This window comes from Papaver somniferum, chromosome 8, assembly GCF_003573695.1.
Source record: "Papaver somniferum cultivar HN1 chromosome 8, ASM357369v1, whole genome shotgun sequence".
NCBI lineage: Eukaryota > Viridiplantae > Streptophyta > Magnoliopsida > Ranunculales > Papaveraceae > Papaver > Papaver somniferum.
In genome coordinates this window covers 60,394,292-60,466,380 of record NC_039365.1, presented here as the reverse complement: position 1 = coordinate 60,466,380, position 72,089 = coordinate 60,394,292, and the positions used below count along the sequence as shown (strand labels likewise).

Here is a 72,089-nt window from a genome sequence, read left to right as displayed (position 1 = left end):
TACCAAATACCCCCAAACCTATTATTTGCTAGTCCTCGAGCAAAAATAAAAAAAGAAATAAAATCCTAACTCATTGTCGCAGGCATCGTCGATGGCATTTAGCGTATGCAATAAGCCTTTAAACCCCTAGGTGTCTCTAGTGGCGGAGTGTTGTCTCCGGAGGGCTTACCAGAGGTATACCCACAAAACCTTTATACTCCAGACCCTAGATATCTACACAGAACCTTGGAAGGCACTAAAGAATCTCCTTGGTTGGCATACTTATTGACTACAAGAGGAAGTACCCTGATGCGAAATTCCAATTGATGTACACGAGTTCGCACTCAAGCATACTAAAAGTCATATAAAGTGACAGAGCTCTACTCAGATAGTCGCATCCAAACTCAAACAAATCACATGGATAGATTAAGAAGATGGATATAGAAAAACATAGATGGTTTTGATGTTGACTAAGGTGAACGGTGTTTCTCATATCTGTCTGAAAGCCACTGCCATAATGAACCTATCCTAATGGACTGAGATACCGGTCTGACTAATATCAACACACTGGCATATACAAGGGTACCAGTGGTCGATAATCCTAACTCTAGGTCAACACAACTGGCATATACAAGGGTTCCAGTTGGTCTGATGGTCTGGTCTCAATTTCTCTTTTTTTTTTTTTTTTGTATCTCAATCACTCTAATTCACCCTAGCATTGGTAACAACTTGAATCGTGAGCCCCACCTAATCACTTAGAGAAACATAGTTTAAAAAAAAAAAAATAAAAAAGTGAAAAGGACTCAACGAGATATGGTGAAACTATCATGTTATTTCTAACACCTGAGCTCTGTGCTTTTATGAATAGACTCTTTAGATGTTTCCATCTAGTCAGATTGGTTCCTCAACTCCTACAACCAAAATGCTTCCATCCACTTAGATTGGTTAGTGCCATCCTTAATAGGATAAATTTCTAGGCTCTGGAGTTTATTTATTGCAACGAAAAGGTAACAAAAAGTTCTACCCCACCCCCAAACTTAAATCTAACATTGTCCTCAATGTTTCTAATTAAAGAACAGTACCAAAAATATAAGTAACATGAGGAAATAGTAAAGAGAGAAGTCGGAAAGATAGTACCTGGGTGAAGTGTAACCAAAAACCTACAAAAATAATACAACATACAAAATCGCCTCGATGGTCAATCAAGGTAAACAGGGTCCTCCAGAGGGACCTCCTCAACATCACCTGTAGGAAAAGGCTCTAAAAGGGCTTCAATCGCTGACCGTTAACCTTCGAAGAACTACTACCATCTGGTGTCTCAATCTCAACAGCGCCATGAGAAAAAAGTACGGACCACAAAAGGACCGGTCCACGAGAGCGCAACTTCCCGGGGAATAGATGCAAACGAGTGTCATACAGAAGAACTTTTTGACCTGGAGAAAATGACTTTCGTAAAATATTCCTATCATGCACAAGTTTCATTTTGTTCTTATACTCCTTAGCACTATCGTATGCATCTCTACGAATCTCGTCCAACTCATTGAGCTGGAGCTTTCTTTGAGCTCCTGCCTTGTCAAGTGAAAAGTTTAAGTTCTTAATAGCCCAATAGGCTCGATGCTCTAACTCAACAGGCAGGTGACATGCCTTGCCAAACACTAAACGATAAGGTGACATTCCAATGGGTGTCTTAAACGCAGTACGGTAAGCCCATAAGGCATCAGTAAGCCTCGACGACCAGTCTTTCCTATTTGGATTAACTGTTTTCTCTAGAATACGTTTAATTTCCCTATTGGAAACCTCTACCTGACCACTAGTCTGAGGGTGATATGGGGTTGCTACTTTATGGGTAATACCGTATTGTTTCATTAAAAGAGCAAACGGTCTATTACAAAAGTGTGAACCTCCATCACTAATTATAGCTCGCGGTACCAAAACGTGTAAGTATATTCTCTTTCAAAAACTACTACGACCCTGTGGTCATTCGTTTTACACGGAACCGCCTCAACCCACTTAGACACATAGTCTACAGCGACAAGTATGTAAAGATAACCAAACGAAATAGGAAATGGACCCATAAAATCAATGCCCCACACATCAAAGACCTCAATCACTAAAATAGGGTTCAAAGGCATCATATTTCTACGGGAAATGGTTCCTAACTTCTGGCAACGCTCACAAGAAACACAATGACTATGGGAATCTTTAAACAACGAAGGCCAGTAAAATCCACACTGCAAAATCTTAGCAGCAGTCTTCTTAGCACTAAAATGACCCCCACATGCATGTTCATGACAAAAGGAGATAATACTAGACTGGTCACTCTCAGATACACATCTCCTAATAATCTGGTCCGGACAATACTTAAACAGATAAGGATCGTCCCAAAAGAAATGCTTAACCTCGGCTAAAAACCTAGAACGATCTTGCTTACCCCAATGTTGAGGCATTCGACCAGTAACAAGATAATTCACTATATTTGCATACCAAGGTGATTGGGAAACAGAGAACAATTGTTCATCAGGAAAACTATCCCTTATAGGAAGGGAATTATTAGGGGAACTAACAACTAGCCTAGACAAGTGGTCTGCTACCACATTCTCTGCACCCTTTTTGTCTCTAATGTCTGGACAAAATTCTTGTAACAAAAGGATCCATCTAATCAATCTAGGTTTGGTATCCTTCTTAGACAAAATGTATTTCAAAGCAGCATGATCAGTATAGATTACGATCTTAAAACCTAATAAATAGGATCTAAACTTATCCAAGGCAAACACGATGGCTAGCAATTCCTTCTCGGTAGTTGTATAGTTCATTTGGGCATCATTCAGAGTTTTGTTAGCATAGTAAATCACATGGAGTAATTTGTTTTCTCGTTGACCTAGCACAACGCCTATAGCATAATCTGAAGCATCACACATGATCTCAAAGGGTAGGTTCCAGTTGGGTGCCTGGACTATCGGGGCAGTAGTGAGTAAAGTTTTAAGCTTATCAAAAGCCTTTAAGCAAGCATCATCAAAGACAAACTTAACATCTTTTGCAAGCAAATTGCAAAGAGGTCTAGAAATCAAGCTAAAATCCTTAATGAATCGACGGTAAAAACCTGCATGCCCTAAGAATGACCTAATATCTTTTATGGTTTTTGGGACCCGTAGAGTCTTAATAAGGTCAATTTTGGCTTTGTCTACCTATATACCCTTTAAAGAAACGATGTGCCCTAAGACAATTCCTGATTCAACCATGAAATGGCATTTTTCCCAATTAAGCACTAAATTCTTTTCCTTACACCTAGTCAACACTAATGTCAAATGATGCAAGCACTCATCAAAAGATGAACCAAACACTGAAAAATCATCCATAAAGACCTCTAAAAACCGTTCTACCATATCAGAAAATATGCTCATCATACAACGCTGAAAATTTGCAGGGGTATTACATAACCCGAAAGGCATGCGTCTATACGCAAAGGTACCAAAGGGACAGGTAAAAGTGGTTTTCTCTTAGTCTTCTGGGGCAATAACGATCTGATTATAACCGGAGTAGCCATCTAAGAAGCAATAATGAATATGTCCAGCTAATCGCTCTAGCATTTGGTCGATAAAAGGAAGGGGAAAGTGATCCTTTCTTGTGACCTTGTTCAATTTCTTATAGTCAATACACACACGCCATCCCGTGGTCACTCGGGTTGGGATTAATTCATTATTATCATTCTGGACTACAGTGATACCTGATGTCTTGGGGACAACCTGAACATGGCTGACCCACTTATTTTATGAAATTGGGTAAATAATACCCGCATCTAACAACTTAAGCACCTCTTTTAGAACTACCTCTTTCATGTTAGGGTTCAGTCGACGTTGCATCTCCCTAGAAGGTTTGGAGTCTTCCTCTAAATGAATCTGATGCATACACACAGTAGGACTTATACCCTTAATGTCTGCTATAGTCCACCCTAAAGATTCCTTATTGTCTTGAAGTACATTTACTAGCCTACTTTCCTGATCACTATCCAAATCGGAAGCTACAATTACAGGTAAAGTCTCAGATGGGCCTAAAAACACATACTTTAGAGTATCGGGTAGTGTTTTAAGGTCCAACTTCGGGGGCTTTTCTAAAGAAGGAATTAGGGTAGTCTCAGAAACTGGTAATGGTTCGAACCTAGCTTTCCATCTATCAGTGTCTAACACAGGGGTAGAATCTAATAGATCATTCACCTGTTCAATAGTGCTATCGTCGTCAAAATCTAAACCAAAACGGGATAGACAACTTTCTAATGGGTCTTCAGACAAAATGTTTGGTAATGACTCCTGAACTAAGGCTTCTATCATGTTCACCTCTTCAACACATGTGTCGTCTAGCTCATGAGGTAGCTTACTGACATTAAAAATGTTCATCTCCATAGTCATATTACCAAAAGATAAACTCATAACACCATTTCGACAGTTAATGATCGCATTAGACGTAGCTAAAAATGGGCGACCTAAAATCACAGGTATATGGTTCTCTGGATTAGGGACAGGTTGGGTATCTAGGACCACGAAATCCACTGGATAAATAAACTTGTCGACCTTAATAAGAACATCCTCGATAACACCTCGAGGGATTCTAACAGACCTATCAGCTAACTACAGTGTCATCTGAGTAGGTTTTATTTCACCAAGTCCTAGCTGTAAGTATACATGGAATGGAAGTAAGTTCACACTGGCTCCTAAGTCAAGTAAAGCTTTTTCTACCCGGAAGTTACCTATTGTGCAAGCAATGGTAGGAGAACCTGGGTCGTTGTACTTTGGAGTTGTGGTGTTCTGAATGATTGAACTTACGTGACTAGCTAAAAAGGCTTTCTTATGGACGCTAAGTTTTCGCTTTCGCGTACACATATCCTTAAGGAACTTGGCATAAGCAGGAATTTGCCTAATTGCATCTAATAAAGGAAGGTTTATGGTAAGTTGCTTAAAAACCTCCACTATGTCATTAAAGTTCGATTCCTTCTTTGTTGGTACTAATAACTGAGGAAATGGGGCTATAGGCACAGAATCAGACCTCTCAGGAACTGAGTTGGCATCATCAGAATTTTTATCAGTTTCCTTAGCTAGTGGTCCTGAGGGGTGAACTACAGTATGTTCACTATCGGGCATGGTTACCTGATTGTCTACTATTCTACCACTCCTAAGGGTTTCAATAGCATTCAATTGATTCGATGGTTTTGTACCTACTTCATGAAATCCTCTAGGATTTGGATTAGTCTGACTAGGGAACCTACCATTATCTCTCTCACTTAAGGTCTTAGCTATTTGGCCGACTTGAAGTTCTAACTTAGCAAGGCTCTGAGCATTATTTTGAAAATTCTGCTTGGTTTCCTGTTGAAAACTAACATGGATCTGTGCTAACATTTCCTGAGTTTTTCCTAACATCTTAATAGATTCCTCTAAGCTAGTTGTTTTATTTTCTGGGCCTGATGTATTCCTAGTGTAGCCAAAACCTGTGGGAGCATTAGAATTATTAGACTGACCCTGACTCTGGACCTTAGACCATGAAAAGTTCGCATGGTTCCTCCAACCAGGATTATAGGTTTCTGAATATGGGTCAAACTTCTGACGATTATTAAACCTAGTGTTATTATATAGAGAATTTACTTGCTCTTCATTATTCTGGTGTTCCCAAAAAGGCTCCAATATACCACTAGTGTTACCCACTTCTAAAGCTTCTAACCTTTTCGCTATAGTAGCAATTTTGGCATCTGATTCATAGCCTCCTTCTACCCTATTAATGTTTCCTCTGCCGAGAAGAATTGTTTTCTGGGGTCCCCTACTACTTTCCCATTGTTGGGTCTTTTCGGCGACTTCATGCAAATATGTCATCGTGTCATCAAATGTTTGGTTCTCAAATCCACCAGTACACATAGATTCTACTGTGGTTGTGGTGGGATAATCTAAACCCTCATAAAGGATCTGAACTAACCTAACCTTCTCTAAACCATGATGAGGACATTAGGCTAATAAATCATTGAACCTTTCCAAATACCTATACAAAGTTTCTCCCTCCTGTTGAGAAAACGTGCAGATTTGCGTCATAATAGACGATGTTTTGTGCCTAGGGAAAAACTTGGTCAAAAAGGCAGATGTAAGTTGTTCATACGTTTCGATTGACCCGGAAGCCAAACTATATAACCACGATTTAGCTTTATCTTTCAGGGAAAAGGGGAATAACCTAAGTTTCAAAGCATCATCATCTAAGTTTCTAATCCTGAGGGAACTACAAATTTCCTCAAAGTCCCTAACATGGAAATAGTAGTTTTCATTTTCTTTCCCTAAAAAGATTGGGAGCAGCTGTAAGGTCCCAGGTTTAAGTTCATAAGTTTCTTCCGTCTCAGCTAAATTGATACATGAGGGACAAGTAGTCCTAGTTGGATTCAACAAAGCTTTCAAAGTTGTCATTTCTGGCGCCATTGGAGCAACATGGATTCTCTCCTCAGTCAAACGACGTTCAAAAAGAAACTCTTCAAAAGTCGTACTCTCTAGATTAAGGTAATCGAGACGCTTCGAACTACTAGGTTTCTCTTTAACAAATCTACCTAGTGCGTCTCTTTTACGTTCAGGCATACAATATAATTTTCTAAATTGGAAGGGTAAGCAAACACAGATCAAGTCCGACTCAACCAAATCAAACCTATTGATTTCTAGCAAACAAAAAGCATGATGGCTCCACTTAGATTGTTTCTAGACCAGCTTATAATCCTTCGAACGGGAATTCGTTACAATTTAAGCAAACCCCTCTGGAATCAATCCGAGTTAACGTAAGTTGAATAGAGGCGAGGGAAGCTCGGTGGAGCTTTGATACCCAAGGCCTCACCGGTATTACAAGGCGGCGCAGTCATGCATTCAACTTATAGAAACCGTCAAGAACTTCGAAGTATGCTTAAAAGAGTAACCAATATTTTTCGAATGACTTTCCTGTTAAGATCGTTACCCAATCGGTCTCGTTCTAGTCAAAATTTTAGGCTTAGGTTCGCGTAGGTTACGTGTTCCTAAAGCGGGCAAGAAGAGAACGGTGATGAAATCCGAACCCTTATCTTGTATGGCCAGGCCTTGCCCTTTACTAGAAAAATAAATGTCTGTATTCAGTCCTCAACATATATGCATACGAAGAGGTCCAGTAAATCACTGACAGGGGATTCGCGAGTGTTTAGAATCTTACCTCCCGTTCCAGACGGGGGATGAATCGGTTGTAATCGACTCGGGCCACTGACTCCGATGTCAAGTGTACGAACCCAAGGTGCAGGGACAATATCGTAATTGTCCTCCTTCTCTGCAAATAATTTATATTTAAAGTACCCTTCCGTAGGGTAATAAAAAAAAAATAATGTTCCAAAGTCCAAAAGTCCAAAAGCCCAAAAAGTAAAGAAAAATTACAAAAATAATAAACCCTAATACAATTTTTTTTTTTAAAAGAAAATAAACAAACCCTAAACTAAAATTGTCTTCTTTTCTGTTCTTTTTGCTTTAATCTTTACCTCCAAGTCTTTATGAAATCACCAAACTCTTTGGCTCAATTTTCTTTATGATCCAGAACCTGTAGACACAAGATAAATACCCAAAAACATAAAAAAGAACAAAAATAATAAAAAAATAAAAATAAATAAAAATAAAACAAATTTAGAACCCTAAAAACAAGTCTGCGTCGCCGGCGCTAAAAATTGATGTGATTTGTAGATAGTGGTAAAAGTGGTTCGATTCTCAGACTTGTGAAGGATATTAATTAGACTTAAATTCTAATATTAAAATAGAAAACTCACTAAAAATTATAGCAAACTCAATCAAAGTTGATATCAATATTAAAAGAACACTGAGGCTAAGATTCCACTATTTTCCAAGTTCAAAGTGATTTAATCTAATATTTATATTCATGCAATTTTTTCGTTCAATTTGATTCTAAACTATTGCAACAAGTAGATTCTCAAAATAACAAGTGTAAATCTGAAGCATAGAACATCAAAAACCTAGGTCCAAGCATGCTCTATCAAAAGAAATAACAATTGCTTAACAAGAATCATTCAAACAATTTTCACTCAAGGCAAAATAATCATAACAATAATTGCGATAAATAAATAAATAAGAATATACCACTTTTTGTTGGAAAAATAGCTTCCTTTATCGCCTCAGCAATGGGGTTTAGCTCCTCATATTAACCATGTTCTCAAAATATGTTTTTATAGCTCAAAAGTGTTCAAGGAGGTGAAAAAATGATAACACAGCCAATTCGCAACAGTGTGAAGGTGTTACAGAATCTCTGTTACAAAGAGGAAACAATAGCTAAAGACCTAATGCAATTACTGTTGATAAACGATAGATGGGTTCTGCTGTTGAATATCGATAGTGTTCTGCGACAGATACTTGTGCGTCAATGTTCTTCGTGTTTTTCCTCTTCAGCAGCAACAACAGAATATTGTATTTTTCCTGCAACTCGATCTCTGGAGCTTTGTGGTGTTCTAAAGTTCTCCTAAGGTTTCGTACCCCTTATATGACTTATCCCCTCTCCTTTTATAGGCCACAACTCGATTAAATATCCCCCAAAATCTTGGTTTATCTCCACAACAAGTTTCGGAGTTTTCTATTTTCTTTCTTCTTTACGCGTCAATCACGGAGTCTGAATTCTTCCAAACCCTTCTAAGGATATAGTGAAATATCAAGGAAGATATCCTGCCTGTTTTTACACATAACTTCCTCAAATAAAACCAACACAGTCCGTGTATCTCTCCAAGACTCTGTTTTGTCTAAACTCGACGGAAACTCCTTCTTTTTCGAATCTGGCCGCCATACATTCCGTGTTTTGGACTAACATGATTATATCCATCATATTCCACGTCCAACTCCAACAAATTTGCTCCAAAAACACGATCTAAGTCGTGTTTATCTGAAACAGGGCCGCACCTTCTCCGAGAAGATATCTTACATTTTTAATCGTCCTGAAGCTCTAATCTGACGTGTATAAACACATATTGATCCTACCTTCAAGTTGGTATATCGAAGTCCCCCTTCCTATCCCATAAAACTCGGCTTCCAACTACTCAGATAATCTTCACGCGAAAAGAATTATTTTCCCGCCATTTCTGGTTTTTAAATGATGAAGAAAGGGGGGAGCCCCCTATTTAGAGTAGGGGTGCCTTTAGCAGCTGCCTTAAGGGGTGTCCTGGGGGTGCCCCTTATCCAAACCGGGGGTCCGAATAGCAAGTGTCCTCCGGGTGCTTTCCGACAACTTTTCGAGCCAATTTTTTCCAAAAATGTTTATTGGCCAAAAATATCTACAAATAAATAAAACACCATAATAAGTACAAAAATGAGCCCTAACAATATATAGAATCGAGACAACTCGGACACAAAAATGTGTCTATCAACTATTTATAGCAATAAAGAACCATCGAATTTTAGATTAATAAAATAGGTGATATGGCTGTCGCAGAGAGTCGAACATCAGCAACATAAGTTGAATGTTCGTGTACGGGGCCTCTCTCGTACAAAGTTAAAGTAGCATTACAGAATGTGTTAATAGGAAATGGTATATCTCATCTCTTGTGCAACTTTTTTTCCTTCCAGCATGGTCTGAACTTTTACTCATATCAAAGAGGTTTCCCCTCTTCTTTCTTACACTAGCTTTAGTTTTCTCAAGGATTAGAACTTCTATCCCACCACTCATCTTGATGAATAACATAGAAAAAAAAATATCGCTAAATTTTCTAAAACCATAATTCACTACAAAATTGTGGAATCATTCTATCATAATGAACTACTATGTAATGATTGGATACTTCAGGACTCATATGAGGAAACAAGGATACTAGCTAAAGAAAAGAAAGCATCCTAGGAGGTCCATATCTTAACTTCTCGTCAATCAGCCCCTACCTTCCGTCCAATGCCTCATTTCTGAAGATGAACAGATCCATAGTATGCTCAGCTGCTCCAGCACTCTCAAGCGGTATACAATAATTGTTAAAAACAGGATTATAATGTGGACTATAAAAAAACACTCATCACTCAAATTCTAGCGGCCGAAGGAGAGATCGTGAAAAAGAGGGGGTCTAACAACACCACCCAATATTTCGCTTAGCAATCTGTATGGACTAACTCCAATATACTTTGCTGGAGAATCAACTAGACAGTCAGACTCAATCTAGATTAAAGTATATCGAGGAGTTAATATTTCTCTCTTGATTTGATCTTTTACTCAAGCTAATAACAATCAACGAGTCTTTATAAAATACAAGGAATAACTTGGATGGTACCAAAGACCAATATCCAAGGATCAATCAATGACAATCAACAACTAAAGGTTGGATTACTCTAATTGATGATCTAACGCACAACCTGTATTATTTCAATTACAAAGATAAAACAATATAATGCGGAAATTGAAATAACACAGACACCAGAAATTTTGTTAACGAGGAAACCGCAAATGCAGAAAAACCCCGGGACCTAGTCCAGATTGAACACACACTGTATTAAGCCGGTACAGACACTAGCCTACTCCAGGATAACTTCGGACTGGACTATAGTTGAACCCCAATTAGTCTCCCACTGATCCAAGGTACATTTGTACTCCCTACACCTCTGATCCCAGCAGGATACTGCGCACTTGATTCCCTTAGCTGATCTCACCCACAAATAAGAGTTGTTACGACCCAAAATCGCAGTCTTTGACAATAAACAAATCTGTCTCACACAGACAAGTCTAACAAAGGATCAATCTATCTCCCACAGATAAACCCTAAAGGTTTTGTTCCGTCTTTTGATAATAATCAAGGTGAACAGAAACCAATTGATAATCCGGTATTATATTCCCGAAGAACAACCTAGAGTTATCAATCACCTCACAACAATTTTAATCGTATGGTAGCGACACAAGATGTTGCAGAATCACAAAAAATGAGACGAAGATGTTTGTGATTACTTTTTATATCTTGCCTATCAGAGATATCAATCTCAAGCCAATCATTCTGATTGTACTCGTAAGATAGAAGATGCAAGATCAGATCATACAACTACGATAAAAGTAGTATCGGCCTGGCTTCACAATCCCAATGAAGTCTTTAAGTCGTTAACCTGGTTTTAGAAGAAGAAAACCAAAAGTTAAAGGAGAATAGACTCTTGCACGCAAACTAGTATCACACGTAAGCTGTGGGGATGAGTTTTGCACAATACTAGAAGTCTCTTTTATATAGTCTTTCAAATCAGGGTTTGCAATCAATGTTAGCTTAGTAACAAAGCATTCAATATTCACTGTTAGATGAAAACCTGATTTAGATTCAAGCTAATATTTCTCAACCGTTAGATCGAAAACTTAGCTTGTTACACACACTTGACAATGCATGCTTCTAGGTTTGTTAACCGTAACCAAACGTATGCACTTGTTGGTTCAACAATAGTTAGCCAAAAGGTTAGCCATATGAGCATTTCATATCAACCATGTTCTTCTTCACCATAACTAGTTCATATGACTTCAATGAACTAATTAGAGAGTTTATCAATCGCAAGAAAATCTCATGTACTACACAAGACATAATTGAAGCAAAGATGATTTGATTCACTTGAATCGGTTCATGAACTTTCATAGCCACGGTTTGCAAACTGCATTCCTTGGTCTTTTTTAATTTAAGTTCATAAATCATCTTCAGATATATAACCTTCTCAAGTTTACAGACTAGGTTCCCGGACTTAAGTTACCGGGCAGAGTTTACAAACTCCAGCAGCTCGGGAATGAGAATTCGCTGGTTCGAGGACTGAGTTCGCGGACTCAGTGTCATGCAAGTAGTTTTTCAAACCTAGCAGAAACTCCCGGGTTTGAGAACTTTGGCAATTCGCGGACTTGGCTCACGCCATTCTTCCGGTTCTCTTGATCAACAAAGTTCGCAAACTTTGGTTCAAGAAATATGACTTATACATAAATGGGTTTCCACAACAATGCTTATGTCCACCATTGGTTATGTAATCTAAACTCTCATTTCAATCATTGAAATATTCTTAGAGGAAGTTATACAGTTGTTACACCATTTCTCGTCAAAGAAATTTTCAAGATGATTGAAACATATCATGACTATCGTCACATGGTAAAGATAAACTTGATCGAAGCAAAAAGCTTACCAGCACATATTTCGAGATATAGATAGGCGAGGTATACTCGGCTCAAAATACCAAATGTGTTTAATCCAAGTCTATATATATAATATACGACTTCTTGTCTCAAAGATTAGGAGATAGAGTAGATAGACTTTTGAGTGATAGATAAGTTCAAGTCTTCACACACCTTTTTGTTGAGAAGTTCCACCGGTTCCTTGAGTAGTTCTTCTACTTGTATTATGAATCTCCATGAAGTCCTTGATCTCAACTACACTTTCTATCCTAGTCCGAGACTTAGCTATAATAGACTAGAAATCAAGACTTATAGTTTTGATCACTAACATTGACAAACATGCTTGAGATAACAACACATGCGAGTTCGACTGAGAAATGCTCTAACAATCTCCCCCTTTGTCAATTTTAGTGACAAAACTATCAATACATATGGAATACAAAAAAGATAAAGAAACTTTAGTAGCTCCTATTCCACATGTCTAATCTTCAACATTCCTCGAAATCTTCGTCACTTCCAAGTACTCCAATGATCCCAAAGGTTGTAAGTTTAGCATCACTGCTGTTGAAGATCCGTAGATATAACAACGAGAAAACAGATCATTGTTATACAGTGTCATATTATTATTGCACAACGTCAAAGTTCAATTGTATCACAACTTCAACAATAATACTATGGTGATATGTATCACTCCCCCTTAGTCAATAATCCATCTCACATGGAAACCACTCCCCCTTACACAATGATCCGAAAACCATATGTATTTGTAGTATGAACTACATACTAATTCTCCCCCTTTTGTCAATAAAATTGGCAAAGGTACAAGAGCAGGATCATAATGAAATTTCCGAGAGAGACATTTCATGACAAAAGGAAAAAATACATACCAACTAATTTAGATGCAATCATAAAGCCGAAGCTAAATGCATTCATCAAGGAGTTTAAAGATACAAGATAACCCCTCTAAAATTCCACAGCCGCACACCCCTCAAGATATGACCATTAAGCACAAGTTCAAAAGAACTCTCCCCCATTTGATGTCATTCCCGAAAGAACAACAAGAGCGACCTTAATTTCAAAACAAAAGAAGGATTTTTATTGGACACCAAAAACCATTAGAATTATTTTCTATATCCAAAAACTCAATGAAATTAATCACAAGTAAACCCATGATTAATTTAATCGGAATACGCAATCAAATTAAACACAAGAGGTGATCAATTCAATTGATTGTGCTCAACATAAGAGAACTTATGGAGACACGAAAATAGTCAACTAGATTAATTACAAGAGAATCCATAATTAATCTAATCGGAATACACAACAAAACTAATCACAAAAGTAATCAATTTAATTGTCATTTGTTTTGCTCGACATAAGAAAACTTACGGAACAATAACTAAATAACCAAACAAGATAATTAATTTAGTTCAATATGCTCGACATAACATATCTCACGGAACAACAACTAAGTTAAAAAAGCAACATGGTTGTATAGTGCTCAACATAAGATATATTACGGAGCCTCACAGTAATACATAAAATATGGATCAGGGATGATCAATACTGCAGAATACACAAGGATTCATTTTATTTTCCACCACTATTTGTATGAACATATTTAATATACATAATCCTTGAAAACAAAAGATTTTAACCTATCTTCCATCAAATATTTGAAAATATAGGTTTAACTTTTGTATTTGTCAAAATTCCATTCATTCTTTTACCAATACGTGAATACTGATCACAAACGACTTTACTTTTGAAAAAGCATGGGACAAAAATAGTTCACGGACGTAAACACCAATATCCCATAACAATATTGTAATATCTGAAACCATAAATATCATCTTCTAAACAAATTTAGAATTTAAACCAATAAATCTAAAAACATTAAGATGAAAACGTTGGACATAGCTAAGTGTAAACACAATAATGGCTTTTCCAAACTCTAGTTATCCTTCTCAAAAACAAGAATAAATTCTCATAAGAAGTTTCTTAGGTATCAAGACAAACTCATAATGCACATATAAGATGATTTGTCCTTAGAGGGTAGAATCAATCTTTTTCGCCCTGATTTACACCAATAATAGCTACCAAAGGCGTATAAAAGGATTTTCCTAACAAAGAAGAACATACAAAGTTAATAACGACCATGCACCATAGTTCACATATGATGATTATGAACATTTAAGAATTCCATATCACTGAGTACAACTTTCCATTCTTGAACTTCCTTCTTTGTGATTCACCAACAACATTCTTGTAGAAGCTACAAATTATCTTAAAAGAGTAGTACTCCAAGAATCCAAGTGCCCAAGTTCAAGAGAAGTGGAACAAGTGCAACGAAACAGAGCAAAGTAATCATAAACAAGAGACAGGACAAATACCAATCTTAACTCATCCAAATACAAGAATTATCGTATCCATTTTGAAGATAATTCAAAGAGGAATAGAATTCAAAAATAATGAGGTCATTCCGAATTCGGACGAAGAAGTTACGGCCAAAAAAAGTCGATCGAATATCGACGTCTACAAGCAAATATGCATACGGGTTTGCAAACGAATTTTCAAATCCGCGAACTTAAACCCATGGATTTTGATTTTAAAAGATGGTAAGCATACCAGGTATGTGTACCATGGAGTCCAAATATCCCGAACTACTATTTTCAAACCTAAACACTTAAGAACCTTAAACACATATCAAGTTAGGTAGAAATGAACGATAAGCAAGGTACATACATCATTATAAGTACTCTAAGAAAAATAAAAAACACAAGCCTTGCTCAAGTTTATAGACATACCTTTTTAGAAGAATCCAATCAAATTCTGCAGCCTTACCGAACATAATATGTGCTCCCCAATTCTCATGCTTCCCTCACCGTATACATAGAAGGGCGTTCATTGGTGAGGATGCACTTACAACACAATCAAGTTGTGTTAGGTGAACAATATCTTGCTCACCATAAGTGGATTTTGAATTATCATGAAAGAGATAGCTTTTAGAACCTTTCATATCCAAATCCATCTTTCCAAAAAACTTGTTAAGTTCCAACATCATGGATACTGCCTTCTCCATAGTCATGGAATTTTCTGGGAAATCGTTCCTTTTCACACTCAAAACATCATCGACTTTCTTTGGTATACACTTCTGAGTGCGTTTAGGAACAATTGGAACTTTCTTCCCATTACTCTCTTCTAGAATTCTCGGAAGAGAATTAGATTGACTATTCTTTTGCAAGTTAGTCTTTCTCCAATTGGGAGCATCAGATCTTGTCTTCGTCTTTACGAAGTTATCCTTTTGATAACCATTATGATTGTGAAAAGGATTCGTATGACATTTATAGGAAAATCTAGGTTTATCACAACATTGATTTCGTTGCCTAAAGGTTGGACAATTAAAACCTGTAACATTAAGGGGATTAGTCTTAACTAGAGATGGCAAACAGGCGGGCCGGGGCTGGCTTGTTACGTGTTACACGAGTTCGGGTTAACACGGGTCAAAACCCGCGGGTTGATATTCTTCACGGGTGGTCATTTCATCAACCCGCACCCGTAACGGGTTAAACCTGCGGGTTCATGGGTTAACCCGTTTATGGTGAGTCAACTCACTAGAAACCGATTTGAAAGAGTTTCCTATGATTTATGAATCAATTAACAATGCCCTTACGAATGTATGAAAATCTAGCTACATAAATTGCAACTGAAACAAGAAATATGAAGAAAGCGATAGAATTTAACTTGGAAACAGATCTAATTGAAACCCCTAAATATCAGCGACGAGAAACAAATCTAGGGTTATTTTTCACAGAATTTCTAAGCTTGAATCTATAACTTTGAAGTGTCAAATGCAAAATTAAGGTGAAACCAAACAAAATTAAGGTTCTTACCGCACAATTTTTTTTTCTACTACAGCTAAATAATATTTAGTAAATATGAACTAATCAGGAATGGAACTTCTTCATTTCAATCTTGCTGCCTTAGATATCTTCTTCGTGGAGATCGATATCTTCACTTGAATCTTGAGATCGTGAAAATAAGAAGATGGATCTTAAGATTAAAAGTGTTTATGCTGGAGAAACAATCTAAGAGAGGATAGAAGAGGAGATCCAGAGGTTTTTCTTTTTCCTCTCAACAGGTAGAAGAAAGTCGAAGGAGTGAAAAGAGGGGAGGGGAGGGGACAGTGGGACACATAACTGATGGGAGTGGAACACGTGGTGGAGAATGGAACCGCGGGTTAGCGGGTGAACCTGCGGGTTTCACGGTCCGGGACGGATTAACCCGTTTACTCACAAGCCGACATTTCTCCAACCCGAACCCAGCTTGTTTTGAAACCAGCCGAGCCGGGTTCGAGTTTTCACGGGCCGTGCACGGGTTAACCCGCGGGTTTTGGCTTGTTTGCCAGCTCTAGTCTTAACATATGATCTTGGTTTCACAACTTCTTGTGATTCCCAAACAAGAAGATCATAAAGTTTCTCATTTTTTATACGGAAACGACATCTCCTTTCCAGGTGACCTTTATTTCCGCAATAGTGGCAAACATAAGGAATGTTCTTACCTCGATCCGTGTGTGCTGACTTTGGAGGTTGATAAACTTTTCTCTTTTGAACCTTAACTGCCGATGAAGGCATTTCACTTTTTCCATCAGTGGAAACCTTTTGTTGAGAAGATTCACTAGCCTTAATAAAGTTTACCTCTTTGCTAATACTTGGAGCATTTATTCCCTTATAGCCCAATCCTCGTGTATCACAATGATTTTTACTTGCTCCTAGCATAGTGGTTAATTTTCTTGAACTAGTATTGAACTTTTTCAAGTCATCTTCCAACATCTTGATTTTATCAAGAGCAACAGCTAAATCAGCCTCGAGGCGATTTTCTCGAATGAGATAAGTGCTTTCTATGTCGTCAAAACTTGTTTGCTGGGAGTTAATCCTTGCTTCAGAATTGGCAAGTTTCTCTTCCAACAAAAAGTATTTTTGATAAAGATTATCACATTCAAGTGACTTCATACGCAGGTTTTCCTCAGAATCCTTGAGGATCGATTCGTTATAACGATTTGAAACATAAACACCTGCGTAACATGTTCTCAATTTCTTGTTTTCACAACAGAGAGGAGTCAGAAGAGGAGTGACATGAGAAGTTGTCATCTTCTTATTTTCTAACGAATTCAAAACCTTCACATACTCAGAGACTTCCTCATCGACATCTCTATCAATATCTGAATCACCTTCATCAGAAAGTTCATCCAACTGTTCTTCTAGGCGTGTTTCCCAGACTTCAACAGGTTTTACATTAAGAGAATGTTTAGATACTCACCTAGATGTGACAGTCCTCTCCAGTGAATCCAAGCTTTGAAAATCATTTGGTGATTTATGAACAGGTACGTTATTAGAGATAGACTCGTCCATAATAAGATCGCTACAAACACAGACTTGTAAGGTCTTTAAACATGTTTGCCTGCTTTGATACCAATTGAAAAGGCGGGGGTCTAACAACACCACCCAATATTTCGCTTAGGAATCTGTATGAACTAACTCCAATATACTTTGCTAGAGAACAACTAGACAGCCAGACTCAGTCTAGATTAAAGTGTATCGAGGAGTTAATATCTCTCTCTTGATGTGATCTTTTACTCAAGCTAAGAACAATAAACCAGTCTTTATCAAATACAAGGAATAACTTGGATGGTACCAAAGACCAATATCCAAGGATCAATCAATGACAATCAACAACCAAAGGTTGGATTACTCTAATTGATGATCTAACGCACAACCTGTATTATTTCAATTATAAAGATAAAACAATATAATGTGGAAATTGAAATAACACAGACACCAGAAATTTTGTTAACGAGGAAATCGCAAATGCATAAAAACCCCGGGACCTAGTCCATATTGAACACAAACTGTATTAAGCCGCTACAGACACTATCCTACTCCAAGCTAACTTCGGACTGGACTGTAGTTGAACCCCAATCAGTCTCCCGCTGATTCAAGGTACAATTGTACTCCCTAGCCCTCTGATCCCAGTAGGATACTGCGCACTTGATTCCCTTAGTTGATCTCGCCCACAACTAAGAGTTGCTACGACCCAAAATCGCAGTCTTTGATAATAAACAAATCTGTCTCACACAGAAAAGTCTATCAAAGGATCAATCTGTCTCCCACAGATAAACCATAAAGGTTTTGTTCCGTCTTTTGATAATAATCAAGGTGAACAGGAACCAATTGATAATCCGGTCTTATATTCCTGAAGAACAGCCTAGAGTTATTAATCACCTCACAAAAATCTTAATCGTATGGTAGCGAAACAAGATGTTGCGGAATTACAAAAAATGAGACGAAAATGTTTATGATTACTTTTTATATCTTGCCTATCGGAGATATCAATCTCGAGCCAATCAATCTGATTGTAGTCGTACGATAGAAGATGCAAGATCAGATCACACAACTACAATAAAAATAGTATCAGTCTGGCTTCACAATCCCAATGAAGTCTTTAAGTCGTTAACCTGGTTTTAAAAGAAGAAAACCAAAGGTTAAAGGAGAATCGACTCTAGCATGCAAACTAGTATCACACGAAAGGTGTGGGGATTAGTTTTGCACAATACTAGATATCTCCTGTATATAATATTTCAAATCAGGGTTTGCAATCAATGTTAGCTTAGTAACAAATCATTCAATATTCACCGTTAGATGAAAACATGATTTAGATTCAAGCTAATATTTCGCAACTGTTAGATCGAAAACTTAGCTTGTTACACATACTTGACAATGCACGCTTCTAGGTTTGTTAATCGTACCCAAACATATGCACTTGTTGGTTCAACAATAGTTAACCAAAAGGTTAGCCATATGAGCATTTCATATCAACCATGCTCTTCTACACCATAACTAGTTCTAATGACTTCAAATGAACTAGTTAGATAATTGTTCAATTGCAAGGGAATCTTATGTACTGCACAAGACAAAATTGAAGCAAGGATGATTTGATTCACTTGAATCGGTTCATGAACTTTTATAGCCAAGGTTTGCAAACATGAATTAGTTAGAGAGTTGTTCAATTGCAAGGAAATCTTATGTACTACACAAGACACAATTGAAGCAAGGATGATTTGATTCACTTGAATCGGTTCATGAACTTTTATAGACACGGTTTGCAAACTGCATTCCTTAGTATTTTTAAGTTTAAGTTCAGAAATCATCTTCAGATATATAACCTTCTCAAGTTCGCAAACTAGGTTCGTGGACTTAAGTTACCGGGCAGAGTTTACAAACTCCCGCAGAAATTCTCGGGAATGAGAACTTCGCCGGTTCGCGGACTGGGTTCGCGGACTGAGTTCGTGAACTTAGTTTCACGCAAGTAGTTTGTCAACTCCAGCATAAATTCTAGGGTTTGAGAACTTCGGCAGTTCGCGGACTGAGTTCGCGGACTTGGGTCACGCCTGGTTCTCTTGATCAACAAAGTTCGCAAACTTTGGTTCAAGGAATAGGACTTATACATAAATGTGTTTCCACAGTAATGCTTATGTCCACCATTGGTTATGTAATCTAAACTCTCATTTCAATCATTGAAACATTCTTAGAGGACATTATTTAGTTGTTACACCATTTCTCGTCAAAGCAATTTTCAAGATGATTGAAACATATCATGACTTTCTTCACATGGTAAAGATAAACTTGATCGAAGCGAAAATCTTACCAACACATATTTTGAGATATAGATAGGCGAGGTATACTCGGCTCGAAATACCAAATGTATATAATCCAAGTCTATATATATAGCATACGACTTCTTGTCTCAAAGAGTAGGAGATAGAGTAGATAGACTTTTGAGTGATAAATAAGTTCAAGTCTTCGCATACCTTTTTGTTGAGAAGTTCCATCGGTTCCTTGAGTGGTTCTTCTACTTGTATGATTAATCGCCATGAAGTCCTTGATCTCAACTACACTTTCTATCCTAGTCCAAGACTTAGCTATAATAGACTAGAAATCAAGACTTATAGTTTTGATCACTAACATTGACAAACATGCTTGAGATAGCAACCCATGCGAGTTCGACCGAGCAATGCTCTAACAGCTCGCATAAATGATGAAAATGATGCGATGTACCTTGTTGCTACTGGATCAAGATGATGCCCTCCTTCATCCATGAAGCTCATCTATTTGTCACACAATTATCAAATATTTTTGTAGATTTTTGAACTATGCTATGACAGATAAGATACCGAGGGCAATTGGGGTTTTTATACTATCAATGGCGGTTGAAGACGAATTATGTCTATTAGAAAAAAAGTAGATCTACGAGTCTATGGTGTCTATTTTTTGGTTCGATAAGGTTTTCACATGTATTTGTCCGCCTTGAAAAGTTAATCGGGGAAGCTGACTTCAAAATGATTTTTACACGTGTTACATACATTAACTATGGTTAAGTTTTGGAGTCAAAAATTTTGGTATCTTTTGTCTGACTTTTTTTTTTACTGTCAGCTGTTTGTAAAAAAACGGGATGGAAAATTTTGTGACGGGACATGTTCGCAAATTGTGGAAAAAACATGACAAAAATATAAATTGTACACTAAAGTGAGGGCACATCAGTAAGTCACCCTTCTTGGAAATCTCTAAACGAGTACTCTTATAAGTTGTAATCGCTACAGATCTTCAACAACAAGGGTGTTGAAACGATCATATGCAAAACCACAGAAGAACTTGAAGAACGAAGAATTCAAGCAGACTTTAAAGATTCAAAAAAATCAAACATACGGATATTTGAGATGAAAGGTTTATTTTATTGAATCCATATGCCCTGATAGTTTTGTCACTAAAATTGACCAGGGAAAATTTTAGAGCACTGCTCGGCCGAACTCGCAAGTTTTACCATCTCAAGCTTGTTACTAATGGTAGTTGCACAAAATTGTATCTTGATTTTTAATATACTAAAGTCAAGTCTCGGATTAGGATTAAAGTGTGGTAGTTGAGTATCAGACATGACTGAATAACCCTAAAAAATTGGAGGCTGAAGGACAAACGAAGACATTTGCGAGAACTTCATCAACACAGAGGTTTGTGAAGACTTGACTATTTTGTTTACTCACGTCATTTACCATTTTATCTTATGAGTATGTCATATGATTTTAGTAGATTTAATATTGCAAAAGAATAAATTTCGAGCCAAACTTGTCTAGATAAATCTCTCGAAATATAGTTCAAGCAATGGATGTTCTTAGATCCTTAACAATCTTGGTTAAGAACAATTTATTGTGTATGAACTATTTTTGTTTCAAGCTGATTGATAGACGCATTTATGTGTCTAATATAGCTCATTTTTATATATTGTTAGTGCTCGATATCGTACTTATTTGGTTATTTTATTTATTTGTAGGTGTTTTTGGAAGAATAAGGCTTTGTGGCGAAATTGGCTAAAAATGCGGCATTTGGACCTCCGTTGATAACGTGCCGGAAGCGCCCCAGAATTGTACCGGAAGTACCCCAGGAATATCCCGGAGGAACCCCGAAAAAGTGCGGAAAATGTCCCAGAGAAATCACTATACGGACCCTCGATTTTGGATAAGGGGTAACCTAATTACTAAGGGGTGACCTATTTCCAGGCAGCTGCTAAAGGGAGAACAGCACAGGATAAGGGCACCCACCTTCTTCACGTTTTGAATTGGAAAATTGGCGGGAAGTTCACTGGCAGATTGATAATCGAATTTTGATGGAGTTTTAACGAGATTCAATCGCCGAAATCAGTTGGGCTGGACTTGTATGGACTAAACAGGCCTAGTACAATCGATTGGAACCAACCAATTGGGCTGGAATGGCCGAGAGAGGGTTTCAAAGTTTCCAACAGAGAGACGTGTTCTCTGTTGGGTTTTTAGAATATTTTTGAGAGATTTCTGGAGGACTTTGACGCTGGATTAATATGTACATGGTCCTATTCAATATTATGGAAGAGTTTGGTAGCTATTTTATATCCAACAGCACGTGAAAAAGCTCAACAGAAGCGATTATCGTTTCAACTGCATGAGAAGAAGAAAAAGAATAATCGCATATTTAGTCGAGATTTATGGATCTGTTGGGCTATATAAGTGTTGGTTTACATCAAAGAAAAGTTTGGAAGACCTTAGGAGAGAGTTTAGAGTCGATGAGAGCCTAGGAGAAGCAATTATAGAGGAGACAGCGCTGCTGCTGCTGCTGCCATTAAAACTTCTGAAGAACACGAAGAACAGACTCGCAGAGTCCGTCGTTCTTCAGAAGACTTATTTTCAATACCACTGTTGTTGTTTCACAGCAGTAGATAGTTATCGTTTACAGCAGTCTTAAATTACCATACTCTTTTGTAACAGTGACCCCTTTGTAACTGTGACGCTGTAACACTATCACAGCGTTACAATTTCCTGTTTCATCTTATACATCAATAAAAACACCTATTTTAGCCATGAATTTATCTTGTGAGTGTGTTTTTGGGATGAGGAGCTAAACTCCTTAGCCAAGGCGACGGAGGAAGCCATTGGTCCTTATTTATGGTATAATTCTAACTTTATTATTTATTTGCAATATTATTACATGATTATTTGCATGGAATTTTTATTGGAAAATTGATTTTTATTGAATAATTGTGTTTCATTTTGATGGAGCATGCTTAGTTTAAGACTCTTGATGTTTCATGCTTGGTGTTTACATTTATTACTTCAAAAATCTACAAAAGGCATAATATTAGAATCACTCTAAAAGAAAAATTGCATGAATATTAATTATTAGAATTTATCAAATAATGGATCAATGGTGGAATCCAAGTCTTGGTGTTTTTCTCTAAAGGTTTGAACTATTTTATTTATTTGCGTGTTTAATTTAAATCTAGAAAAATTGTTTTCTTCACAAGTCTGATACGAATCCGTTTTACCACTTCAACTACAATCATCATTTGAAAATACATCAAATTTTTGGCGCCGCCGACGCGGATCTGTGTTTAGTTAGCATTTTTTTTAGATTTTTTTTATTTTTATTATTTTTGTTCTTCTTTACGTTTTTTGGGTTTTTTTTTGTTTCCTTGCAGATTTTTGAAGATTTGAGCGAAAGACAATTTTGCCAAAGCTTGTGGTGATTTACTTAAAGTTTGGGAGCGAAAAGCAAAGCTAAAGGAGCGAAAGAAGAAGATTTTCTTTATTTTGTAAAAGAGAGAAAAAAAAAAAGAGAGACATTTTTATTTTTGTAATTTTTTTTTTAGACTTTCTTTTCTTTTGTATTTTTTTTATGGACTTTGGACATTAATTTTGGGACATTTTTATTTTTATTTTTAAACCCTACGGAAGGGTACCCTTAAATATAAACTGTTTGCAGGGAAGGAAGACGATTACAATATCGTCTCGGCCCCTCGGGTTCGCACACGGCATAGGAGTCGCGGCCCGAGTCGACTACAACGGTTCTTCGCCCGTCTGGTACGGGAGGTAAGTCCAATCGAAACACTCGCGAATCCCCTGCAAGCGAGTTACTGTACTCCTTAAGGTGCTAATTGTTTGAGGACGAACCAGACTGTCTTTATTTTCCTAGTAAAGGGCAAGGCCTAAACAAGATAAGGGTTCGGATTTCATCACCGCTCCCTTCTTGCCCGCCTTAGGAAAACGAAACCTAAAGCGAACCTAAGCCTAAAATTTGGACTAGAAAGAGACCTATAGGGTATCGAGCTTAACAGGACAATCATTCGAAAAATATTGGTTACTCTTTTAAGCACACCTCGAAGTTCTTGACGGTTTCTGCGAGTTGAATGCGTGACTGCGCCGCATTGGATCGGTGAGGTTTTGGGTATCAAAGCTCCACTGAGCTTCCCTCGCCTCGATTCAACTTGCTTTAACTTGGATTGATTCCAGAGGGGTTTGCTCAAATTGTAACGAATTCCCTTTCGAAGGATTAGAAGCTGGTCTAGAAACAATCTAAGTGGAGCCATCATGCTTGTTGTTTGCTAGAAATATTTAGGTTTGCTGTGGTAAAGTCGAGTCAGCCTGCTGTGTGATTGCTAGAACCTTCCTGTTAGGATTTTTTATTTCTTTTTGAATTCTTTTTAGTGTATGCCCGATTTTGTTAATAGGGCTTGGAAAAGAGATACTCTAGGTCGATTGATTAGCGAAAAACCTAGTAGTTCTTCTGATTTAAGCAGGGAGCTCGAAGACTCTTCTTTTGAGAGCCCTGTTTTTGGAAACTTCAGTTTTGAGAATTTATCTCTGAGTGATAAAAGTACCCCTAGTACTTCTGTTGTGCCAGCGATGGCAACTTTGAAAGATTACATGTTCCCAACTAGGACCAACCGAGCTTCATGCATTAAATTGCCAGCCACTATGGCTAATTTCGAGATAAAACCTAGTATTCTTCAGATGATCCCTATATTCTTAGGAAAAGATGATGAGAACCCTTATTTTCATATTAGGGACTTTGAGGAAATCTGTGGGACAATTAGGATAAAGGACCTTACCGATGAAGTCTTGAAACTTAAGATGTTTCCCTTTTCTTTGAGAGACAAAGCCAAGACCTGGCTGAACAACCTACCATCTGAATCCATAGAAACATGGCAGGAACTTATCGCTGCCTTCTATATGAAATTCTCCCCTAAGCATAAAACTGCAGCTGTTAGGCAGAAAATTAGTGCTAGTGTGCAACAAGAGGGAGAGTCTCTTTATAGGTTTTTAGAGCGATTCAATGATCTACTATCTCAGTGTCCTCACCATGGATTTGATAATATGAAACTCGTACAGATTATTTATGATGGTTTAGACTATTCGACCAAAGCCATGGTTGAGTCTATGTGCGCTGGTGAGTTCACTAGTAAAAATACTGATGATGCTTTTACCTTCTTAGGAGCTATCGCTGAAAAATCCCAACAGTGGGAATCTTGTGTTGAACCCCCTAAAAGACTCTTGGTCAATAGAAGTAGCACCAATATGGTAGATACGAGTTTTGCGTCAGATGCTAATTTTGCTGCTTTATCCAGAAGGTTAGAAGCTTTAGAAATGGGTCAGACTAAAAATAGGTCCCTTGTTGAACCTAATAGAGCCTCTCAAGTCTCTAGTTGTGGAATAGAGCCCGATAATTCATTTTGGGAAGGTCAGGTTAGTGAAGAGCAAGCCCATGCTGTCTATAACAATGCTAGGTTTGAGAACCGTCAGAAGTTTGACCCATACTCAGAAACCTACAACCCTGGTTGGAGAAACCATCCTAATTTCTCTTGGTCTAAGGGCCAGAGTCAAGGCCAGTCTAGCAATTCTCAGCCTCCCCTAGGTTTTGGTTTTAAGAACTCTTCAGGTCAAACCCAGTTTCAGAACACTTCCGAGAAAAAGATCTCTACCTTAGAGGAAGCTATCACTATGTTACTAAGTAACCATGACATGCTATCAAAGAACCACATGAGCTTTCAACAAGAAACTAGGCAGGAATTGAAGAATACTTCCCAGAGTCTTGCCAAGTTAGAACTTCAAGTAGGACAAATAGCTAAATTTATAAGTGAGAGAGAAGATGGAAGGTTCCCTAGTCATACTGATCCTAACCCTAGAGGAGAGAAATCGTACAATCATGTGAATGCTGTCACGACCCTTAGGAGTGGAAAGAAAGTTGATAATAAGGTCGACATACCTGAAAGTGAACATGTTGTAGTTCACCCTTATGATCCAGAAAATGAGGATACTGATAGAGTCTCTAAAGAGACCAATGAGGGTCCTGTTGAGCCTGGTTTTGTCCCCAGAGCCCCATTTCCCCGGTTATTGGCACCAACAAAAAATGAATCAAACTTTAATGACATAATGGAGGTTTTTAAGAAAGTTACCATAAACCTTCCGTTACTAGAAGCAATTAGGCAACTACCATCTTATTCCAAGTTCCTTAAGGATCTTTGTACACGAAAACGTAAGTTTAATGTCCATAAGAAAGCCTTTTTAGCTGGTCAAGTAAGTTCAATTCTTCTGAACCAAACACTCCCTAAGTACAAGGACCCTGGATGCCCTACCATATCTTGTGCAATTGGTAATCACATGGTCGATAAGGCATTACTTGACTTAGGAGCTAGTGTTAACTTACTCCCGTATCATGTATACACCCAGCTAGGTCTTGGTAAGCTGAAACCGACCAACATGACACTACAATTAGCTGATAGGTCTGTCAAAGTCCCTCGTGGTGTCATAGAGGATGTTCTAATTGAGGTTGATAAGTTTGTTTATCCAGTTGATTTTGTTGTTCTAGACACCCAGCCAGTTCAGGACCCAAGTGCTCACATCCCGGTGATTTTAGGTCGCCCATTCTTAGCCACATCTAATGCTATCATCAATTGTAGGACTGGACTCATGAACATATCCTTTGGTAATATGACCACTGAACTGAATGTTTTTAATGTTACTAGACAACCTTCCAATGATTTAGAGGAAGTGAATATGATTAGCACTTTAGTTCAAATTCAGGATAATTGGGATGACACTTTATTTAATGATTGTGTGGATGCATTTGATGAGACAATCTTACTAAGACAGATAGGTGAACCTACTGTAGAACTACAAGAAGCTCTTGAGCATTTCAAGGACTCTGAAGATTCGGAAATCCAAGCAATAATTAAAGGTTTGACTGAGAGTAGTGAAAACCCTATGTTTGGAGGTAGTAATGATTCTTGTGATAGTCAAGTATCCCCATTGGAAGTCCCTAACTTGGGACTCGAGCCAAGTGAGGTATTCCCTGAGTCTATTCAGACTTCACAACCCGATCCTCCTGATACTGTCCAGGAGAAAATCCATATGTTAGAGGCCCGTTTTTCGGATGAATATGTTTCGCGAGACACTCATATGAAGCCCAATTGGGCACTCCAGATAAATCCAATTGTCTTGCGAGAAACTTTAGATCAGGTTGTGCTCTTTCTGCTCATTTTTCTGTTCTTGACTATTTGTCTCCTATTAGTGGCAGTTCTATTGGGTCTTATGGACCCACAATTGTTTCGACTATTGGTATACGACTTTGGAAGGTGAAAATTATTTTTGAGGTATTTAATGTCTAGCTAATGACTATAAATTTAGCATTTACTGGGAGGCTCCCGCGTTCTTGTGATACGGTAATATCCTTCCTTATTTCTTTTCCCTCCAGTGGTAACATTTTCTCCTTGTATGTGCTTTAATTTCATAAGTAGAAACATTGAGGACAATGTTAGATTTAAGTTTGGGGGTGGGGAAGAAACACTTTTTGGCTTTTAGTTGCAATAAATAAACTCCAGAGCTTAGAAATTATGCCTATTGAGGATTGCACTAACTAATTTAACTGGATGGAAGCATTTTGGTTGTAGGAGTTGAAGAACCAATCTGATTAGATGGAAACATCTAGAAGAGTCTATTCATAAAAGCACAGAGCTCAGGTGTTAGAAATAACATGATAGTTTCACCATATCTCGTTGAGTCCTTTTCACTTCTATTTTTATTTTATTTTTAAACTATGTTTCTCTAAGTGATAGGTGGGGCCCACGATTCAAGTTGTTACCAATGCTAGGGTGAATTAGAGTGATTGAGATACCATGAAAAAAAAAAAAAAGTTGAAAAAGAAAAAGATGAAAAAAAAAATGGTAGTTATCAAAAAAAAAAAAAAAAAAAATTGAGACCAGACCATTTGGCCAAAATGAATAAATTCAATAAAGTCGACCACTGGTACCCTTGTATATGCCAGTTGTGTTGACCTATAGTTAGGTTATCGACCACTGGTACCCTTGTATATGCCAGTGTGTTGATATTAGTCAGACTAGTATCTCAATCCATTAGGATAGGTTCATTTTGGCGGAGGCCTTCAGACAGATATGGGAAACGTCGTTCACTTAGTAAACATCAAAACCATCTATGTTTTTCTATATCCATCTTCTTAATCTTTCCATGTGATTAGTTTGACTCCGAATATGATGTCCATAGTGCAACTATCTGAGTAGAGCTCTGTCACTTTATATGAATTTTAGTATGCTTGAGTGCAAACTCGTGTACAACAATTGAAATTTCGCATCAAGGTACTTCTTCCTGTAGTCAATAAGTATGCCAACCAAGGAGATTCTTTAGTGCCTTCCAAGGTTCTGCGTAGATAGCTAAGCTCTGGAGTATTAAGGTTTTGTGGGTACACCTCTGGTAAACCCTCCGGAGACAACACTACGCCACTAGGGCCACCTAGTGGTTTAACGGCTTACTGCACGTGCTAAGTGTAGTCATTTTATTTTAGATTAGATTTGCTCGAGGACTAGCAAATAATAAGTTTGGGGGTATTTGATAGACGCATTTATGTGTCTAATATAGCTCATTTGTATATATTGTTAGTGCTCGATATCGTACTTATTTGGTTATTTTATTTATTTGTAGGTGTTTTTGGAAGAATAAGGCTTTGTGGCGAAATTGGCTAAAAATGCGGCATTTGGACCTCCGTTGATAACGTGCCGGAAGCGCCCCAGAATTGTACCGGAAGTACCCCAGGAATATCCCGGAGGAACCCCGAAAAAAGTGCGGAAAATGTCCCAGAGAAATCACTATACGGACCCTCGATTTTGGATAAGGGGTAACCTAATTACTAAGGGGTGACCTATTTCCAGGCAGCTGCTAAAGGGAGAACAGCACAGGATAAGGGCACCCACCTTCTTCATGTTTTGAATTGGAAAATTGGCGGGAAGTTCACTGGCAGATTGATAATCGAATTTTGATGGAGTTTTAACGAGATTCAATCGCCGAAATCAGTTGAGCTGGACTTGTATGGACTAAACAGGCCTAGTACAATCGATTGGAACCAACCAATTGGGCTGGAATGGCCGAGAGAGGGTTTCAAAGTTTCCAACAGAGAGACGTGTTCTCTGTTGGGTTTTTAGAATATTTTTGAGAGATTTCTGGAGGACTTTGACGCTGGATTAACATATAATGGTCCTATTCAAGATTATGGAAGAGTTTGGTAGCTATTTTATATCCAACAGCACGTGAAAAAGCTCAACAGAAGCGATTATCGTTTCAACTGCATGAGAAGAAGAAAAAGAATAATCGCATATTTAGTCGAGATTTATGGATCTGTTGGGCTATATAAGTGTTGGTTTACATCAAAGAAAAGTTTGGAAGACCTTAGGAGAGAGTTTAGAGTCGATGAGAGCCTAGGAGAAGCAATTATAGAGGAGACAGCGCTGCTGCTGCTGCTGCCATTAAAACTTCTGAAGAACACGAAGAACAGACTCGCAGAGTCCGTCGTTCTTCAACAGACTTATTTTCAATACCACTGTTGTTGTTTCACAGCAGTAGATAGTTATCGTTTACAATAGTCTTAAATTACCATACTCTTTTGTAACAGTGACCCCTTTGTAACGGTGACGCTGTAACACTATCACAGCGTTACAATTTCCTGTTTCATCTTATACATCAATAAAAACACCTATTTTAGCCATGAATTTATCTTGTGAGTGTGTTTTTGGGATGAGGAGCTAAACCCCTTAGCCAAGGCGACGGAGGAAGCCATTGGTCCTTATTTATGGTATAATTCTAACTTTATTATTTATTTGCAATATTATTACATGATTATTTGCATGGAATTTTTATTGGAAAATTGATTTTTATTGGAAAATTGATTTTTATTGAATAATTGTGTTTCATTTTGATGGAGCATGCTTAGTTTAAGACTCATGATGTTTCATGCTTGGTGTTTACATTTATTACTTCAAAAATCTACAAAAGGCATAATATTAGAATCACTCTAAAAGAAAAATTGCATGAATTAATTATTAGAATTTATCAAATAATGGATCAATGGTGGAATCCAAGTCTTGGTGTTTTTCTCTAAAGGTTTGAACTATTTTATTTATTTGCGTGTTTAATTTAAATCTAGAAAAATTGTTTTCTTCACAAGTCTGATACGAATCCGTTTTACCACTTCAACTACAATCATCATTTGAAAATACATCACTGATCATTTGGAAATTGCCCAAGAAATTATATGTTGTCTATGGCTGGCTATTAGGAAAGTTTTCTTAGACCCAGTACGCGTACCCTGTTGATATGAGTTCGGGAATAGAGGAGGTACGCATACCAAGTACATGTACCCTTGGGTTCTAAGTTTGCGAGCTGGCTAAGGTACACATACTCAGTACGCATAACCTTGGAGGCTACGTTTGTGGACTTTCCGTTGGTATGCCTACTGCAGTTCTGATTTAAGCATAAACTCACGAACTGTTTTATAAATGTGTTCAGTTGTGCTACAACTCTTATAAACACTTTTAAGACAACTTTTTTCACAAAATTTCTTGAGCTTGTGCATCATGGTTTAAGTTTTCAGTGTTATTGAACACCATTTATGCTTGTAAGTTTAAGAGGCATTCTTGCCAACATGAAACGTCATTGTGCACGATTCCAGAACCCTGGACTAAAAGTGCATATTCTTTTACGTAATTTCAAAGCGGAATTTTGACATGTTACATGGATTCTTAATACAAATTTAATCTAAACTGATAAAGTGTTCGCTTGAATTCCAAGCAACCCTTTATTGAATTCAAAGTTACCTGGAGCCTTGATAATCTATATAGAGAGAGAGACTCATGCAACAAGATTTCTCGATTCGTGGCACTCTATAACCTAGGTTTCTTTGTGAAACATAGTTAAGTTATGACTTTGAAGATTTTACTTAGGGATCCGTGAAGCTCGACCAGACCATCTTTTACTTGATAGTTTGTGTATCCGAATCGTATTTTTATTGATCTTTGAGGTTTTAGTAATCTTAGATCAGGAACGAGACAGATAGAAATCACTTCGTCCTATACTTTTGTGATTCCTCAAGATTGATATATAAACTATTCTTTGATTTGTTTGGATTACTCTTGAGATGTGGCTAGTAATCCAGGCTTCTCAGCTAACTGATTGTAAGTGTTCCGGATTCGTGAGGTTTACTGGACTTTGTCTATTGTAAACAGATTTCCAAACCTAGATTGAAAAATAAAAAGGGAAATCAAATAGGCTTTTATGAAGTCTTCAATTAGGTTGAAGCAACTCTTAAGCTATAAAGGACGTCAACTAAGGGAATCAAGTGTGTAAAATCAAACGAGGTTCAAGAGACGTAAGGGATACGATTGCAACTGAATTGCTTAGAGGGTTAATTCGGTTTCAACTACATTCCAGTATGAAGTATGATAGTGGGCTATAGTGTCGGTAGCAGTTTAATATAATATGGTGTTCAAAGCTGGACGAGGTCCCGGAGTTTTTCTGCAGGTGCAGTTTTCCTCGTTAACAAAATTTCTGGTGTCTTGTGTTTTTGCTTTTCCGCATTACATTGTTTTATTTGTATAGTATGAATAGCACAAGTAGTACATTATCAATCTAGATAGTTTAAGTCCTTATTAATTGAGATAAATAATAAGACTTGTTCTTGTTGAATTCGCATCTTGAAAGATAGATCGCAAGTTTCATATTTGTTAGGATTCGGATCCTCTTAATTCGTACATGACTAGATTGATCTTGGATAGTGATTTTTGAGATCGTTCAAGAGCTCTTCTACACAATTAGGTTCATAGGTTTTCAGTCTAAACATATTGATTGTGGAAGAGAAAGAGATAAACTCTCTATATAATCTTATTCAATGGTGTTTACTATGACCTACTTGTTGTATTAGGTTTTTCCCATATAGGTTGCCGAACGAAAAAGTTGATGGTGTACTTGGTGCTCTCTCTTTTTCACTTTTTACCCCAAAACAATCATCAAATATATTCGGTATAGGAAATTTCCTGAAACTAAGGTTCACTAATGTACTAAGTAGCCATAAATCTTATCTAAGTAGTCAAATGATTAAATTTTCAAATATAACTACAATTTCAAAACTCTTATCAAGAATTCGAATAGAAAATGCTGACATTGATGAAAAAGAATGAAACCAAGAACCCTACCAGCAAAATTTATGCAAATAACTCTAGTTGTACTAATAACATCATGTTAGAGGAAACTAAAAAATTCTATATTTTACCTTTGAAATTGGGAAGTACATAACACACAGGCGGATACATCTTATTGCCGATGGTTCTGGTAGTTGTTTTCTAGCTGATTATATGCAAATAAGATCATATCCTTGTGCATAAGGAGATAAAAAATTTAGTCAGTTAGCAAACCGTGAAAAAAAGTCAAAAAGCTTCTGACAATATGCATAGGAATTATGCTACAAGGGCTTAAAAATTTAATTGCACTCAACAAATAACTCTGGTAACTGCTATACAAAATCTAAACCGATTTTTGGGTAAAGAAAACGTCAAACCCCATTTACACCAAAAATCTCACTGTTCCAAGGATCAAACACTCTCCGGGTCTTCATGATCCATACGACATCAAAGGCCATCCACCATATAAGTTATAGGCGTTTGCCATCCCAAATGCCAAAACGCAAGATGGGAAACAAAGAAACGTGATAGATGGATCACAACATTGCAGAGAATCCTAAAGTTTATGGTTTTCCAGATCAATTTGGGATCTGAACTTTATAAAAGTGAATAACTCCATATACATAAGAACATGCCCGTGAACTCCCAAATTTTATAATACAATGTGTTCTCAAGGTTAATAGCGCAGCTTCTTTTAATCTATTCTATTATATAAAGGGAATACCCCTTATTGTAGCAACTGAAGCTGTAAAAATTGAACTTCCGATTTTGCCCTTAACTTCACACAATAGAATCGAAAATGGAAATATAATGTGAGGGCAAAATGGTAATATGACAGGGGAGAAAATGGTTACACTCAGATTTATACGTCGAATTCATTTTTGTTGACCCCCAAGCTAATATTTATGCTTTGTAAAAAAACAAATCGGAGGGTATATTGGTGATTTACTATACTTTGATGGAGATGATAATGGCTTTAGTTTATTTCACCATTGTTGAATCAGAGAGAACTTTGATTTGAATCAAAATAGAAAATACCAATTTCAAAAAAAAGGTGTTAAGATCATATCCAATTTTTAGGAAATCTCTGCATATATATGTATATATAGCCCTTGAAGAATTAGTTGGGTCTTCAATGCAAACTAACCCTCAACCTTTACAACAAGATTGTTTTACATTTGATAATCAAACAACAAAAAGAGGTTTGTATCAAAATCCGAGGAATCACAGTAATAAAATAAAACCTTAGTAGTGATTGCGAGGAGATTTCATGGCAGTGAGACAGAAGCAATTTTGAGAGAGAACAGTTCAGTAGACGGAGAAGTGGAGACTTTTTTATTTTCTTTTTTTCTAAGCAGGAGAAGTAGAGATGACTGTTGAGTGGGTTAAGGGATAGGCTCTAGAAAAACTGATCCAAGCACGTGCATACGCACGTGCCGAACATTCTTGTTGAGAAGAAAACATTTGAGCATAGAAAATCCAGGTTCAGAAATGATTAACAAAAAGTTTTTTTTAGGTGTGCAAAAATAGGTATGATAATCGAGAAGAAAACAGTTGAGCATACAAAATCCAGGTTCAGAAATGATTAACAAAAACTGGTACTAATATAAATTTTTTTTTGAAATGACTTCCATGGAAAAACCTTGACAATTGAAAAATGCGTAATACCCGATCAGAAACCTAAATAACAACCATATAAGAACTCCGTCCACTTGCGCTCCATGTCAAGGACCGGTATCTAACTTGACTGGACAATACATGCTGTGTACCGATATCTAGTATTCTCGTTCTTTTCTAGTCATTCGAAATTGTTGAGTACAAAGACCAGCCTTAGTTGTTACTTGTTAGCAGCAAGCAGAGTTGTCACATGGAAGTGCCCATATTCATGTCATTTATACATCAAAAAAGTCTCAACCGACCGCGCAAAAAAACCACAAAACAACCGCCACACACAAATACTTGTGGCCCCAGCTAAACTCCCGAGGGGCGGGGTCCACTGAAACCCACAAATACCCAAAATATGTGAGAAGCCGTTTTTCTGGTTGTTTTTTTCGAAGTATGTCTAGAATAGCTGTTTAGAGCTTCTCCAATGATCATTGTGTGTGCTTCATATATGACAACACAAATAAGACACCCGATCTGTTATTCCTTAAAATTAGGGAGAAATTTTTTTCATCTCCAACGATATTGGATGTGAACTCTTCATTTAATTAGTATAATTTTTATTTTACATAATTAAGATTTTGGTAAAACTAAAAATGGTTAGTTAATATATTAAAGTTAATTTAATTAATTAAAAGTTGATTAAGATGGTAAACAATGTCATCTATACATTGGTTTAAGACATCATGATTGGAAAATAATTTTAGCGAAAATGAATATGTATCCTAGATAGATTTTGACATTTATCTCCACGCACGTCATATCGGAGAAACTCTTATACATTTCCCAGCTACTGCCAAAATTGTGAATATCTTCGTTTTACCACATTTTATTTCTCTCTCCATCATTTTTTATATTTTTTACTTCCCTTCGTTTTCATAAAAAGATAATAATTTTACTTCACTTAATTGAATTCACTGCTTTCAAACACGAAATTCAAAACCCATAAAATATCATAAGGCTTTTCTTGCAAACCTTACATCAAACATTCTTTCATCTTCAAGTAAAACTAACCTTTTCTACACTTTCTATCTCGTAACAATGTACTATTGTTCTTGTTTAGATCCAAATTAATACCCTCTTTTGTTTTGTAAATTTTGGTCAAGATTTATTATTTGAAAGGCTACAACTGATTTTAGGGTTTAGTCTATTGTTTTCATTCAAATGGATCCTGTCATTGTTGCAGAAACGGTTCCGTATTTGAGGTTTGTTATCTCTCTCAGCAAGTTCTTTTTTATTTTGATTCCGCAACTGTACTTTTTGTAAAATTTGTCTTGAGATCTTGATTGTTATTGTTTGAGGTGTTATAGACTACTGAATTCAAGTAAATAAATCATAATTAGTAGTCCAACCTTAGAATCTTTGGTTTTGAATTTGTCACATTTCAGTTTGATGGCTCTCATGAATTGATGCTCAAAAGGAATCTTATTTGGCAATTGTGCATTGCTAAGGTGAGTTATGTTCAAATTTACAGAAGGGGACTACGGTTCTGGAAAATGTGGCCGTAAATATCTTTCGATCTGTTGATACTTGATAGTAAAACAATAGTACCTTTATAGTATATAAACATATCACCAAAAACTGAACAGGCTTGATAAGAAAAACAGAATGTTGTTGAACAAATAAAAAAAATAATGCATTGGGTGAGAAAGATTATGGGAAAAACTGATAAGAATATTTGTCCTGTTATCTGCCATAGTGCGTGAAAGATGTGATCATAACTGTTGTTTTCATCGCATGTGATATATCCGTCTCTTGATTGCTCTTGGTCCTGCCATCCTATTTGAAAACTATAAGTTATAACTTTGATTTTCACATGTACGTTGCTGTCCCAGGAGGTAGTCTAAACTCTTAAGGTTTCTAACTCTACGTCTGGTGTGTGTATGCTTCAGTTTATTCTCTGCCATCTCCTATGGGATCGCGTCTATGGCCATGGTTTTTATCAATAAGGCTGTTTTGATGCAGTATTCACACTCAATGACTCTACTCTTTCTTCAGGTGCATGTCACTGTCAATAAATCTTTTATTTTCCGAAGTTATGTACAATCTAAATTTCTTATCACTGATACGAGTGTTGTTAACTTTCTTTGATTTCTTCTAGCAATTGGCAACAACTTTTCTTATACACTTTGCCCGTGTTATGGGGTATGTAAAAGCTAAAGAACTAAACTTGGCGACTGCAAAAAAACTATTCCCCGTGTCATTGTTCTACAATGCAAATGTGGCGTTTGCTTTAGCTAGCTTAAAAGGGGTCAACATTCCAATGTATATCGCATTGAAGAGACTTACACCACTTGCTGTCTTGGTAGCTGGATTTTTCTCTGGAAAGGGGAAGCCTCCAACACAGGTTTGTGGTTTGCTTGTGTATAGACAAACTCATTGCTTTTTTGTTTTGTTTTGTTTTCTTCTTATGTATTTGCAAACTTGATGAAGTAAATTACTTATTGTCGTGTAGTAATGATGTAAAGTTGCTGACGTCCTACGTAAACAGTGGCTGTGGCAACAATAATTTTTTCCACTATTTCATACTACCTCCCTGCACAAATGCTTCATTAGTTGTATAATTGTCGCATATCCTTACAATTTTTGCCTGTCTTTTTGCAGGTGTCTCTCTCAGTCCTATTTACTGCTTTCGGGGTCATCATTGCAGCACTTGGAGATTTCTCGTTTGACCTCTTTGGGTACACTATGGCCCTCACATCTGTCTTTTTCCAGGTTAGTTTGATCTTGGACTGGCTGAGTCCTCAGCTCTCTTTGTTTGTTGATCTCATTCAAAACAGTGGTTATGTTTGTAGACTATGTACTTGGTACTCGTTGAGAAGTCTGGTGCAGAGGATGGGCTATCCTCAGTGGAGCTAATGTTCTATAATGGATTTTTATCTCTTCCATTTCTTCTATTCCTTATCATAGCCACAGGGGAATTTCCCAATTGTGTGTACTTATTATTCGACAAGGTAAGGATTCTTAAACTTTTTAATTCTTCAAAATTCGAAATTTACTCCATTTTTTTCTGTTCACCATCCCTGTGCACAGTGTGGAATTTGTTTCCAGTATCTTATTGTAAAACTTGCCGTATCTATTTTCTCGGGACCTGACTTTACCAGTAGTGCTACTCAAGTAAGGAATTTTGACTTACTTGAATTAGATATCCAGCTCTAACTTCAGTTAGGAGGATTTGGCACGCTATTGGTGTGTTTTCTGAGGTATTGGAGTTTAGGGCACTTCGTGGTTACTGCATTTCCAAGAGTTTTAGCTTGCTATTCATACTAAACGTTTCAGATGGCAATTGGGAAATCTAAGCTGTAGATCACAAAATTAAAAATAAGAGATCTCATTTTAGAAAATTTGATTTCTTTTCAACATACATTCAAGGCTATCTATGTTACAGAAATATGCTACTATTTCAATCAATCGAAACATTCTATTATTTCTGACTAATTTTCATTTTTGATTGGACAGGCTATCTCGTTTTCGTTCTTAATGGTTCTCATTCTTTCGTTGGTGATGGGAATCGTTCTTAATTTCACCATGTTCTTGTGTACTATAGTCAACTCAGCTCTTACAACCACCATTGTTGGAGTTCTCAAGGGTGTCGGATCAACAGTAAGCATACTTCTTTAATGAGTTCGATTGTTTCTATTACGACCTAGCAAAACAGTCATCTGTATAGTAACAAGTCCGTAACCTTTTCTCTAGACTCTTGGTTTTATCCTGCTTGGCGGCGTGCAAGTACGCGCCTTAAACGTTACAGGATTGGTCATTAACACGGCTGGTGGTGTGTGGTATTCATATGCTAAATATCAGCAAAAAAAAAGCAAACCAAAGAAGGTAATTACAGATGAAGAAGCTCATCATAAGTAATCACAGAAGGTAAATGCTCCATCTTGTTGTTGTCCTTCTCTTTTTTAATCAACTATGATAAATTGTACATGCATAATGCATTTTACATTTACTAGAAATTGTGTTTAGAAATTGAACACAACATTGTTAGTTTTAAGGAAATACGGTAAACAGTTTGTGATACTAATAAATGTCTCAGAATTTTAGTGGGGTTAAAGTAGCCATTTCTTGGGTTTTCTGTTGTAGAATTCCTTTTCGCCCCCCTTCCATTTCCTCGTAAAACTATGGATGATGAAGTTGTCTCTGGAGAATTGAAACAGTTTGGCTGATTGTTTTATTTTGAAATAATATACATTTTCCTGCTCTTTCCAGCTTTACTTGGACATGGAGTACTGCACTAGAGTGGCACTATCATGCTCATTTTAGCAAATTCTGTATAGAAATCAAATTATCATGCAATCAATTTGATTTTGGTCCATAATATCTACTGTCTATAAGTTATCACCAGTTACAGTTAGGGCAACATGAGCTATAATCTTTGTGGACTTGTAGGGCCCAATTGCAACCAAATCAACAGCTCATCTGGTTATGAAGGTATTCTCCTCGTGTATATAATCTCAATAAAAAAATTAGCTCACTTTAAAATTTGCAGTCCCAATTGCTGTGATAGGATGATCTTGTATTATTGAATCATCCAAATACTTGATAATTGGGTGAAAAGTTGTAAATTGAGCTTTATATCGAGTGACAACGGTTTACAGGATGATTAGAATATCTCATCAGTTTATGAGCTGATTGATTCGATTCCAAGTGGGCTCTACAATAGTGCACTGGCTCTTCGATCTCTGTATATGCATCAGATATTTTAACTCTATGTTTTCCTGTTCCAAAAAAAAAGAAGTTCTTCTTAAAGAGTCATCATACTGTGTTATGAATATGTGTGTTTATAGTTATGATGTGCTTTCGTAGTTTACTGGATTACATGTTGATATCTGTTGATGAACTCCCATGATAATTTTATCTAACTTTTACTTTTTCTGAGGAAGCAGGCAAATGTTATCATCTCCTGGACCTTCTGAAGAGTATATAATGGTGTTTCTGGTGAAAGTCAGAGATGCTTGCCTTCAAGAGGAAGAGGCTATCTTGTCAGGGGATACAAGATGGAGAGAACTAGGACAGTGCTAGGGTTAGGGCATAAAAGAGTATAAAGCCTCCGGGCTGTCGTCTTAAGGTATCTAGTTTGTTAAATTAAATCATATAGGGAGAGAAAAAGGATTTCATCCGGCCATGTAAGAAATTGTAATGTCGTATCTTAAAAGCGATTTTGTTGAATTGCTGGGCATTGTTAAGTTAAACATGAAAATGGAGAGAAATAAGATTTCCTCTGGCCATGGAAGACATTGTAATGTCCAGTTTTGAAATAGGATTTGTTGAATTGTTAGGCTGAAGGGTAAAATGCTGGCATGGAATATGTACAGCACATGAAAATATTGAAATTATCTACAAAGAAAACTATCGATACATACATGTCTCACTGATGCAATATCTGAACGTACTAGGGATCTCAGTTTTCTATAAGCCATAAGATCGGTAGTCTAGCAAAGATGATGTTATGACGATACAATTTTTATCCCAGTAGATAAGATCGGTAGCTAAAGTAAACTGCTTGAATTCTTACTCCCTCCAGGTATCCGCTTCCGTGCGGAGTTAAATCCGTAAAATGAGATGAAAATGGAGAATGTGTATCTCAGAATATACCTATCGCTACCCACTATGTCAATAGGCTTTCAACCTGCTCAAATGAACTGAGAAAGCGCTTTCCGGTGGGCTTTATCTCGAATGTGCTTAATCTATAGAAATTAGAAAGAACTATCTCGACTATTCTCCTGGAGAAATGAGAAGCTTGAAATGTCTTTGCCCACCCTAAAAGTATAGATCAAGCATTTGCTCATATATTTTCTTAATGAAATCTTATTTGGAAAATAGAAAAAAAAGATTTACGACCGTGCTAACTTTGACTAAATATTGACGCGTATTTGTTGACCATCTTAAAGTTTGTCTATTTGGAGATGGGACTAGCACGTGAGGAGTTAGGTCGGCGGCCTATTAAAAAAGAAGATGGAAGCACGTGAGAAGTTATGTCGGTGGCCTATTAAAAAAATAATAAAAAAATTTATGACGGTGAAAATACACACGGAAGAACCGTAATTCTCTTTCCCCATCCCTCTTCCTCTCTGATTCTTTTCTCCGCAGGCATCTTCAACCTTAATTCTCTTTCCCCTTTCGTCTTTCCTTTTTGATTCTTTCAATCGTTTGTACTCGGATCTTTTTTCTTAATCTTTGATTCAAGATAGTCTCTGTGAAAATTATAGAGATTTTGTCTGTTGGAATTTGGTGTTAGGGTTTATCAATATTTGGCAAATGGATAGTACAGAATGCATTAGAGTTGCTGTTAACGTTAGACCTTTGATTAATACAGAGGTCTTATCAGGTTGTAGTGATTGTATTTCTTTTATTCCTGGAGAACCTCAGGTAAAATTTCTGTTGAATTTTGCAGGCTTTGTGTTGTTATTATTTTTGATGAAATTTCTTAATAATGTTATGTGTTTATGTTTAATTACAGGTTCAGATTGGAACCCATTCTTTTACGTTTGATTATGTTTATGGAAACAAGGCTTCACCCCCGAGTTCGATTTATGGTGATTGTGTGGCTCCACTTGTTGATGCCCTCTTTCATGGCTATAATGCAACAGTTCTGTCCTATGGACAAGTATGATTTCCTTTTTCAATAATTCTGGTCTTAAATTTCTAGTGGTGTTCTATTCTCTGATTACTAATGCATTATTTTGTGTTTGTGTATTGATGTAGAGTGGATCAGGCAAGACGTATACTATGGGAACTAATTACACTGGAGATGGAAGTACCAGTGGTATTATCCCGCAGGTGATGAATTCCATTTTCCTAAAATTGAGGAGAAAAAAAGAAGCCATGAAGTTTTCAATAAGAGTTTCTTTTGTTGAGGTTAGCTTTTATTTACGTGGCATTTCAGGGGCGACACAAAAGAACAAAAAAGGTCATCCAAACGTAAATCTAAGCTACTCCTTATCTCCGATTTTTCGAAATGATTAATATGTCCTTTTATAATCGGTAGCTAACACCTCAATCGGTACCACAAGATAATCGGTAGTAAATATAGACTCAGTAGTTACCGGTTAATGTGTGTATGCCCTTTTATAATCGGTAGCCAAAACAATAATCGGTAGCATTAAACAGTAATCGGTATGGAATATAACTTGTAAACCTGCCGATTATAAGTAGCCTCAGATTCAACTTTTGCCAAATTTCATAAGTTTTGAGGGTACGGAGCCAATCATAACCATTTGGTCTGTGTTTTGGATGTAGTCATAATCGGAATCTAAATAGGTTACAAAACCCGATTATGGGTTGCCCCAAAATGAGTTTTTTTCTTAAATCCTTCAGTTGATGAATTTTGAAATCTCCCATAATCGTTAGATAATATAACTTGTAAACCTACCGATTATAAGTAGCCCCAGATTCAACCTTGGCCAAATTCCATAGGTTTTGAGAGTATAAAGCCAACCATAACCATTTAGTCTGTGTTTTGGATGTAGCCATAATCGGAATCGGAAGCTGAATAAGTTACAAAACCTCCCGATTATGGGTTGCCCCAAAATGAGATTTTTCTTAAATCCTTCAGTTGATGAATTTTGAAATCTGTCATAATCGTTAATAATATAACTTGTAAACCTACCGATTATAAGTAGCTCTAGATTCAACCTTCATCAAAATAGCCGTTTAAACCTAATTGATGAAATAGCCGTTGGAGTTTTTTGGAAAAAGAAAAAGAGTCGTTGGTCCATGAACCTATATAGAGAAACTCTATCAACCCATTTGCACCAAACTCTATCCTCTCTTCAGTTCTAATTTTGCCGAAAAAGAAGATTGTGCTATTTATAGAGCGTACGTTGTGGTAACTACTCATGATCGTGTTCACAAGCTCCACAAATCAGAACCCGAAGAGCAGTTATGGAACCGTATCTTAATGGTACTTGAGGAGTTAGATGGTAATCAAATTCGAAGATCATCCAATGACATTAAGATGAGAAAGAATGCGCTTGATAAGGAGATTGACAAACTTGAAGATGAAGAACGACTTGTTAGGAACGCTTTTCCTTGGTGGACGTATGAAAAACGAGTAAGTATCTTTGTAACGCCGGCTCACATAAACATTAGTTAGTACTAACTTGTTACTCGTTCGTAATTTCAGAGAAATCTTGCTGATCGCCGGTATGTGGACCTCTACGGGAAACGATTTGAACATGAAGGATGTTACAAAATCAAGAGGGACAATTTCTATTGTCACTGGAAGTTATGATTTTTCTTAATACTTTTAAGTGATTGTAAGAGTATAGATTTAGGTGCTTTTAACATGATTGTAACGTTAAGGTCTTTTAAACTTTATGTAATAGAAGCACATTAATTTAAAAGCTTTACCGATAATGGGTAATCGGTCGTTTATTTGGTTACACAAGCTTCTGTTTATCATAATCACAAATTTTATGAGTGAACTTACTTTCCGATTATTGTGTTGTTTGGATACAAAAAACAAAGTTTTCTTCACATACAATAATCGGAAGCACAATATTAAATAAATCTAACGATTATAGTAATCGGAAGATAATGGAGTGAACTTACTTTCCAATTATGGTGTTGTTTCGATACAAGAAACAAAGTTTTTTTCACATAGAATAATCGGTAGACAACTATATTATAAAACTTTCGGTTATTATAATCAGAAGTTAAAGGAGTGAACTTACTCTCCGAATATGGTGTTGTTTGGATATAGGAAACAAAGTTTTCTTCACGTAGAATAATCGGTAGACAACTATATTACAAAACTTTCGATTATTATAATCGGAAGTTAAAGGAGTGAATTTACTCTCCGAATTTGGTGTTGTTTGGATACAGGAAACAAAGTTTTCTTCACATTGAATAATCGTTAGACAACTATATTACAAAACTCTCGATTATTATAATCGAAAGTTCAAGGAGTGAACTTACTTTCCGAATATGAATTTATTTTGCAAAATCCCCAGAATCTTGAGGTACGTATATAAATTAATCTTCCGATTGTGCATCAAAATTCAACAGTTTCATATCTCTGCATGTGATTTGCTTGCGACTCATCGTTAAATGCGTAAAGGTAGCAATAAAACCATTCATAATCCATAAAACTAACTATTCATAAACCATAAACATAATGTACTAACTTATAATCCGACTCAAACCTTTAAAACGACATAATACGTCACAAACATTGAAAACGACATAATCTGACATAAACTTTGAAATCCATAAAGTTAACAAAACATCGAGAGTTTAGTGGTTCCTATTTGGTTTGACTTTGCGACCTTTACTACCTCGACGACTTGGAACACCATCATCATTGGTTTCATCATTTGGGACTTCACCTTGAGTGCTCGATGAGGCCCGACGCCTTTCTCAACTCTTCCATCAACCACGCATGGCATGCCGTGCCCCAAGAGTACTCATGCATTTTATTGAGAGGATCCAGAAATTGTAAAAGGTTGGTATCGACCCGATTGCCACTGGTATTGGGGAAAATGACACATCCCAATACACATAAGAGATATGCGGTGGCCGCGTGGTTCACTTGCTCATCAATTAAAGCTTCTTTATCTTCTTTTTCCTTGGTGCCATTGAACATATCTATCGGAGTACCCATGTTGAACTGTCTAGTTCTATACTTCATGCATCTATTGAACTCAGTTTTTGATGTTTCTTCATCCCAACCAAAACACTTATTAGTTAGAGTATAAATTTTGTCCCATTCCAACTGCTTTGTGCACTCAGCCCTGACACCTTTTCCATGGTCAGTGAGTATAAGAATCTGCATAACATCATCTGGGGTAATCGTCATCTCCCAAAACGGCATATGGAAGGTGTCGGTCTCAGGATAAAGTCTCTCCACAAATGCCGATATAGCCACCCGGTCATGTTTCAACATAGAGTTCTCGGCAGCACTAGCCAACCCCGAATTAGCAATAATTGTCTTGAACCTTTCACATTCATCGGATAAAGGACAATCCAGCATTTTAGTTGGTGCGGCGGTGGGTTTGAGTATACGAACCGCATCAGAATGATACTATTAAACACACGACAATTTAAAAGAAATTAGGAATAACCGAAACCTATAACCCTCAAAACAATTACGAACAAAAAGATAATACGTAAATAAAATGGATAGGATTATTATCTCGGTTTCATATATTTCTTTGGCCCAGGAGTCTTTGTATCCAAATAACAATTGTCCTCCATCCTCCGGCAGCCCAAGGATTACACCTTCTAGAATATCCTTCATCTTGAGTTCTTGTGGGATAAGGTGTTTCGCTTTCTTTCGAGGAGGATTTTTCTTTTCGGTTTCACCTTCTTCTTGCGCACCGCTAGGTTGTCCTACTTCTGGTACTGTATCTTCTGGTGCTTCTAGTTGAACACTAGGTAGAATTTCAGCTTGTGATTGTGATGAGTGCCAAATATTGTATATATTTATCCCTTTTTGTTGGCATTTAACTCATCCTTTGTGCATTAATTCTACATTTTATCCCATATTCTGTATTTTCATTGTTTTCAAGAATAAATATTTTTCTTACTTAATTTTATATTTTTAGGTAATAAATAAAGTCTGGATGACTTGCGGAGCGGAAAAGAGCTGAAGAGTGGTCAAAAGCCGGAAGAAATTACGCAAGGAAGCCGCAAAGAATGGTGCGCACAAGACCAAAAAGTTAGGAATGGGCTCAAGAAGGAAGAATTGTTCTTAAAGAAGATATGGGCTTGGCATACCCAAGGCCCAAAACCCTTACCCAAACCCATTTTCTATATCCATACCCGCCCCCATCTTCAGCCGTCAGATTAGATTACATCTGAATCCGATGGTCGCTTCACTATAGTGCATCAAAATCTGAAGTTCTTGTCAAACATCATAGTGCCTAAATTCTAAGCCTTCAGATTAGATTGCATTTGAATCCTACGGTCGCTTCTTTGACTATGCATCGAATCTCAATACTTCCGCTTAACACCACAGTACCTAACTCCATCTTGCGCCGTCGGTTTCGTTGTATCTATGCATCCGACGGTAGCTACAAGCTCCACTCCATCTCGCCGTCAGATTGTTCTATCAACTCCACATCCCACAGCCTAGCTTTGAAGATCATCCAACTTGATATCCCCGATCAACACTCTAACACCAAACCCTATACTACCCAAACAAAACAGCCCCTCCCTTCTTTCCATCGACCTCATCCCTCTCTGCAACTCCACCACCTTCACTGCCGCACCACCATCATCACACCACCTTCTTCACCTGCTACAACCACCATGCAACCACCATACCATCATCACAACCACCTATATTACCTAAACCACCTAATACCCTCTCTCTAGCCCTCTATTTCACTGATTTCTCACCATTCTTTTCTCTGAAACCCTAGGTGAGAAATCAGTCAAATAGGTGAGTCTAGAGTAGCTTGGCGCATGGGAATGGAGCAGGAAGAGATTACAAGGCATGGGTCGACGTTAATTGGGATTGATTTCAGCGAATTAGGTGAGAATACCAAACCCTAATTTCACTGTTTTGGGAATTTTTGAGGGAATTGTGTAAAACCCTAAATTGGGGGAATTGGGTATAAATAGAGCTTTGGGTGTTGTATTGGATATCTCTGGACTAGCCAGTGTATCCCCATGAGGGATGGACTAGCCAGTTCCTCTTGGGTAGATTTTTCTTCCCTGTTTTGTATTTGTAGATTTAATTTTAATTTTCAATTTTAATTCCAAATTCAGTTTTAGTTTATCTTGTTTCAATTCATGTTTTGTTATCCATGTTTGCTATCCATGTTTTTCCATGTTTTGTGTATTGTTCAGTTTCTCCATTTGATGTAATGTTCTGTACTGTTCTGTTATGTATGTTCTGAATCCCAAATGCTAGGACAGATGAAATTATGAACCAGCTGAGATAGTCTTCATCAGTGCAGCTCATGTTCAGTGTTGCTAAGCCCTTAGACTAGTTGTGCTTTAATCAGATAATTAGCACTTTGGTAATTATTTTAGTTTGAGTGATTAGAATATCCCTAGGTTAATGGTGGATATTCAACGTCCTAGTGATCATCTCTGTCTTCATTTTTTCTTATTTCTACTTCACTGTTTTCTTCACATCACTGCCCTTGGCTTAGGCCTTGGTTTATTACACTGTCTTTTATTGTCTTTGCTTCACTGTTTATCTCCATTGTTGTTTGCTGTTTTGTGCCTTTCTTATCACTTGTGTTCACTGTTAGTGGTGGAAGTTGTTAGAATTCATGTAAATTGAGCTGATTGAGAAATGGAGGAATTTAGTGTCCACTGTTGCTTGTGATTGATTGTGCTGTTAAAAGACAGTCAATGCTAGGAGTAAAACAGGGACAAGCTTCTCCTCCATTCCATTATGTATGCCCTGGAACATAGGCAGGCAGAACCTCCACCTAGCTCCATTAGGGACAAGGATTTAACCAAAAAAAAACCACTGCCTAACATCTTTCCTGTTCTTCTTTGTTATCTATCTTTTTTGTGGCTTCTTATCACTGTTTTTATAGCTGTTTTTTCTAACTGTTTTGTGCCCTGTTCTTCCTTTGCCTTTGGCCCTTGGCCATTGCCTTTGATTTATCACTGCCATGCCATTGTAAATTCGCATCCTTTTTCCCTGTGTTGCTTCCATGTATATGCCATTGTCACCTTCACCATCATCATTGTTGTTTGCTGTTTGCTTTTGCCATTGTAAATATCCATGTTTTACCTTGGCCTAGTGCTCTGCTGCCTTGTTTAGCTCCAGCTGCACTAGGTCTTTTTGGATTTTCTGCCCTTTTCCTTCCCTGGCCTTGCTGCCAGTTCTCCCCCAGCTGCTACTACTTGCTGTTGCTGTTGCTGCTGCTGTGCACTGCTTCTGCTGCTGCTGAAGCCACCACTGCTGCTGCTCCAGGTCCAGTTCAATTCTGGGCTACAAGTCCAGTCATTACAAAAGCCCACTGTATCTGTTTAGAAACCTAAGGCCCAACGGCCCAGTTCACATCAAAAGACATTGAGCCCAATTCACAGTCACTGTTAGCCCAAGGCCCAGTGCAATTCAAAAGACCAAAAGCCCATAAGTTCACAGTCAATCCAAAAGCCCACTGAGCCCAAAACCATTTCATTGTTACAAAAACCCACTAAGCCCAAAGCACAATTAGAAGCCCAATAGCAATTTAGAGCCCAAATAGCTAGAAACTCCAAACACCCCCAGTCTCTGTGGATCGACCCGTACTTGCACGAGCTACAACCGACGACCGTGCACTTGCGGTATTACTGTAGGCCCGTTTTTATTGCGCTTAATTTTCATACACCTCCGGGCCCACCAGATTGTGGAGCACTTGGTTGAACACCTTGTTGAACTGGTTATGATTGTGGGGAAGTTGGTTGAACACCTTGTTGAGTTTCATCTTGAGCACTTGAAGTGGATTTAGCAGTCCTAGCTCACCTTGCACTAGCTGTCAAGTTCCTACGCCTTTCCATCCTTGCACTGTCTAAGACAATTCCATCTTCGACTTTTCTACCTCGCCTATCCCTAAAAAACAAAATAAAGTACAATAGGTTCGTAAACATATGTTACCAAACTACACAATCGAAAGTTAATCTAAATCCAAATTCTCGAATATACATATTCGGTTGATTTAGTTAACCATTAGCCTTCGATTTTTCATAATCGAACGTTTCAGTTCAAAATAAGCGGCCAAATATAAATAATCGGAAAAAAAAGAAAGTTTTTTTTGGTGTCCGAATATGTTTATCCAAAAGAAAACAACCTAAAATATACATTATAATCGGAATCTATATTCCAACATAGTCTTCCGAATAAACATAATCGAAAGTCAAAAGAGAGTCTAACCTACCGAATACACAACAATCGGTTGTCATACAAAACTAATTCCTACAGAATATAAATCATTTTGTTTCCAGAAAATACTAAAGTGGTTGATCCTAGAAATTCAGAAGCAAATTACAAATAACTTGCAGTTCTCTAGTATATTCGGAGGAAAAAAAAACATTCAACTTCCGATTATGGTCGATTTAGGGTTCAGTAATGAAAAAAGTTCTTTAATCGGTAGGAAACCTAAATATTTAGCACCCGAATATGACCAATGTTTTTGTGAAATGAAGAATTCGACCACAATCGGAAGTTTAAAACAATAACTAAACTTCCGAATCTGGGTAATAACCGAAAACCCTTAAAAAAACAATCATGGATTCGTCGAATTGAAGCAATAGAAACCAAAAAAATGGTAGAATCTTACCTAATCGGGGCCATTTGAAGTTGCCGGAGAGTTTGGCTATCAGAATCACCTACATCAGCGGCTACATCTTCTTCGTGTTCCTCGTGTTCTTCGGTTCGTGAGTTAAAACCTCTTTATTATGGGCATGCAATCCAATGTTTGGATCCTCACCGCGATAAAAGTTTTTGGTTTTAGCTTTCTGACGTTCCTTTTCTTTCATCTTTATAGAGAATAATCGACGATGATTCGATTCGACGGTTGACGATAACGATGTATTGAAGCGGAGTTGAACGAGGGGGAAAGTTTTCCTCTCTGCAATCGGAGGGGAAGAGGAGAAGAGGAGTTTAAGTTGAAAAGAAATGAAATGAAATGAAATGAATTTAAGTTGACATTGATTTTATCGGTCAAGCAGTTATTAATCGGTAGCTAATACCATCTCATTAGCTACCGATTTTTAAGTAGCCCCAAATTTCAATTATTCAAAATTCTAAAAATTCATAATTTCTCGAAAATCTTAATCGTTAGCTTAGACAGTTTTTTTTTGCGCCCAATTACATAGGATCCCCAAATTTCAATTATTCAAAATTCTAAAAATTCTGAATTTCTTGAAAATCTTAATCGTTAGATTAAATAGTTTCTTTTTCGTCCGATTATATATGATCCCCAAATTTCAACATGGCAAAATTCTTAAGATTTCTTATTTCTATACTTTAACAACCGGTAGTCTCGTGAGGTTCATGTTCCTTCCGATTGTGATAGAAGCCAGATACACGTTTGGCACAAATATATATTAATCGGTAGTATATTTGAGTTACTTAATTCCCGATTCAGTATTTACGACACACAATGGCTTCCGATTATGTTAACGTATTCTACTAGCCTTTAGGACACCGCTTAACGTTATATATGGGTTGGGAATAAAAAAGTCATCCCTAATTTTTTTGAGGTCGCCCCTAAAAATCCAGGTTTATTTAACCGTAAAGGATTGGAATGGTAATCGTTTTTTTTTAATTTTTTTTTAATAGGAAAGAGCATACATTATGACATAAACTAGATTTTAAACTACATATAAGGAGTATTTCATGATATCTCCAAACTCGTGAGCGGAGACTCGATTCGCTGACCTCCTACTTAAGAGTCAGGCTCCTATCCAACTGGGCTAACCCCTTATGGTAATCGTTTGAATATGACCGTATGTGCGTATCTTTTAATTGAGTTGTTCTAATTTTTACACAGATATATAGAGAAGACGTGTTTGATCTGTTAGACCAAAATTCTTCCAAAGGTGCAAAGTTAGCTGCACATGCAAGAAATCCCATACAAATTCGAGAAACAGCAAATGGAGGGATCACTCTTGATAGTGTTACAGAGCCAGAAGTCAGAACACGTGCTAGGTATTGATTTACATCTGATCATAGTGTACCTTTAATACTTCCGTTGGTGTAGGTAATTGTTCTACATTTACGTTTAGTCTTGAATCTTGTCCTTGAAACTGTTCACAAAGCTTGTATTGCATTTCTGTATGTGTATTTTATAGCCGCTCACATGCCATCTTTACAATCTCAATGGAGCAAAGGAGAAGCACGCGCACCCCCAATGACGATGTTGGTGATGATATCTTTAGTGCAAAGCTACATTTGGTGGACCTTGCAGGTTCTGAAAGTGCAAAAAGAACAGGAGCAGATGGGTCGCGCCGGAAAGAGGGTAGTTATTTTTTTTTAAATTTATACCTTAAATACTCCACGCATCATTAGCTAGTTTTCGTAGATGTTTACTCACTAAGTCTATGCTGTTGTAGGCATTCACATTACTCAAGGACTACTGGCTCTTGGAAGGGTGATTAGGGCTTTAGGAGATAAAGAGAAGAGGAAGGAAGGAGGACACGTGCCTTACCGTGACACCGAGTTAACACGGTTATTGCAGGCAAGAGGATTAGTTTCTTAGTCTTTTTCTACAACATATTTTAGGTTTTCATTTTTATGTGGTTGTGAAAGTGAAGTTTATTAATCATTCTCTTTAACTTTGCGCCTGCTTTGTAGGACTCTCTTGGTGGAAATAGCAAGACAGTGATGATTGGTAAGTTCTGGTTTTAAAGCTCTTGAGTTATACTTGTTTGGGTCATGAGTGATTCAAAGCTTTTGATTCTTGTTATTTTGTATTATGATTACAGCTTGTGTGAGTCCGGCTGATTCAAATGCCGAAGAAACGCTGAACACTTTGCAACATGCGAATTGTGCTCGAAACATTCAGAATAAGGCAATTGTAAGCACTGTAAACCGGAGCACAATATTTTGATTTCTTTTAATACATTTTTATTGCTTTTAAATGCTCCTCTTGATGCAGGTAAACCGCGACCCAATGACAGCTCAGATGCAAATGATGCGAAGCCAACTTGAGCAGATGCAGGCTGAGTTGCTTTTTTTTCGTGGTGAAGGCGGTACTACTTACGATGAGCTTCAGGTATTAAACTTACGAGACATTTTAATCATTGATGTTAGACATTCAAACTAATATCACTCGGTTCAAATATTCGTTTCCCTCAGATTTTTAGGCAGAAAATTTCAGTTCTCGAAGCAAGTAATGCTGAATTACATTGTAAGCTTCATGAGCGTCAAGTAGCATGGAAACACCTGGAACAACGTGCTGTTGATGCTCAGGTTTCTGTTATCATTTTGGATGAAACTTTTATTTGTTTTAACTTGTTTCGATTATGCTAATACAGGCTGCTATCTCAGGTTGAAAAAGATAATTGATTATGGGCTGAGATTGACGGTAGTTTTGTCTGTTGGTAATGATGGAAGAAACCGATTAGTAATTAAGTTTAACAATATTCTTTTCAGGATAATAATTTATTGAGTACTTACTTATCCAAAAATATATCCCTGGAAGCGGAGTTAATGAGGTTGCAGAGTTTGAATGATTCTCGTGGTGATTTAGACGTTTGCCTTGCAAGGGAGATAAAATGCAGGTTAGTTTTACTGTTCCTTTCTGCACTATTTTGGAGGATATTTTATGGTCATTAATTTATGGTTGTGGTATTAACAAGGTTAAAACCTTTTCGAAATGAAGTGAATGATTTTCATCTTTTTCCTTTTACAGCATGGATAAGTCCTCAGAAATTGACCAGCTAAAACTCAAGTTATTAGTGGCCTAGAGTGAAATCTGTCAACTGCTTCAAGATGTAAGCATTGTCACTAAATCACAAAACTTTTGATTGTGGTGGAAACGTCAAAAGATATTTTACTATGCCACTGTTTTAATCGCTTGCCAATTGTAGCCCGACCGAAACTGCCGAAGCTTTTGCCATCATCTCTGTTATGTATCCCAAAGAAACTACTAAAACTCGAATTAAGTCACCTTGTTCATCACGATTAGTGGCCCCTGCACATTAAATCTTTGTAATTTAAAGTATATCATGTTATTCTTACTAGTTACTATAATTTTTCCTGACTGCTTTGCGAGAAGAAAAATGACAGCTAAATGTACTTCTTTTACCCTCTTTGAAATCAAATGCTTCTCCAGCAGCAGGCTCCAAAGGAGGATATTCAACAAATTGGAATGCCCGTAAAAGCCTCAATCAACCTACCACACTACCTCATGTCGACGATGACAGTGATGATGCGATGGGAATGAATGAAATAGTCGAGAGGAATGAAAATATGAATAAAAATGAGCATAAGGTATGATTTATCTTGTATTTGCACTAATAATAATTAACTTTCTTATTGTCCTACTTGATTTTTGATAGTGTTGAGTTAATTGCTGTACTAAAGCATCTGTGATTTAAAATCATGCATGAAGCTAAGACTCGAAAGAGGGTATACACTAGGTGGAAACCAGATGAATTCAGATTATTGAAGGTATGAATAATTTGATAATATTTTATTTTCTATTCAAAAATAAAATAAAAATAAGTTTACAGTGTCATTCAATGAATTTTTGTGTTGTAGAGACGCGTCCCAAAGATGAAAAAGGATAAAATACCGTGGGCAGAAATAATTTTACTAGGAGGTTTCCAGGAAGGCCGAAAGCCCAGGCAATTGAAAAACAGATGGGAGAAACATCTGAAGAGAACAAAGCGAAAACGTACAGGGTAAAGCGATCCTTGGTAATTAAAGAGCGAAAACAGTGTACTTGTTCTTTAGCTTTACATCAAATATGAGAGCATGGAGTGCGTATTGTGCTGATCTTGTGCCAGCAGTTTCTGGTTATTAACTTAGGTCATTTCACAACTGGGTAGAACAATAAGCAAGTTGTAAGGAGTAGTTATCTTTCCTTTTAATCAATTTGATTACAAATGTCTTCAGTAAAATGTGGACATGACTTGAATGTTAGTAAAATGTGGATTAGTTAATTATGCCTGTGTGCTTTCCTCTTTGGTTTCAGAGGGAATGAAACTTTATATATCAGAAAACAAGGTGATTTAACTTTATATATCAGAAAACAAGGTGATTTTGACAGAAGGTTTCAACGGTATTGTAGTTGTTAAATGTAGAAATTGACGTTTAGTCCCATATTAGTTGGGCTTTAGACAGTCTAGTCCACGCCTTCCAAGCCCAGTACTGGTTGGTCCAAATTTCCTCCGACACAGACAATTTAGTCCAAAACTGGACGAGTTAGTCCAAATTTTTTCCGATCCAGAAAATTAGCCTTTTTCTTATTACCCTAAATACCCTGTTCACTTTTACGCATATAGATTAAGAGAGAGTTTAGAAATTTTACATCTGAGATCTTTGGGAGTGATGTAGGCGATTTGGATTTCTCGTTTTAGAGAGAAAGATTCTGAGTTCTTCATCTGATTTTCTTTTGTTACTGCTACTAATTCACTAATCTTCATCACTTAATTCGACTTTTTCAAATGTCATCAACTACTCGATAGACAAATCTGGTAAGTTCTCTTATTATTTTGACTTCTTTGGATTTCTTTTGTGAAATTCTGCAGCTATTTGTTCACTTTAAGCTAATTAATCAAGGGATACGAATAGTTGTATCTAAGAAATTTGGATTGAGACTTCTCTGGTTCATTTATTGTCATTAGGAGAAAACTTGATAAACTTAATTTAATTAAAATCTGGTGAAATTTAGATGAATCTTCTATTGAAGAACACCAATCTGATACCATTCCATCACTTTTCTCATATGAATCTGATCCATGACTTCAATTTCGACTTCCAAAAATAGAGACCTCGATGTTTCTGTTTGACGACAAACAATCCCTATGATTTTTCAGGTAATTATGAATGTAAATTGCTAGTTTGAGTTTTGTGACTTTGATTTTTTTTTGTCGGATTTTGAATTTGATTCTATTTTGTATTGAAAATATAGTTATCGTGCAATTCCCACCTCTTCATACCTCATTTAGCTGTGAATACCTCCATCGGTTCATCTCTAGACAAGAGTTGCCCGTAATGTGAAAATTTTTGGTGTTTAATTTGAACTAGTTTTCTTGTGTACTTCTCGATTCAATCAGTTGAGGAGGATCTGATGAAGTTTGACGTTAATTGCAGCATGGAAAACCATGGATAATAAAGTTACTTTGCGTATTGGCAGAAAATGAAACAAAACAATTTATCTCTTACTGAATGTCTTACCATTCCCACATCAGGAGTTGTTCTACTGAAATTCTTTTGTCAAGTACCAGTGGTCTTATTAGTTTTAAGTTTATTTTTTTGTTGGTTACATTTCTCTTAGTTTTTATTATTTTGCTTTATGCTAAATTTATGTGCTTTGCTACAGAATTTACAAATACCATTTAGGAGAAAGCAAAATGGTTACTCAACATGCTAAAAGGTACAGAACAACTTCAATCGAATTCCACTTCTCTATTTTTATTTACATAAAATGAAAAATTACATTTTGATTCTCTTTCATCCTATAATTGTCACTGATTAATTTGTTTATGTTTGTTTAAATGGTGTGCATTTTACATATTTGTTATTAAGTTAGGGAAATACTTCTTCTTTTTAGTTTGGTCACAAAGTTGAGTTAGACATTGATCTCTTGGAGTTAAATCAGTTTAATCTGCGATCAATTTTATCCTAACATTAAACATTCTATACTGATATCGCAAAGACACATAACCTTGTTTTTTCCTTTGATTTTTGGTTAATTTTGATGCCGAGAAATCAGTTCCAAATTATGATGTTCCCGCAGTTTAAACAGGTGACTAATGACTATGAGATTATGAGAAAATAATAATGTCACTTTAGGATCAGAGATATCCCTTAGATTTAAAGACTTACTCACGTTCTCCGTGTGAGCACTGTCGAATAGGCAATAGAGTATAACTAATGTGTGCAGCTTTTTAGTTCACGTTATCTTTATCCCACGCTCTGTTACGCAATATATATAATGTTGCTGATAATTTTCTTTTGGTTGGTGTTTTATTTGCAAGCTTGCAAAGCTTAGGTCGTTATGAATCCATTTTTTTTACTCTTTCGACCTAACAATTGTACAGGTTGATCTGTCTTGACTCATTATCTAATTCGCATGATTCTTATCTAATGTGTACATAGGTGTACACATATTAATTAATTAGTACTTGTGTTGCTTAAATAGTTTTACACATTTTATTCTTAATTAAGGTGTATATTTCTTAATGTGTACAGAGGTGTACACCTGTTGATATTTGATGTGCACATATTTGTACACCTGTATATGTTAACCTGCACATAGTTGTACCCTTGTTCATTGTTAATGAGTGCACATGTTGATCAGATCTCAGTATAGCTTCCCATGGATAATCTCTAAGTATTCTTCTGAACATGTGTTTTTATCAGTAGTTGGGTTTATGAGACTAACCTCTGGAACTTGTAGCTCCAACAGGGAAATTTTGAGCATCTTTCTTTGACCTGGTATTTTAGTTAGTGAACTAATACTGAGAAAACAATTTTCGGTGCTTGCTTTCTTTAATACAATGATGAACATAAGTTGTTTGATTGCTTCTTTTTTTTTGACACTTTCTGTTATTTGTTTCCTTCGGGAATATTTTTTAAAGCTTAAATTGTCAAGTTTAAATAACTCAAGTAAATATTTTGTGGTGATTCTTGTCGCAGTGTTCCAAGAACATAAAATGGAAGCTTAAAGTTAGAAATATTTCTTTTGAGGTTATCTCTACAACTATATCTTACTTTTCCCACATGTTTCTTGTCTTCAGAAGCCTCTTAACTCAAATATACCTTAAACTATTTTTATGTAGGAAATAGTCAATGAGATTAAATAACTTTTCTCATCAGCAGGTTTTGTGTGGAAAGTATCGACTCCACGGACGCCTCAGACAGGGTATATGCAAAGGCCCATGTAACAGTTACTATCTTTAGTTGGTATCATCTCGGAAAGTTATATTTAGTTTTGTTCTCATGTACAGATTATCCAAGGGATTTGCATTTATTACCTTCACATGCAAGAAGGATGCTAAAAATGTATGATTCCTAACACATTTTTATAATCATATATCTTGTTAATCACACACGTACTTAATAGAAATCGTGTGTTTGTTTATCAGGCAATCCATACGGGTAAATGGAAAAGAATTTGGTATAGGAGACTTTCGCTAAATGTTGGTGTTAACACTTTGCCATATTATGCTCCTGCACCTGTGCAGGTTGAATCATTTACATACACAAAAAAACTAGACGAGTTCTCCACACTGACAATGAGTGGTATGTTTTATAATTCTAATAGTCTGGTCTCCTTGGTCTGATCTTAGTCGGTCGTAATTACATAATGCTCGGAAGAATGATATTGTGCAAGTCTATTGTGATATTCTTAGATGCAATAATAGATGCTTTTCTAGCTTTGGATCGCTGCAGAGTTGCCGATTTAGGTTGTCACGGTTAATTTCTTGGCATTCAAGTTACCATCCTTTTATAAATGTACATATTGTTGCACCTGTAATACAAGTGTACAAATTGGTGCACCTGTAATACAAGTGTACATATCGGTGCACCTTTGATTAGATGAGTGCAGGTGGATTTCACTGTCATTCTCAACCTATAAACAATCCTATTTTTGGAATTGAGATGGTGGATTTCACTGCCATTCTCATCCTAGAAACAAGCTTGTTTTATTTTCCTGGCCAAATATGTTGTGTTGGCTGTGCAGGGTACCTAAGAAAGCCAAGAAGTGAAACACTACTATGCTAAGCATCTTAGGTTGGCAGAATTTTGTCATAGTAGAGATAGATATTTTGGGAGTTTTTTTTACTGCTTTTGTTTAATACCGTTGAGTAGTAATCAACGATTAAAGATGTGTAGTTTTTTTTTTTTTTTTTTTTTTTTTTTTTTTTTTTTTTTTTTTTTTTGCGTTGAGTGATACTGTTTATTCCTTTATGGTAAAATGGATGTCACAATGTGCACATAATTGTACACGTTTTGATTCTTAATGTGTACATAATTGTACATATTGATTCTTAATGTCTACATAGTTATACACCCATTCGTTAATGTGCACATAATTGTAGACCTTTTGATCGTTAGGATTTTGTACAGCCTAGGGTACTAAACACGTGGTTCCTGGGTAAGATTTCATGTGGCCTATCTGGGCTCTTATATGGATCCATAAAGTTTTGTTAATTTTGATGTGTTGCTATCAGCCCGCCTTCATGCTTAGTATTTCTTTACTAACTACGTTAGTACAATTACAGGCCATATACCAACAACTGAGATTAGAACCACACACCGTGCATACTAACTTCCAGTACGCAGGAACTGAATGAAAGCGTCATCGACTGCAATAAGGCATTGTTTTCTACAACTGGCCTGCATACTACACTTCACCAGGTATTTTTGTAAGATCATTATGCTCTATCACGATTTTCACCAGTATGTATTTTTTTAATGAAGGAATCTGCGATGAAATCTCTATTTGACCAGTATGTATACTTATAGAAGTAGGTACATACCTCTTGGACAGAGGTGGCGTGATCTGTGCATATGCATTTGATTTTCTATATAATATATTTTCTTAACTTGCATTTCATTTTGATGTTGTTCGTAGGATCTTATTTACAGGAATTGGATAAGCTCAGAGGATGAGTTATAGAAGATAAAGGAGGTTGTGAGCACATTTTTCTTTGGAAGTGATCTCACTTTGTGCTGATATGCTTGCAGCCCAAGATGACGAAGACGATTCGATAGTAGTCAGGATGAAGAAGACGACTCTGAGTGCTGCATCTATTACGCCTCCAAGGTGGACGCTTAATTTGAGCTATGTTTTCATAAATTCTGCATTGGCTGCCTAACCAAGCACCTTTTCAACTGCAAAAGATGTTTATTTTTGAAATGCAACAATATTTGAGGTGATTAAGGTTGATCTCAAAACACTGTAACAACATGTTCTCTTTTTTCTTTTTCTTTTTGTCTTCTTACGTACCTTATAATAACCATCATTATTCATAATCATCTTAAGAATGTTCTTTAAGGTAATGTTTAGATAGTTGTACACATATTGATAGTGTACATAAATGTACACTTGCTGATTGTTAATGTGCACATAAATGTACACATATTTGATTCTTATGCTCTCTGGATCTGCACCTTATATTGATGAAAACATTCTCACTTTTTCCAGTGCCTCTCTTGTTCGGCGCAGTCCTAGTCCTAGGAAGATGAGTTCCTCTCCTTGCATGACTTCTCCATCTAGGGGTGAAAGCCCTGATAGACACAGTCATGAAAGTCCTAGAAAAATGAGCCGATCTCAGTGTGAACCTGCTCGTTCTCGTAGCTCATCACAACAGAATTTTGAGGCTAATGTAAGTTGTCTGATCACATTTTTGTTTTTTAATCTTTGAAACTAGAATTAGTAATTAAGCATGTTAGGCTCGACTTATATTGCACGACTGATGTAAGGTTTATATAATGGACAAGTCGCATCCTTTGAGTAGGTGTGTTGTTTAAAAAGCGGTGGGTGTTTGCATGTTCTCTTCAAAGTACAGGTGTACAACTATGTACACCTATTGACTGTTAACGTGTACATTGCTTATAAGAAACTTCTTTCATGAAAAGTTTATTTGAAAATATTTTCTTGGCACTACTGAATCAAGAACTTCTTTAGGTGAGCATGTTCGGTTGTTTAATAGCGTTATTACTCTCCCATTCTTGCTTTTTTTTTTTAAGTTCTGAAGTTTTGGTTATAGCCATAGGAGATTTCTTTTAACAAAGATTGAGATTTTAAAACAATCCATAAGATATTGTAAAGATTGAGTTTACATATTTTAGGTAAAGTGACAAATGTGAAAACGATCTTATGGCATTCCTCTGGATGTAACATTACCTGGAGCCTAGACTTGACTTGCATTCATCTCTTTGATGATTAGAGAAGATGAGTAGTGCCTCTGGTGCGGAACTGAAGGTATGATTACACCATCTTAAGTTGTTGTTTTCCGATATCATGAGATGATTTTAATAGCATGCTTGTCATGTGTTTAGGTACTTTTCGAGGGAGCTTAAGAACATGAAGAAGAGTAATGGACAGGTTGCATGTGGTGTAGAAACTAGTGACCTTGTCTACCCTTTGAACTTCTAGATTTTTGTAGATCAACATTTTTAAACACTAGTGTAAACTATGATTTTTAAAAAATGAAAATTATATAGTCATATGGGTACTCTTTTCGTAGATAACGGAAAGAGCTATCCGAATATATAAAATTTACGAATTTTGGACAAACGGTTCGAAAGATAAATCATTTTTATATTATTTAAAATTGCTGACATCATCATGTGTCACTTTGGACTAAACTGTAAATATTTGGACTAAATTGTAAATTAGGAAGGTTATATGTGTATTTTTCATATTTTAAATATCTTTTGGACTAGATTGTACCTAGTTAACTCGGGATGGACTAATCTATACTTTTTGACGCGCTTTTGGACTGAATCGTTTTTTTTTTCGTTGTTGAAGATTGAACTAGTACCGTTCTACAGTTCATGCTCATTATAATCTATAATACAAAACAGGTGGTGGCTAATTTAGCCTGTACAAAGAGTGGCTAAGATTTCATCCTGGAATACAAATTTCATTTGCCTGATGAATCGAGCGGCTCATAGTTTATATTAGAGAGTCCGTTCCCAAGACCATGCACGTGTGGCGTTTGGTCGTTTGAAAAGTGTTAAGACTGTTGTTCTTTATTGGGAGCGAAGAGATGAAACTCTTTTTTCGTCCAAGACCTAGAAAAAAAATCTAACTAAGAGATATGAAACATGATTTGATCCACCTGAATTCTTAACGTTCTTTTCTGATTCACCTCCGAATGATTCCAATACTATCTCTTTTGACTTCTACCTCCTAGCCATTGATGGTGGTAGTATGGAAGAATGCATTGCTGCTATATCAACTACATGATCTGATACACAGTAATCTCTTTAGTTCCTTCCTTTCTATTTTTTTTTTCTCAAAAGTGAACCATTATAGTACACTGGCATATTACATTGCCCCGAGCATGCTTGGGTCAATTACTAATTGTGTATTTAATTCAGGAACTCTTATATATTCCTGTACTATGAATTACACATTCATATTGTTTTCTTTGTTTCTCATATCGATAGTGTCTTTCATTATATCAAATTTCTGAATAAATTTACACTTTTGTCTATTATTTTGGGGTTTTCAAATAATTGGTTTTTGAAGGCCTCTTCTTTTTATTTCGTAACAAATCTATTTCTGCACAAGGTTGAGGGTGTAAGGATAAAAGTCCACAATAAAATGGTGAAAAAACCAGTTAAGGAGGCAGTGGGAAAAATGGAAGTCAGTGGCTAATAGCATGGAATTAAAAGAGAGGGAACTTATAAGGGATAAAGTGGTATGCGGGCTCTTCGTTCAGCAGTGCAAGATGCGAGAGAGGTAAATCAATTAACATCCTCATAGAGCGTAATTTTATGCCTCTAACTTCTAATGTTTTGAGACGTCTTGGAATGAGTCACACCTATTTTTTATGAATTTTGTTGTCATCTCCCAATGGCCTATATCATACCCCTAATTACTGACCAGATCCTTGCATTTTCATAATTGAACATTAATTTCTTTATGCAGGGGAGAATGGTGAAGGAAAGTTCAACAATATTTACAACAATTTGGTGCATCTGTCTATGCATCTCAAATTTGGAGAAAGTCTAGAATTTAACTCCAGGTGTTAGTCCACAGTTACCATACATAAAGGTTAGGATACATCTCGGCATGTTGTATTCTCGTGCCGTTACGGCACGGGTTGAGCGCTAGTGTAGAATACGAAATAAAGCTTGGCTAACTTAGTCTAAATAAAGAGTGGCTGTGATTTATCTAGGAGGAAGATAAAACTACGGCTGCGGTCTGTTCAACTTAACAATTATAAATATCTTATTAATTAGTGTCTTATTAATTGCTTATAATGAATAATTAATAATGTTTTATTATAAATGTCCCCTTAATTAATCTCATAATTACATAATTTTATTAATAATTAATTTTTCTAAAAATCATAGTATTACTAAATGGTGGTGGAAGAAATAGTAGCGGTGGATGATTTTATGGTGGTAGTTGTTGGTGAATAGTAGTGGACGATAATAGTTTTGTGTCTTTAGAAAACATGCAATATTGTATTGTAAAAGATGTAGTTGAATGTTTTTAACACGATTGGTAAGGATAAAAACAAAAAATTCGATGATGGTACCAGATCATATAAGACAATATGATTATGACTGTTGGGTCACCCAAATGGTATCCCTGCTACATACGGTAGCCGATTGAATAAATCATGGTTTTTAGTGTTAAAATAAAAATTCATTACAATATAAAAGAGAACATGAGAAAATAAATAAATGAAATAAATTAATTGATGACTTAAGTTTGTTCAGTCTAAACTTTATACATGACGTTTGAAATTTAAAATTAAAAGCACGCCAACTGCGGGGTATCAGCGGTGGCGGTGGGGAAAAAAGTGATATCCGGTGATTTTGTAGTAGTGGCGGGTGATGATGAGTAGTAATATATTCCGTTAATTATGTGTCGCCATTAATCGGTTAACATTATAAAGCAAACAAGATGTGGTCGATCGTCTTAATGATAAAATAAATTCGGTTAAAATACATGACAATTATAAACAAAGCACAAGAATGCCACGCTATATAATCGCTGCAAACAAACGGTATGAGTCAAAATCAGTACACAATAAATAACTTATTATTGGGTCGTACTGTTTCGACACGGGTTATATCCTATCTAGGTGATCTTTTTCTCCTATCTAGGTGATTTTTTTCTCCTTTTCTTTGTTCTGTATTATAAAACAAAGTTGGCCGAAGTTAGTCAACATAAAGAGCGATCTTCATTCACCCTCCCAATTGATAATTCCATGGTTGTGGTCGATTTTATGAATACACGCTTTAATTGAGAAATAATGCATTACGTGTTCTCTTTTTCCCATCTCAAAAGTCAGAAGCAAAGCGGAGAATTTGGTTGACCGAAAATAATAAACCAACATTTCCATAAAACTAAACAGTTGATTCCTTCTCACTCACATCCTGTAGGAGAAGTGGATTAAAAAGCTTTAATTTCCCACTTTTGTGCAAACCTAAATCAAAAATAACTTAAATGCAAGAACATACTTCCGTTCAACCTTCTTTCCTTAGATGATTTGGTATCATCCTCGAAACATTTGATTTTGTCTTACTTTATCAATTGTTTTTGGTATTGTCTTTATGATTTGCTTAGGAAGAAGATAAATCAACGGTTCTTAGTAAGTGTTTATAAGTGATTGTACGATTGAAAGTTAAAAATGTATCTAACGGTCTTAATATGTGATTGTGCACATCATCATATTAATTTCTCATAATAAATATTTCATTATACCCTCATAATAAATTTCTTATTAATTATCATAATAAATATATACTCCCACTAAAGAATTTTGATAATAATAGTACATCAATAAATATCAGGGATGCTCAGTGTGGTATTTGTGAGTAGTGGTGCATGGAGCCGGTGGCGATAATATTGATGCTGGTGGAAAAGGTAGTGGTAATGGGTGGTTTTTATGGTGGTATTGCAGTTGGTAAATATAGTAGTGTGCAATGTTTATTCAGTGTCGCTATGACACTGGCAACACTATATTATGGAAGTTGTGTTTGAATTTTTTTAGTGTTAACATAAGCTCGGTTATTATAAAAATAAAAAAAATAATAAAAAAGTATGGAGAATAATTGTGACTTTATAGATAATGGCAACATTCAAAATTGATATAAGTTTTCTTACTTATTTTCGAAACTGTGCCGTTAAGGCACGTGTCAAGTTCTAATCTTTACTAAAGAGGGAGCCACTTTCATTGTTTTTGTGTCGGTTGTTAAAATTAAGTATGATTGCTCAACACTCGATGTTGGAGAATCCTTTCTTCAGTGATGAACTGTTGATATTAGTCCTGTATGTTCTCTCGGTGGACCGAGGAGAAAAGGGAGGCTTAGCAGGAAAAAGAGAAGTTGTATTGGAATCCACGGCTTGATTTCATAGAATGGCAATAAACTACATTATCTCATTATTCCGATTTCATGATCGAATCCACATCTGATCTCATGAAATGGTGATAAATAATCTTAATTACTCCGATTCTATGGTCGAATCCACGATCCCATAGGATGATAATGCGTGTTTTATTATTCCGAATTCATGGTCAAATCCACCACTGATCCTATGAATTGATAATAAATCACTACCCATTTTTATTACTCCGTTTCATGAATTATTCTCCACTGAATTTCATGAATTAGTAATAAATACCCAACAACCGGGCATTTGGACCATCGCTGAGTAAGCCCCACAAAAATGGTGCAAGTGTACTCGACAATGATGCACGACTGAGAACCCGGATGCACAAACGAGCATCCAAAAACATGGACAGACGAGAAATCCTACGCAAAACTGGAGAAAACGATAAATAATAATAAAATAATAAGAGGCGCCCAGGTTCCGGGCCCACCGGCCGGCCGACCAAGTCCTAGCCGTGGCCGGTCCCGTGCCTCCTTTATTATTTTGTCCTATTTTGTTATTTTTCATGAACTCATGAAAACTCCTTGATTTTAGTAACTTTCCTTGTTTTTTCAAAACTCATGAATTCTCCATAACTTTATGGATTCATGAAATAATATTATAAAATAGGAAAAGGTGTGCGGGACCGGAGACCCTAGCCGGCCGGCCATGCCTTAGCTGTGACCAGTCTCACACCTTGAAATCCCTAGTATTTTATAATTATTATTTTCTTCAATTCATGAAATTCATGGGTTTGAGCAAAATTCACGATTTCTTCATATTTTCTTAAATATTGCTCAAATCATGAAAAACTAAAAGCCAACATGGTCACACGACTGGCTAGCCTCTCACGACAATTTTAAATATTAAAACACTTTTATTTTAATATTTACAACATATTGATGAATTGAGCATACATGCTCATTCCAACAAAAATCAAGAATTTCAGTTAAGATGAAACTCTTCTGAAAATTCACAATGTTGCTCGAATGCACATTAGAAAATACTGAAACTCTCAGTGTGGAGACATGGACACCAAGGAAACGTGTGCATGCCCTCATGATCGACCAGAGTCATTCCTAAGGCTTGCACAAATCCGGTCCCACAAGTTTTCATAATTCTAACCTAATTTGCTCAATTTCTCATATTGGGCCCAAACTCTCTCCAACCAACTTGGGGATTGCTCAAACGGCCAACAATTGGTCACGTGACCACCAAGAGATGGTCCCATGGCCTCTTGGTCGGTCCCCATCTCTCATACCTAGGTTTCATCACCTAATGATGAACCTAGCAATTTTTCAGTAAAATGATGAAACCGGCATTTTATCATCATTCTTTCACCAACTCTCAAACTGAGAACATGTGTGTGCTCACTCGAGCACCGGAAACCACATGGACGCCCACCATCCCATATGGTCGGTCCCTCTATCACTCATAACTTATTTTCAGCGATTCATCAACTATGATCTGAAATTAGGGTTTCAAATAAATGTTCTACGAATCATCATTCTGAGAAAGATTCAAGAACTAATGGACTTGTATTAATTCGGAAACTAACATATAAATTAATCATATAATATTCGGTATTCTACCAATATTGTAATATTTGATTGGGTCACGCCACCAATAAATATTTCGCCGAATCGAGCAATACTTGCTCAGTTGCTAAAATATTGTTCAGTTTTCAATATTTAATAATTTATCAGTAATTTGTCGAATTGAGTAATACTTGCTCAATTGCACGTCAAATTATCAACATTCAGTATTTTTTCCAATTGAGAAATACTTGCTCAGTTGCACATCAGAATTATCATCATTCATTACTTGCTCAAGTTGCACGTCAAAATTATCAATTTGTTGAATTGAGCAATACTTGCTCAGTTCCTTGTCAAGTTCCCAATATTCAGCAATTCTTCGAATTGAGCCGGTCAGTAATTCATTACTGAACTTACAATATTGACACCGTTTCAGAGAACTACATGTTCGATCCTTGAATCGCTGAGCATTTATCACTTATGCTTGATTCAACAAAACCTAGACTCACTGTCTAATCAGTCAACAACTGACTAACTAAATACACGTCTGCCACTCAGACTCCACGATTCGTGAGACATCAATCACGTCACAAATGGGGGATATCACTCAGGGTTTTGGTCTGGCGGTCTACGGCACGTGGATTCATCCACGAAGAGAAATGTGCGTAAGTCGTGCAAACGGTTAAAGGAGTTAGCAAAGTAGTGGGTGCACGATCAGTCAAGTCTACACACGACATGGAACTGACTTTACCACGATCTCCCACTTTCCCACTCTTTCACTCAAGAAACCGTCACACTTACAGGGATCAATGTGTTCACTACTTTGACAATATAAATAAGTCTCTGAATCCATGATTGAGAACAACAGACAACGAATGATCATCAGCTATCATCAATTGTCTACACAAAATTTCTCGAGTATCTACTCTCAAGAATTCATCAATCCATCAGAACTTATTCGAACTTACCAGTTCATCAATATTGCAGAAACCTTCAACACACTCACAATCCTTGATCATCATTGATCCCACACAATTATCATCTTCCCTCCTACAGATCAACTCATTTCCCTCTTTGCGACCTAATTGACTCTGGAATGGACATTGTCTTGGTTTAGGAAGGAGTCATACATATTGATTTCCCGAATCTAAGCACCCCCTTTGCAGCGGTGCATCTGTGTGAGGATTAAAATTTTGCTCGGTTGAGGAGTCTCTACTCATGCTCGTCTCTTCGCTTCCCTAAAGACCAACAAAATTTTTTTCCCCATCTACACTGGTGTTAATCTTCGTATAAACCTGGTCTTCAAACTTCATATCGTTGCCCCGATGATCATCTCTTTGTCCTATTTTATCTTCGTTACACTGTTTGGTCCTGTTGGTCCTTTTCGATCCGCCGGTTTGCTCTATGGAGTTTGTACGATGAGACCTCTGCACTTGTACCCTGGGGTTTTCATGTTGTATTTCTTCTAGCCTAGCATTCTTTTCAATGATTACTCGGAGATCCCCCTCGGTTGTGAGAATGCTGCCATGAATCTCAACGAATAACGGGCTCATTCTATCCAATTTGTAGCAGTTAATGCTAACCACTGGGTCTACGTTTCCTATAGCTTGAAAGATCTTGTGCCATCTATCGGTATATTCTCTGATCGTTTCTTTGTAGGCGACCGCTAATGAGAAGAGCTTGTCCATTCCCGTGTTGACGGTTTTGTTGTACATGTACGTTCCCAAGAATTTCTCAGTGAGATGGCTGCAGGAGTCGATGGAGTTAGGTGGTAGGTTGTCAAACCAGGATAATGCAGATCCTTTCAAGCTTGACGAGAAATCTGCAGAGGACTACATCGTCTTGGTCCCATCGGGCCAGAGTTCGTTTGTAGTAACGAATATGTGCTGCGGGGTCGCTGGATCCGTCGTAACACTCGAACGCTGGTATGGGACACTTATGGGGGATGATGGCTCTTTCCAGATGTGCAGTCAGCGGTGTAGTGACGGCTTCTCTCATCACTTCTTCTAATCTTCCTCCTCCTTGCCTAGACTTTAATTGCTTGATCTCTGACATCATTTCTGCACGAAGATTCTCCATTGCGAGGAAGTGCTCGTCTCTTAAGGCCGATCGTCTTGATCTTCGGGTATCACTATCAAAATAGTCTGAATCCTCAGGCCTATACTCGGGATCGTCTGATCTGTTACCTTCAGTATCTTAGTGGTTTTAAAATTCTCGTCAGGATTTCTCGCTCGTAAATGATTCAATTGGATATTCTTCGTGGTTGGTTGAAGTTTATTATGAAAGAAAAAGCATGGTTATTTCTTTTGCAACTAATGGGGTATTAATCATTTTCAACCTTAAACTTCCAAGTGATTATTATTATTACCCTTGTCTCGGATACACTCACACGATATTTGATCGTGGAAAAGAGTTTGAATTTACTCATGGGTTCCCAGACATATATCATCTTGCTGCCACGTGCACTACAGCCGGTACCTATGATGCCCATGATGGCCAGTTAGATTTTGAAATGAAAGCCTCGCCTTGTATTTAATTACATCATTCTTCTCCATATAAAAAATCAAAAATTATTTCAAAGAGAAGAACTGAAAAAAAGAAAAAAAATCAGGTGATTTCAATTGCGGTTAATTCAAGAAATATTTGAGCTACCTTATATCGATCTGAAGTCTATTGCAATGGGAAAACGTAAGTGTTGTTTTTGCAAGTAATGGGGCTAAAAAATGTGACTCGCATGTACTCTATGAACTGGTACCAATTAGCATTAAAGTGGATTAACTCATGCTGGTGGAATGCAGTTTTGGAAGCTTTAAAATCTCCCGCGTATGTTCCCACTAAAGAACTAGTTCCTTTGCAAGCCAGTTCAAAGCACACAACAAGAAACCTGTATAAGTTCAAGGCATTAGCAAACAGTAGTTCCACTTCTGAAGTGTGTGAGGTTATTCTTTTGTGGGAGCAGTAATGTAATATTACCATGTTGTTGACGAGAGATGCCAAGTATATTGGCATGAAGAGAGACTTCATAGAGGAAAACTTTTGTTTGGAGAGACGCCGGTCGTAAAATGGTACAAATTCTGGTTGGATGTTGCAGCGATGAAGTTACACATAGATATACAAATTTTTTTTGTCATGGTGGGAGCAACCATTTCATATTCTCAAATTAATTATATTTCTAGTAAGGTAACACGCGACTTCCACATCGAGAATCATACTACAATTGATGAGGAGTATTGCGAGCTCTTGAAGGCATTATTCGCTACCTACAGCAAACTAATTGGTTAGGAATGCTTTGTTTTTTCGTGTTTTGATTCCTCGACTATTATTTGATCGTGCATGGAATTTATATGTTTGAGTCGTCTTTCTCCAATGAATGATGCGCATGCCGAAAATGAACAGTTCGGTTATATGACTGTCATGAACTATATGGATATGTTTACAATGATGCTGGATTCGTAGCTTCCGATGTATACGTTGATGACCCAATACGCCTTTTAAGTATATTTAAAATATTTATTTCTTTTTCATGGGTCAAGCTTACCAAGACTATGGAAGCCATATTGGCTTGTAGTTGTAAAGTGTGATGAGTACGGGTCAAGCTTATCAAAATTATGGAAGCCACCTTGGCCAGTAGTTGCAAAACGTGATAAATCATTTCGTCTTGCGATACAACAAGTTGCGTTTCAAGGGGATGGAAATATTAGAACACCAATATTATTTTAGGTTAGATGTTTTGCTTTAGTCTTATGATCCAAATTGAAGGACAAGTTATGTCTCAGGGGTTGGGAATGCTGGAATACCAACACCAATTAGGAAAGTCTAGTTATTTTAGGAATAAGTATATGTTTCTGATAGGTGCCACAAACACCTTGATATTTATCTATTGTTTATGCTTGATTTGCGAGTTTATCATGTGCAATGGAGTCGTTTAAAGCAAAAGAATGACAAATTAGCCATTTGGAGTGAAAAGGGCAAAAAGTCAATTCACAAGCGATATTTGGAGCAGGCTAGGTTGCGCAAGAGGAGTTATGCAGGAAATTAAGCTGTCAGTCTCCTAGAATTAACAGTTGAATTGAGAATTAGGCAGTCGGTTTTCTGAAACCGACAAGCCATGTTTGAGCTGGTTAGCCCTTAATAACCACAACTGGGTGCCCATAGCACTTCTTATTACTACCTAACCCTAGCTTTCAGGAAAAAAACGATTTCTCTCAATCATTATTTGATACTAACTTAGAGGAGAGTAAAGTGGCTGCTACTGGTTCATGGCGGCAAGATCGTGAAGCTGAGACATCGAGAGATACAAGAGAATTAGAAAATTGGTTGGAGTTCAATTGGTTATTCATTCAAGAATGAAACTGGAATTGAAGCTCAAATGAGATTCAAGGGTTTCTGAAGATGCAATTAGGGTTTGATGGTGAATCTGATGATTATGGAGGAAATTAGATGAAGAATTAGAAGGCATGTGTTGAGTTGTATAAGTTCAGATGAACTAATGGGTTTTTGTCAAGTTTTGGTTAAGTCTTGGTTTTATCATTCATTCTTTTTGATATTTATACGATCATCTGTCTTGGATATCAAGACACAATACGTGACCTGCACGTTCTTATACTTTCCTAAAATACATATCTCAAATATAGCATATTTCCTAATACCCTCCCTCAAGATAGAGCATGCAGATCACAAATGCCCATGTTGGACAAAAGAAATTTAAACTGAGCTTTCCCTAAGGATTTTGTAAAGATATCTGCCAATTGCACTGTTGTAGGAGTGTAAGAGGGTGATATAACCTTCCTTAGTATAACATCTCTGACAAGATGACATTCCACTTCTATATGTTTTATGAGTTCATGAAATACTAGATTCTGAGCAATATATAATGCTGATTGACTATCATAAAAGAGATTCATCCCATGTGTATGATGAACTCCTAAATCACCAAGTAATTGTTTTAACCACTTTAATTCACATGTAACTGCCGCCATAGATCTGTATTCTGCTTCAGCTGAGGACCGAGAAACTGTATGCTGCTTCTTAGTCTTCCAAGACACAGTTGAAAACCCAAGAAGAACAAACCATCCTATCAACGAACGTCGAGTTAATGGACAACTTGCCCAATCTGAGTTACACCATCCTTTTAAACTGAGATCACTATCAGAACGCAACAGAATTCCTTGTCCAGGACTCTTCTTCAAATATCGAACCACACGAAGGGATGCTTCCCAATGCTCCATTCTTGGTTGTTGCATAAATTGCGACAAAATATGCACTGAGCAAGCAAGATCTGATCTGGTGACTGACAAATAAATCATACGACCAACTAATCTCCTATATTTCTCCACATCATCTAATATCTTACCCGCTTCCAAAGCCAGACGATGATTTGTCTCCATTGGAAATTCTGCAGGTTTTGATCCCAATAACCCAGTTTCCATGATAATATCTAATGTATACTTCCGCTGGCATATGTAGAAACCTTGTTTACTGCGAGCCACCTCCAATCCTAGAAAGTATTTCAACTTCCCCAAATCTTTCATCTTGAAACATTGTCCCAAGTATGTTTTAAAATTATGAAGTGCAACCAGATCATTTCCTGCTACAATCAAATCATCAACATATATCAAAACATGCAGCTTCATCTTTCCCCTTGTCATAGTAAAGAGAGAATAATATGAGTATGACTTTTTAAAGCCATAATTTTTCAAGATTGTTGATAATTTTGCAAACCAACACCTAAGAGCATGTTTTAGGCCATATAATGATTTCTTCATTCTACACACCATATTGGGATTTCCCTTGGCAAATCCCGGTGGTATCTTCATAAACACTTCTTCCTCCAAATCTCCATGAAGAAAGGCATTATGCACATCCATTTGATGCACTTCCCAATTTTTAATTGCGGCAACAGTTAGAAAAGTAAGAATTGTTGTCATCTTTGCCACTGGTGCAAACGTCTCATTGTAATCCAACCCTTCAACTTGATGATTCCAAAATATTACTAATCTTGATTTCAGACGTACCAAATTTCCATTTTCATCACGCTTTTCTGTGTAAATCCATTTGCTGCCTAGTGCCTTCTTACCAGGTGGTAATTCTTCCAATTCCCATGTTCCTTGTTCCTCCAGAGCTTTTATTTCTTCGGCCATGGATTTTTGCCATCATGGATGCTTCATAGCTTCTTTGAAGCTCTTAGGCTCATTTCCAGCAGTTAGAGCTGCAAGATATTTTCTATGAACTGCAGAAAAACGATCACAACTAACATAATATGTCAAAGGATAAGGTGTACCTGAGGCTGATGATTGTGTATGGTGAGTGGAAGATGGACTATTTTCTCGTACATTGTGCGTAACAAAACCCTTGAGTCTGCTAGAAGGAAGCTTCTTACGCTTTCCTTTACCCATCTCACTGCTATTATTTTCAACCACACCTTCAGCTATTGTGTCATTGCTATTAGTATCATTCTCCTCAAGTTGTTCTTGAGCTTTTCCTTGCAATTATTTAGTTTCACAATTAGTCTCAGACACTGATTCATCAATGCTTCCTTGTTGCAACTCGTCTTGACGAGTTTCCGCAACTCCTCTAGACAAATGTTCTTCTTCTCTATCTTCATCATCACTCCAACAAACATCATTATTTGATGGAACAATCTCAGTGGAATTTCCAGTATTGCCTGTCATATAAGGAAACTGATGTTCATAAAACTCCACATCCCTTGACACTAAAAATTGTTTTGTGTCTAAATCATAAACTTGCCATGCCTTTTTACCAAAAGGATAACCAAGAAATACCCATCTCCTTCCTCGGATTGCAAACTTATCCCCTTTACTACTTTGATTATGTACATAGCACAAGCATCCAAACATCTTCAAATGATCATATGGAGGATGCTTCCCAAACATGATTTCATACGGAGTTTTGTTGTTAAGAATAGGTGTTGGTGTACGATTAATCAAGTACGCTGCAGTCAGTGTACATTCTCCACAAAAACGTATTGGTAAATTGTCTTGAAATCTCAAGGCTCTTGCCACATTCATTATATGTTGGTGTTTTATTTCAACCCTCCCATTCTGTTGGGGTGTACCAACACATGATGTCTCAAAGACTATCCCATTAGTCTTAAAATATCCACACAATGTATTAAATTCTGTTCCATTATCACTTCTAACAATTTTGATTTCTTTACCAAACTGACGTTTCACAAGAGCAATGAAATTAAGAAATACCAATTCAACTTCAGTTTTATTTTTAATCAAATAAATCCACACACCTCTTGAAAAATCATCTACTATTGTCAGAAAATAATGAGCTCCACAAAAAGAAGGTGTCTTGTAAGGACCCCATAAATCCAGATGAACTAACTCAAATATACAACTGGCTTTACTCAAACTAATAGAAAAACTACTTCTACGATGTTTTGCTCGTGGGCAATTATCACAAGCATTATTATTCTTTTTAAATAACCTACTCACAACTGGTAGCTTTTGTAAAACTTTCTCCGATAGATGTCCCATTGTTTGATGCCATAGTTCATATGAGTTTCCACTAACAACAAGTACTTTAACAGGAGGCCACCACAAAAAATATATAGTCCACCTTGTTTCTCACCCACTCAATCACCTTCCTCGTCAACCGGTCCTGTATAAGACATGAACGGTTAGTACATTGTACAATACATACTAACTCATCGATCATTTGTGTAACCGAAATTAAGTTACATGTTATCTGAGGTACGTAAAGAACATTATCAAGTTTCAAACCACGAGGAAGAATCACAGTTCCTATTTTATCAGAGTTTGCATACTTTCCGTCTGGCAAGCCAACTGAAAATGCCTTAAAATCTTTTACTTCTATCATGTCATCAATATTACAAGTGACATGATTTGTAGCCCCTGTATCCACAATCCATGATACATTATTCTTCTTACCTTGTAGTTGAAAATTCGATTTGTTTGAGTTTAAAAACTCAAGCACCTGCTGAAGTTGTGTTGCTGTCACTCCAACTAAACCCGTTCCATCTGTTGTTGATGCTACACCACCTGACTGTTGTACCGCGTTATGTGCACGAACTGGGTTGCTGCTTCCATATCCTCTACAACCTCTGCCGTATGCTGAACCACCTCGACCTCTACCACCTGTCCTGCCTCCTCTTTCATAGAGTTTTCTACCGCGAGGTCTGTCTTCCCACCATTCAGGATAGCCAATTAATTGATAACAGCCCTCATCCGAG

At 36.8% G+C, this 72,089-nt stretch overlaps 1 protein-coding gene and 1 pseudogene across 2 annotated transcripts; both read left to right on the top strand.

Moving 5' to 3' along the window:
- Nucleotides 1-34,530: 34,530 nt before the first annotated feature.
- LOC113301864 (UDP-galactose/UDP-glucose transporter 7-like) lies at nt 34,531-38,914 on the top strand. 2 transcript variants are annotated; one of them, XM_026550706.1, is made up of 9 exons: nt 34,532-34,838; nt 35,022-35,084; nt 35,526-35,631; nt 35,735-35,980; nt 36,238-36,348; nt 36,429-36,587; nt 37,093-37,236; nt 37,330-37,503; nt 38,523-38,914. In XM_026550706.1, the coding sequence occupies exons 3-8, from the start codon at nt 35,560-35,562 to the stop codon at nt 37,492-37,494; spliced, it is 897 nt and encodes a 298-aa protein (XP_026406491.1). In that variant the 5' UTR covers nt 34,532-34,838; nt 35,022-35,084; nt 35,526-35,559; the 3' UTR covers nt 37,495-37,503; nt 38,523-38,914. The 2 variants fall into 2 exon arrangements, with proteins under 2 accessions (XP_026406490.1, XP_026406491.1); XM_026550705.1 differs by lacking the exon at nt 35,022-35,084 and having other exon boundaries at nt 34,531-34,838.
- Nucleotides 38,915-39,680: 766 nt separating this feature from the next.
- Nucleotides 39,681-65,878, top strand: LOC113305595 (annotated as a pseudogene).
- The last annotated feature ends 6,211 nt before the right edge of the window (nt 65,879-72,089 follow it).

Excerpts from the sequence above, each read along its gene's own strand:
- LOC113301864 (XM_026550705.1), top strand. The coding sequence starts at position 34,798 with ATGGATCCTGTCATTGTTGCAGAAACGGTTCCGTATTTGAG. Across the intron at positions 34,839-35,525 it reads GAAACGGTTCCGTATTTGAG|TTTATTCTCTGCCATCTCCT; the intron begins GTTTGTTATCTC and ends TGTATGCTTCAG. Across the intron at positions 37,237-37,329 it reads TCAAGGGTGTCGGATCAACA|ACTCTTGGTTTTATCCTGCT; the intron begins GTAAGCATACTT and ends CCTTTTCTCTAG.